The 72089-nt window shown below is 33.7% G+C and overlaps 1 pseudogene; it reads left to right on the forward strand.

Moving 5' to 3' along the window:
- The first annotated feature begins 20611 nt into the window (after nucleotides 1-20611).
- LOC112305621 (mortality factor 4-like protein 1 pseudogene) lies at nucleotides 20612-21581 on the forward strand (annotated as a pseudogene).
- Nucleotides 21582-72089: the final 50508 nt, after the last annotated feature.

Raw genomic sequence — 72089 nt, forward strand, 5'->3', positions numbered from 1 at the left:
GTATAAAGTTATATGTAGCAGTACCCTAAATTCCTGTTTCTATGATGTAGCCTTTTAGATATATTATGTTTAATTTTAATTTCCAGGAAGCGTGTTGGAATGATAGAAAGAAAATAAAAAAATTTGAATTAAGAGTTTTGAATTCTTTGCTCAGTCTCATCTTTTATAAGTTGTTTAATTTTTGATAGCATTTTAAAATTTCTGAATCTCAGGTCCACATTTTAAAAAAATGCAAAGCCTGATTTAAATGACCTCACAAGGTCTTTCTAACACTGTCATTCTTTGATTCTACAACTACTCGTTTATTATTCAAGAATTTCCTTTGGTAGCTTGCATGAACTGCTTCGGTATAATTTCACTTCTTTTAGCTAAAATCCCATATTGAGATTAGGTGCATTAGACAAACATCCGAGTTCCATTTAGATGCCACAGTGACAATTCTTGCAAACTGTTTAGTATGTGCGTTATTGTTACCCCATAAACACTCAGATCCTTAGACATTTTGACAGTGCAAGCTTGACTCTGGGGGCATAATTGAGTCATCAATGAGCACTGTCAAAATAAATGTCTAATCGTACCTCTTGGTGGGCTGACTGCTGGATTCTGAACAGTACCTAATAAGTCCTTAAGTAAATACAACAGAAAAGTCTTAGCTCTTCATTTAAATAGCTTTAGGGTTTGAAATAGCTTGCCGTATTTAATGAAAGCTTCAGCAACTGGAAATGACTTGTATTTTTCCCTTACCATCTACCAAAAGTGCTATTTCCCTCAATTTTAACACCATCTGTAACTGAGATGGGAAGTTAAAGTGAGATAAAAACCAGTGAGTCAAAGCGAAGCTAAGTCATTAGAATAGTTTTTTTCCCCTTTGTGTCAGCTGATCATGTGAATAATCACATGGCACCTAAGTGTATGAAACCTGTATCACAGTGAATAATGAATGATCGCGTTCAATTAAGAAGTTTCCTTTTAAAGAGAACAAGTGTAATGGCCCTGTCATGAATAAATTAAAGTTAGTTTGAAACATGTTTTTTTTTTCCTTAAACAGATCTGAACTGCTTTTCCTCCACTTTTGGAGAGTCCCTGATATTGACCATTTGACTCACCAGCTTTTAGTTTAGAGCTTGCAACTTCCCCTTCGAGTGGAGTCAGCTATAAAATCTCCAAGTGATGAAAGTTCAAGCTACAATTTTGTTTATGTTTGTTTTGGAGATATCTCTAGAAGTTTTCAGTATACAGTGCATAAACTTTAAAGAGCATATGCTGTTTTGCCTATGATTTAAAAATAGTTTGAATGTTTCTCTCCTCATTATAAGAACTTAAATATTGCTTCGGAGTTATTCATACTTGCTTTTGCATTGCAGTTAACAATGTATGATCAGTATTGAGTTTCCAGGTATTTTACAGAGCAGTGCTTTCTCAGAGCAATTTCACACATGAAACCCCTCTGTGGAATAGCAAGATATTTACAGTGTAAAACGTTAGTTTATTTCATGAATTTTTTATTATTTTATACATATGCTCGAGCATAAACCTACTGCTAAATAGAGACACCATGAGTATTTTTTGAGATCTTTTTATATAAGTATTAATCTTGCATATGCCATGTTATGGATTTATGGATAGTGTACCTATGATTTAAATATGTGATGAAAACCTACAATACCTTTATACATAAAAGAAGATGATTTTGATTTAGAAATATGATTCCAGAGTCTAGCTGTACAGGAAGACGGAAAGGTGTGAGCGGTGGGTGCACTTTCAGTGATACTTCACAGTGCCTTACAGGTTACAAAGCACTTTTTCTTCTAGTGCCTCACATGTTTGTCACGACAGCTGTGAGGATGTTAGGGCAGGGATGAGCATACCTATTTATACATATAAAGGTCAAGGTTTGAAAGCATAGCACACCCCGTATTTACGCAGATGTGCAGAATCCTTGAGTTGACATTGAATTTCGCATGCCTTGGCATCTGAGGTAGTGCTCTTTTTATATAATGCAATAAATTTAGGTTTGTTAAAGTAATCTGAAAAACTACAAAGTCTCTCTCACATTTTTTGTATATATGTGAGAATTGAAACTTTTTATAGTCATGTAAGATTTCAGTTTCACCTTCTGGAATACCCAGTGGTGAAGCATTTAGGCACGAGCACAGTCCATTCTTAAGTTAATCAAGTACTTTGTCTATATGCACATAATATTATGTGAATATATATAATATTTGGAATATATATAAATAAATAACATTTGGCTATCCATAGTATGAGATCTGTTCATGTGAAAAATAATCCAATTTTTTACTAGACAATAAAAGACAGAAAATGAGTTGGAGGAGATGGAACTATTTCTTAGCTCTTAGGAGCCAGAATCTTAAAGAAATATCTGCATGTTCACTGAAGGTTGGAAATGTTTCTCCCTTGCGGGTTTTTGGAAGAGTTTGAGATGGTGATGGATTGGAACTAATTCTTGTTCAAATATGTGGTTTAGTTCACCAATGAAGCCATCTGGTCCTGAGCTCTTTTTTTTTTTTTTTTTTTTTTTTTTTGGCGGGGGGATTGATTACTGATTCAATCCCCTTATCAGTTATAAGTATATTTATATTTTTATTTCTTCATGCTTCAGTCTTGGTAGGTAGTATATTTCAGGGAATTTATTCACTTCTTGTGGGTTAGTCAGTTTGTTGGCATATAATTGTTCATAGTAGTCTATTAAAGTTCTTGATATTCTGTGATCAGTTTTAATGTCTCCTTATTTCTTCCTTTTATTCTTTTCTTTTTTATTATTCTAACTAAAAGTTTGTCAATTTTATTTATCTTTAAACAATATTTTAGTTTTTTTTATTTTTCTAGTTTCAATTTTATTTCTTTTTTATCTGAACTTCGTTATTACTCCTGCTAACTTTGGACTTTGATTTTTCCTAGGTCCTTGATGTGTAAAGTTAGGCTATTTATTGAGATATTTTTCTTCCCTTAATGTAAGGATTATGGCTATAAACCTCCTTCTTCATAAGGTTTTGCGGCACCCTAGAAGTTTTAGTATGTTGTGCTTTGTTTTCATTTGTCTCAAGGTATTTTTTATTTCCCCTTTCATTGTTCAGGAGTATGTGGTTTAATTCCCACATATTTGTTAATTTCCCAGTTTTAGCCTGTTATTACATTCTAGTTTCATACCATTAATGTTGGAAAAGATACTTGATATGATTCCAGTATTTTTAAAACTGTTAAGACCCTGTGTGTGTGTGTGAGTGCGTGTGTGTGACCTAACCCATGCTCTATACCAGAGAACGTTCCATGGGTGCCTGTTGTTAGATGGAATACCCTATATATGTCTGTTTGGTTCTTTTAGTCCCAAATGTAGTTTAAATTCAGTATTTCCTTATTGATTTTCTGTGTGGGTGTTCTATCTATTGGTGAAAGTGGGATATTGAAACCCACTACTATTGCTGCATTGTTGTCTCTTTCTACCTTCAAATCTGTTAATATTGATTCTCTTTACGAACTTGTTCCCACTAGAAGATTGAGAGCTCCCTTGGAGGAGAAACAATGTATCATTCCTCTGCAAAGGCCTTGCACATGGTACAATGCAAGGCATTGTAAATACTCCTGAATAGTTTAGTGTAGCAATGAGAAGACATAGAGAAAGCAAAAGAAGCTAACTCTTCAATTTTATTAATCACAGACCTTAGGTAACAGGGGAAACTACCATAAATATGGATGAAAATATCCTGGCCTCCATTTTGTCACAGTTGCCGGGCTAAGTCACAGTCATGGGCTGGGGGTAAAGAGAAGGGCAGTGGGGCTTCGTGGAAAGCACAACAGCCTGCAATTCAGGAGACCTAGGCTCTCATCCTGCATTATTGGCTAATAGCAAAGTCACTTGGCCATTTTCTTTTTTCTTTATCTACAAATGAAAGAAATCGATGTTAAACATTCCTAAGATGACATTTAAGGGTTTTAAGAAGAGTTGAATTAAAGTTTTTCAAGGCATTTAGATAAAAAGTAAAATATTACAAGACAAGTTTGTGTCATTTTGCATAGAAATATGCTTCAAATTGGTATCTTAGATGTTATAAAAGTGATTTTTCAAGTTTTTAAACTTAATGGTGCATTTTCTCCTTGTATGAATCTGTCAATGAATATAAACTGTTGTGACTTAAAGTAGCATAAAGTATATTAATTGATATAAAACACAAACTACTATTAAAATCAAATGCAATCATACCTTACCTTTTTTGGTAACTCTTTAAACCTTGTAAAGTGCTTTTCTATCTCTGTTATACTTTAGCATAATATTTGCAATAAGTGAAATACATATTATTTTCCTTGTCTTACATGGGCGGAAAATGAGGAGGATACTCTGGCTTTCTCTGTGTTACCGAGGCACAATGGTATAGAAATGAAACTGACTATTTACAGTACATCACAATTTTTCTAAAACATCGTGAAGCCTGGAATTGAGTGTAATACTCAATTTTCCTGGAACATTTCTTAAAATATTGGTTCATCCTTTTATTAAAAACAAATGAACAAACAAACAAAAACACTATGACCAAATTAGGCAAGCTGAATATTTTGGTAGTTTGGGGATCTCATATTCTTTAAAACCAATAAAGTGTTACTTCATTTATCTTCCATGATTTTAAGACTTATTAGTTTTGGTATCTCTTATTACATTTGGGTAATCAATAGAATCTCAGATAGATCATTGTAATTATACATGTTTAATCACTATCACTCAACATAATTTTAAAGTAGATTTGACCAGGAGTTCAATACAGTACATTTTAAAACTTTTCAACTTTTGTCTCTGTACCTATGGCTTTATATAGAGATGGTTGTTGATTATGCATTTAGGGTTAATGGTAATTTATTTTTCAATCCAGTGTTAAGCAGTGTTAGCATTATTATTAGAATTTCTTTTTCTTTTTAAATATTTTATTTATTTATTTTTGGAGAGAGAGGAAGGGAGGGAGAAAGAGAGGGAGCGAAACATCAATGAGTGGTTACCTCTCACGCACCCTCAGCTGGGGACCTGAACCGCAATCAAGGCATGTGCTCTGACTGGGAATCAAACCAGTGACCCTTTGGTTTGCAGGCTGGCACTCAATCCACTGAGCCACACCAGCCAGGGCTATTATTAGAATTTCTTACTAGACACTAGAATATAATCCTGATTGAGGTTACTTATTTCAAAATGGAAAACTCTTCACGGATAAGGCTAAAGAAAAAGTAGAATTGTGTTTAAAATAATTTTAGAATTTTTGAAAAGAAATAAAAATTGTATTTGTTTTCCAAAGAATCAAAATATGGATGAACATTAACATAATCTGATATTTTCAGGAAAATATAGATACAAACACCTCAATGTTCAGGTTGTTTATAATCTCAACTCTAGGGTGAATTCTCAGTTTCTGAATGAATTGTCATAACTTGCTACTAAAATATAAAAGTAGCAGTATCAATTCAAAGACTTTTTAAAAATCTCACTTATGTAGAAGTTGCATTTTTATTATTATTATTATTATTATTTTGGTCAGTGGTTCTCAACATTGCCCCTACCTGCAAAGATTAAAACAAAACAAAACAAAAAAACCCCTGATGCCTGAGTCCTAGAGCCAAAGATTTAGTGTGAATTAGTTTGGACATGTTCTGTTCATCAAGAGCTTCACCCTTTTTATTGTGATGTGAAACAAATTTGAGGAAAATTCTTTTAGTGTTTTCTAGAAAGGCCAGGTGTAAATATAGGGTCTTAATGTGCCATGCTTTAAACTTGGGATATGGTTTGGTCACATAAAGCTGATTAATACAGATATAGATTTCAAGGGGATGGGCTCTCATTTATCAGGTAAATGCACACTTTATAGGAAGTAAGATTATTTTAATATATTTAAGGAAACAGATTACCCTTTCAGAATCTATAATTGAATCTTTATTTATAAGTTCCACCTTTTCATTATTATATGACCTTGGTTGATGTTTAGAATAAAATTCTGAAAAATCCTGAAAGATACCCTAGCATACAAAATTATATTTACATAATTTTTATGTTCAACATATTTCAGTAAATTTTCATCATTAATGTGGGAATTTGATTGATAGAAAGTGTGTACAATGGTAATTTTTGCTACATTATATGCATTGATTAATCACTTCTTCCAGTCACACCTATATAATATTTATGTCTTGAAATTACTATTTTTGATAATTAGCAGCTTTGTTTATTGCAATTATCTAAACCCACCCTCAACATTGTCTGAGAAAGCATAACATTTTACTCAGTTGAATTAATTTATTTTTTACTTTGTAATCATTTTTCCATTCATCCTTTCTAGAGTTTACCCTCAATAAAAATTTGAATTAGTTCTTTTTTATTTGCTATCAAACAACTCTAGACAAAACATATATTATTAGCATACTATGCATATGAAAAAATGGTAACAAATCTAAAATGACTCAATCATTTTAACAATTAGGAGATTACATATACAATTCTTTTTAAAAAGAGTGTTCAATACTATTTATAAACTGGAAGCGTATTTTCAAATAAATTGGCTCATTATTATTTGTATGTACAGTGTACACATTGAGGCAGTGGCTGGGGTAGCATAGACTTGATAAGAATAGAGAAGAGGCAATTTGAAATTTGAAGCTTCCAACATGTCTTCCAAGCTAGGACAGAAGTACTCTAAAGTTAATGTCATCCTCTTGTCTGGAAGCTAATGTGCATGCATTTCTTCCAGTAAATGCTACAATAAGTAAATGCACAAAACTGCAGTAAACTGAACTGCATGAAAATAGCAGTCTCCAAATGACAATCCAACCTTCCAGGTCTTCAGATTATCCTAATTTCATTATATAAGGTGGGCCTGGGCATCAGAGAAAGACCCCTGGGAAGGGACTTGCTTAATATGCGATAGTAGTTCGCAAAGGTTTGGTGAAATATCTTTACAGCATTTTTCAATTTTAAGTAACTTGTTGGCCTTTTCTTTTCCATTGGTTGATACAATAAGTGGTAACATAATATTTTTAACTTCTCAAGAAAAGCTGAAATGATAATTTAGTCTGATGTAGTTAGGTATCCAGCGCCCTTATTTCCAGATCTACACAATAACTGCCCTTGTAGCTTAGACCTGGGACCAGAAGGAAAATTGTTTTTCCCCATTAACTGGATACTGTCTTTCATCTGATAAGAAGAAAAGCAAAACTCATCATTACCTCCTCTCCACTATGATGTGACTTTTCATTTTGATTTTAAAACAGAGCCCATTGGTTTTATCTTGATACATAAAGTGCGCATGTGCAGTACATATAGATAATCTATAGGAAAAAGTTTTTAAAAAACACATAATTGCAGGATAGATCAATTTTATTTTAATGTAAATATTACTTAATGATATTTTAGCTTTCTTAAATATCAAAGCTCTCCTACTAATATACATATTTAAAATAAATCCTATTCTATCTCCTTTAAAACAGATCTTTGTTTCTTTTCCATGTATTTTGAACCTATATTTGGGTCACTCAGTGTTATTTTAAAAGCATAGGTTTTATTTATTGGTATTTCATAACTTGTAGTTATAAATTGGACATTTAGATCCAGCTAAGATTTCGATCTTTGGGAAATCCGGGAGGTCATTAGTGGGTGAGAGTGCAGCACTATCGAATGTAGAGGGAAGAACTGAATGCCCAGCTCCTCACCCCTCGTTAAGGAGTTACATTACACAGCCCTAAAATCACATTCAGCCCTTTGAAGGCAACCGTGAGGCTCATGTGGCCCTAGTGAAAATGAGTTCGACACCTTTGATTTAGGTTGATTTCAATTATTTATTTCTAAACAGTGGTTTAATTGGAAATACAGAAGTTATATCTAACCACACATCCAAGATTATTTCTTTAGAATACATTTTAGAAGTAGTATTCCTTCTTGAAAGGGTATAAAAATGCTAAGGCGTTTGACTTACATTTTTACATTTTTAAAATCCCCTTTAGAAAATGTGTTCTTTTAATGGACCAATCTTATTGATGTTTTGTGCCATAAATTGTATCAAATTTCTCTTTAAATAAATGCCATAACAAGAATTGTTCTTATTATTAAATGTTCATTTTGGGCTTCTGTTACTTTGTTTTTGATGTAGACATGATAAATTTTGACAACACTGATATTATCATTGTCCTAGTTCAGGCTGTTATACAAGATACCATAGACTAGGTGTCTTAAACAATAGAGATTTACAAAGATCAGCCTGCTCAGATTCTGGTGAAAAATTCTTCCCGGTTTACAGGTGATTTTCTTCTTGTATCCTCACATGATGAAGAGAATAGACAGTGAATAATTTCTCAAGTGTCTTCTTCTGAAGGCACTAATTCCTTGCATAAGTGCTGCACTCTCGTGAACTAATTGCCTCCCAGATTTCCCACCCACTAGTACTATCATGTTGGGGATTGAGATTTAAGCATTTAAAATTTCAGAGAACCCAAACATTCAATTGATAACAAAAATAAAACATTTAATTTTTTCCAAAGGTCCATATTGATTTAAAAATGAAACTGTCTTCTTATAGATGAATGAAGTTTTTTGTTACAATTATTAATTTTATAGACAATTATACTATTACTAGGTTTAAGTAAATTAATAATATCATTTGTCCACCCCTCTAACACTACCACCTCAAATAATGGAAAATAAGTTCTTTTAAATTTCCATTTTTATCTGGGAAATTATTCTCTACTGGGAATATTCAACAATAACTGAACCTGAATACCTTTCTCTGAATCATCAGTTTTCTTCCACCTCTGGTAGTAAAGGTAGGTTCTGAGTCATTATAATGTTATAAGTTCAATATATCAATCAAGAATTACTTGAAAGTGTTTGCTTTGGAAATAACAAATTTGAAGCAATATGAAGTCAAGATGTCAAATGATTCATCTATCAATGAACTATGCTGTTACAGGAATCTATTATATTAATAGACTAATTCAGATCATTGCACATAGTGGTTAATTAATCCCACTGTAACCCTTACTACCAGAGGTGAAAGAAGAGAGCAAAGAAAGAGCTCTAATTTCTTGAGTAAGCACCCTGAGTGTGAATTGGAAGAATTGTACCCTTTATCATTAAACAGTGTCCTATTGAAAGTATATAGAGAAAATAATTGCTTTTTAAATAACCATACATTTTCTAGGCTTAATTATTCATTCAACAGATGTTACTGAAATCCTACTGTTAGTAAGGTACTATATGAATGAGCTGAGAATATAACGATGAGAGGCAAATACTTCTTACAGTAGCTGCATCTGACCTAGGGGCATAATATTATTTACCATTACATTGTTGGTACTGCTAAAACTATTATTACCATGTTATTTTATTTGTCATTATAATTACAGGGTTTTGAAACTAGTAATAAACAGTGCCATAAAATTAACTTGTGACTTGATTACAAATTTGGGAATTCTATCATTTTCAATATGATAATGGGCTTACGATTGTAAAGGGAAAAATTGATTCCTCCTTGATTTCTATCTACCTCAAAAATTCAAAAATTCTTCATGTTGCCAATAGGAGGGGGTTTAGAAAGATACTGACAGTATCTTTGATATTTATTTATTTATTTGTTCCAAATGTATTGATTGCCTACTATATGAAAAACAGACCCTGAGAGGGAAGAGATTAGGATAGTGGTATCTATGTCCTGGTTTTAAGAAACTTACGTGCAGTAGGTCATTTCCCCTCATACTCTGCTTCATGGAATAAAGTTTCAGGGAGGTGTACATTGGTTCATTCAGAGAAAACTGTGATGTGGCCATTTACCGCTTCCTCCATTACCCTCTTGGACATAGTGTTCATAAGATTCAAAGAAATTTTGCCACAAGAAATCTTTAATCCATAGCTTGCCAGCCTCAAAACCAAGGAATCATTTAGTATCGCCCATGTTAGCATTTGAGGGCCCAAGGCTGTTTATCGAGTCTTAGAGTGAAAAATATTGTATTAAATGGACTAGCTCTAATGCGGTTTTCTCACTCTTCTTTGTGTTATAGTTATATATATATATATATATATATATATATATATATATATATAGTTATATATAGCAAACACTTCAGACTCTAGAGACATATCAATTGCATTTTGTCTTGGAAATGTCATTGCAGTTAGAAAGTAAAGAGAAATCATATAACTTAATTTTTTTACCCACTAGGAGTAGCTAGTATTATTGAATTTGTCTCTTCACAGATGATTACACTCTGAGACTAGGGACTTTTTCCTCATGTTAAAGTTAAGGAACCATATTCAAGGTCAGTATTTGTTGCTTGGTAAAGTCAAGATACAAAACAAGATCTGTTTCTGGTGTTATCTCTCTCTGTAGTGATACAAATTTACCTCTTTTTTCATAAGTAACAATAATGCCAAGGATAAATTTCAAATCTCACAGTAATGGGGTGACACATTAATATGGATACCATGGTATGACTTTACATGTTCTTCATTTAATGATTTTTGTATGAAACATTAGACTATTTGTTAATATATTTTTTAAAATAAATTATCTCAATGATATATGGTAGTTAAAACAATATCTCAAATCATTGATTTTATATAAGAAATGGAAATATCATAGAACCTGCATTGTTTTGCACAGGTCAGGAGACAAACTGTATTATAGCAAAATACGCCATTAAGTAGAAGCATTGAAACAGTAAGCATACATTTTTACCATCAGTGTTGAAAAATATGTAACCTAAGCGAACATATAACTTGATATTTCATATGAAAAATATTAATTAGATTTTATTTTATATAAAGAGTAAAATATCAACAACATTGACATAAAATATTACATTTCATTAATTCCAGATATTCTAGCTTTTTTTAAATGTTCACCGGAGGATAAATTTGGAAGAGGGAAAGAGAGAGAGACATCGATGTGAGAAACATTGATCGCTTGCCCCTGACCTGACCAGAAATAAAACCTGTGACCTTTTGTTATGTGGGATGATGCTCTGACCAACTGATCCGCCCCAGCCAGGGCTCAGGTACTACAGTTTCTAAGTGAGGTTGTAAAATTCAGTGGAATCATGAGGACCCAAGTAATTTCTTTTGGAGCAAATAGTGTTGAAGCAGAGAGTTTGAAAATGTTCGTCTTTAAAAAAATATTTTATCCAGCTATATTGAGATATAATTAATATATACATATTTGTACACATTTAATGTGTACATTAATGTGTTGGGGCATTTGCACATGTCTGGAGAATGTTCATCTTGAAAGCCAGACCCTAGTGTTTCATTTTATTCTCAGTGGAATATGTAACAGGCAGTTAGTGCTGGAAAATTAGGGACACTAGAACTGAGAGAGGATTTACCAATGTTTTCCAAGTTCAGCCATACTGCCAGTTGGCAGATGAATCCTCCTGACATTTCATTACTTTTAACTATGTTTCATTTTATTTTTGAATTTTTATCATCTACTATCTACTCCACATTTTTTCGGTTAGGAAGAAGCAATAGTAGAGAAACTCATAACCTCCATAGCTGAAGACGAATGCTGTCAAAACGTAGTCCCTTGGCGCTATATCATAGTGCTACCCATCTTGAAACAAGTGTTTTTCCTTTCTGCCTCTATTAATGATGCATTCTTCTCCTTACGTTCTGTTATAAAGCAAGTACAATTCGGTAATGACTAAAATTTAAAAAATGAACGTACTGCAGACAAAAGATTAGTGTATTCACTCTTCATTCCCTCTCTGATATCCCTTTCTATTTCTCTCTTCTTTGTATCCGCTATTTGTACCAATCTTCTTGCTGTTTTTCAAAGACTGCAAGCACGCACCGTTTTGGAAATTTAGAATTTTATCACCGTCTTTTGTGCGAACACTCTTTTCCCTAATTGCATGCTTTCTCCTTCACTTACTTCAGCTTCCTGCTAAAGTGTCACCTTCACATAGAAACCTGGCTGCGCATGGCATCTGAAATATACTCTTGACACCTGTATCACTACTTCTTTTCCTACTTGCTTTATATTTCATCACAGCAAAACTCCCTGCTTGATAGATTCTGAATTTGCCTGTTTCTTTGTTTACTCTTTATCTTTCTTCATCCATCCCACATGGACTTTAAACACCAGGAGAACAGGACTTCATTTTGTTCATCGCTTTTTTCTATCAGCCACAGCCGTGGCTGGCATATTGTTGGCAATAGATAATTATTTTTGAATTAATTAATGTTTAACATTTATCACTATTTCAATAGACTAGGTTTTATGTTGTTTGTATTACATAAAGTTCTACTTTCCAAATTCTTATATTAATAGTCTTGGGGCTAGAAACAAGTATAAGGACAATAGAATATATTGGATATTTTCCTGGATTCACTACGTATTGTGTACTATGATATAAATGAGTTTATTTTATATTAAATATTATAAGGCAATCCTTGTATCGATGTAATTTGAAAAAATTCCTAAGTATTTGTGTCCCTCAGAAACCAGGAAATAATTAAACATTGTCCTTTGAATGTAAAAAATAGCAGTTTTATTATGCTGATCTCAAAATGAGCTTTCTATGTGAAAGAATGATCTAAAGAAAGCATACAACAATTATTTATCCCATAATCGTTCCTTGGATACATTTTAACTTCATATATATTGAAAAAGTAAAATGATATTTTTAAATAAAATCAGAATTCTTTGGATGAAAGGGGTTTATAGCAATAAAAATGGCAGATAAAGAATATCTTAGTGAACACGTCATCTTGGTTCCCTACATTCACTTCTGATGCTTGGCAAATATATCATGCATCAAATGATAGAATATAAATTTTCTGAATCTAGGGAATTTTTAACAATTAAACTCAGCTTAGTGAGACTCATTTGTCATCATCATTATCTCTGTATTTATCTATTTGTAACTCATCTTTCCTGAATTTATTTTTAGGCTATGTCACTGTCGCACATATGCAATAATTACAACTTAAAATAAATACAGTGTGCTACTCAGAAAATAATTACCTTATGAATAATTTTGAAAGATTAGTAACTAATTTAAAGGTACTTTTTCTACTTGATATTTTATAAGTGATTTCGATGGTGCACATTGGTGTATTATGCAAGAGGACTTCTTTCGCTGTGGATTTCTTAAAGTATTACCTAATAATTACATAATTTTACTTATCACGTTTTTAACATTTAAGATTTCTCTTTAGTGTTTATATAAAATTAATGCATTTCTAAATTTATTTACATTTCTTTTTATGCGAAACATTTAGAAGATTTGTTTTGGGTATTGCCTTTGTCATAGTGATCTTTGCAAAAAAATGAACATATTGGAAATAGCTAAAAGAAGTAATGATTATGGCATTGGCTAATGCCAGGATACACAATGACATTTTGAAATAAAAAGTAATTTAAAGCAGATAATAAGAGGTAACAAAAATTAAGTGTGGTTTTAGAAAGTCAGTTTTTTTGTTCATCTGAATTGAAATCAATAGCATTTGAAGACTTTTTCTACTTTGTCCATTTATTTATTAGCATATATATTTGTAAATTACATACTATAATATAAATTACAAGAATATAACAAACATATTCCCAGCATAAGTAAATGTATATTACTTACTCTATACAAAAGAAGCTTTTTAAAAGTCATATATAAATCAGACTATGTCCTCTGTATACTTTTCCATTGACTAACAATATAATTTCAGAGATTTGTTCTCAAGGGGAGGGGAGACTGACTCTTGAGCTAAATAAAGTGTTGTTAGAATTCAACAAATGTCTTACATTTTAATTTTTTAAATGAATCAATTAATATTTATACAATGACATACTTACAGTAAGACTTGAGTCAGTTGTCAAGGCAATTGTACCAGAATGCCAGTACGGTTCTGGCACCCTGTGAAGACTGGTTCCGAACTGCAGGGGAGGCAGCACTGGCTGACATGAAATCATTTTCTTCCCCCAGATTTGTTAAGAACCTACTTATAGTGTTTGTCTCTCTTTATTTCACAGTGGCTCTGTTTGTTCACTCACCAAGTCTTTTATAGACAGTGATTACAAATTATAAAGCTAAGAAGTTATACATGGGGTTCTAGTAATTTTAAGGAACAAATGAAACTTTTTATAAATGCAACACTGGTATAAGAAATTTAACAATCTGTGAGAACTTAAGATGAGAAATTTTCTTCTTACCATCCCATGTTCAAGTACAAAGAACTCTGTTTATCACAATTAAAAACATGTGCCTTTTTGATTTATTCTGAGCTTTTGCATTCTGTAGGTAAAATAAAAGAGGACTTTTAATAATAAACAATGGCAGTGTTAACATCTAAGTTTTTTGTTTTTCCTGAATAAATGTTGTCATATTTCCTCCTGCCTCAGAATGGTAATCTTTGGTTTAAAAACCACTTACTACTATTGGCAGAAATAGGTTCATCTTCCCAGATTATTCTGAATGAGTATATATTAAATATACTTTTTAAAGATTTTATTTATTTATTTTTAAAATGAGGGGAAAGGAGGGAGAGAGAGGGGGAGAGAAACATCAATGTGTGGTTTCCCCACATGTGCCCCTACTGGAGACCTGGCCCGCAACCCATACTTGTTCCCTGACTGGGAATCGAACCGGTGACCCTTTGGTTATCAGGCTCAATCCACTGAGTCTACTGAGCCACACCAGCCAGGCCATTAAATATGTTTTTATTACAGTGTTTTCCTGAGGTTTTGCTTTTTTAACTTCCACAAATACATTATCTTGAAGAAGATAGGACTGATTTTAGAAATTTAGAACACAACGGTTAGCCCATATTTCCTCAGAAACAATAAAATGATCTGAAGATAGTTTTATGACAGTGTTTCATTTGAAATTATTTGTTATTTCTTCTTGACAAATTTAGAAGAAAAATCAAAGATAAACTTATTTAAGGCTTTAATATGATTTTGAAATACTCATTTATTTTGCTATTTTGTATTTTTTTCACTTAAGAATTTAAATTTCTACAAGTGAATAAGGGGATATTGGAAGAGTGTGGATAAGCATAACACAAAATGTACTTAACTCATAAACGGTCATCATATCTGACCTGGGTTTATTTTGTGATATTTTCATCTGCAACAAAAATTCTCTCACGTCCTATTTGGGAAGTTTGAAGGCATTAAAACATCTTATTGTAGAGGTAATATTACTATCGTCATAACCCATAAAACCTATACAATCTCTTTCTTTTTAATAACAACAACAAAAAAGGAATTTATTGCAAGACTACAGGATAGCCTGGAGAATGACAAGACCTTTGTGTTTTGTCTGTCTGTTCTTATCACATATTCTCAGCAAGTTTTCCATGTCAGTACACTGATATGCATATAATCATTCCATTTTTTCAAGTTGCTTCATGGTACTTAATTTATGGAAAGGTATTAGTTATCTATTGCTGTGAAAAAAAAACCCCACCTTGACACTTAGTGGCTTTAAAAGGTCGGCTACGCAGTTCTAATAAAGTTTGGTCAAATAAAGTTTGTTTGATCTCTGATGAGCTTTTTTGATGCATCTGTCTTCAGCTGGGTGGTCAAATGGTGGCTGGATGGTCCCCTGCAGTCTCAACCCCCTGCTGGAGGTGGGCAGGTATTAGCAACTGTGCTTCAGTTTTTCACATGGCCTTTCATAGTCCCACAGGCTGGCTCAGGCTCATTCACATGGTGGTGTCAGGGTTCCAGCACAGCAAGGGAATGGGCCTCAGTGTGGAAGCATTTTTCAATCCTCTGCTTGTCCCACATGTAGCTAATCCCCATTAGACAAAAGAAGTCACATAGCCAAACCAGATGAAAGAGTGGAGAAGTAGGCTTCAGCTTTTGTCAGGGCTATTTGCAGTGACACGCTGTAAGGGCATAGATCCAGGGAGGGTGAGAATATGTGACCAAATTTGCAATCTACCGCAGCATGGATATGTGTGCATTCACTTCCACACTGATGGACACTCCACTCTTCACCATTGCAAGAAATGTTGCAACATCTTAGTCTTTTAATACACTATTTTTAGAGCGCGCATAGAAATATTGAGTTGTAGGTAAAGAGATTTTTCATATACTCCTTCCCTCAACTCTTGCATAGTCTTCCTCATTATCAGCATCCTCACCATAGTAGTACATGTGTTACAACTGACGAAACTGCATGGACACATCTTCATCATTCAAACTCCGTAGTTTGTATTACAGCTTACTCTTGGGGCAATACAGTGTCTGGATTTGGACAAAGTTATAATGTCATGTATCCACTATTAAAATATTATGGAGAAGAGCGTCACTGCCATAAAGAAGAGAAAAAAGAGAACAGAAACACTTCTCTGCTCTGTCTGTTCATTCCTCCCTGCCCCAGCCCCTGGCAACCAGTGATTCTTTCTACTGTCTCCATCTTTCTGTCTTTTCCAGAGTGCTCAATTACGTTTTTGCCATTTATTTCCATCGCTTGATAGCTCATTTCTTTTTGGTGATGAATACTATTCCATTGTCAGGATGTTCCACATTTACACCCCTACTGCAGGGCATCTTGGTCACTTCCACACCTAGGCAATTATGCGTAGCTCTGCTATAAACACTCTGTGCAGGTTTTGGTGTGGACGTGATATTTCACCTCCTTTGGATAAAAGCAAGGAGCGTGGCTTCTGGATTTTATGGTAGGAGTACGTTTAGTTTTGTGAGAAATTGCCAAACTCTTTCCCAGAGTGGCTATACCGTTTTGCATTGCCGCCACCTTGGAGTGGGAATTTCTGTTATTCCTGTTGCTCAACATCGTAGCCCGCATTTGGTGTTGTCAGTGTTCTGGATTATGACCATTGTAATAGGTGTACGGCATTGCTTACTGTTTTAATTTGCATCTCCTGGATGACATATGATGTGGAACATCTTTTTATATGCTGATTTGCCATCTGCACACCTTCTTTCATGAGGTGTCTGTTAAGATCTTAGGTCCATTGTTTTTTAAACTCGTTGGCTGTTTTCTTATTGTTGAGTTCTGGGATCCTTTGCATCTTTTGGATGGGCCCTTTATCAGATTTATCTTTCACAACTATTTTCTCCCAGTCTGTGGCTTGTCTTTTCATTCTCTTGACAGTATTTTTTTGCAGAACAGATGTTTTTAATTAATGAAGTCCAGCTTATCAATTATTTCTTCTATGTGCTATGCCTTTTTCTAATTCAAAAGACATTTTTATGTTAATGATTATCTAAGTTTTCTAATATGTTATCTCCTAGAGTTTTTATAGTTTTCTATTTACCTTTATGTCTGTGGTCCAATTTTTGTGAAGGGTGTAAAGTCAGGGCCTTGAGTCATTTTTGTGCATGTAGATGCTGAGTTGTTTCAGCACCACTGGTTAAAAAGACTGTCCTTACTGTGTTGTACTGCCTTTGCTCCTTTGTCAAAGACCTGTCTGTTTGGGTCAATTTCAGGACCTCTCTTGCATTCCATTGATTTCTTTGTCAGTTCTTTTGCCTTACCACAGTCTTGATTAATGGAGCTTTATGGACAGTAATGAAGTCCTCTAGTGTGAGTACTTCAACTTCCTCTGTCTCCTTCAATGTTATGTTGGGTCTTCGGTAGCTTATAAAACTTTAAAATAAACATTAAAATCAGTTTCTCTGTATCCACAAAATAACTTGCTGAATTTTGAGAATGCATTGAATCTATAGATCAAGTTGGGAAGAACTGACATCTTTATATTATTGAGTCTTCCCATCTTTGAACATGGAATATGTCTCTATTTATTTTATTTTTTTTGATATCTTGCATCAGAAATGTGTATTTTTCATCATATAAGGAAATACGTACTTTGTACACATTTTGTTAGATCTATACTTACTTTATTTTAGTTGCTAATGTAAATGGTATCATGTTTTTAATTTCAAATTCCACTTGGTTATTGCTTCTATATAGGAGATGATTTACTTTTGTATATTGTTTCTTGAAAAATACTCCTCTAATTGTTTATTAGTTCTAGGTACATTTATATATTACACAGACAATAAGGTTATCTATATACAAAGACAGGTTTATATCTTCCTTTCAAACCAGTATACCTTTCATTATACAGTCTTTAAAAGGAAAATTTATAGAAGTGCTTCCCAAAGTGTGTCCCATAGACACCAAATATTAGTAGTTTGGGAGTGGCCAGGTTACATTGCGTTACTTCACAGTATGGTAGATCTATTGATGCACAACAAGGAGAGTGGGGCATGGTGATTCATTGCCCTACTCCCTCTTCAAGGAAGGACTTGTTGCCTAGGGTTTGGCAACATTCTCTAGATGTCAGCTCCCTCTTTCTTCCTGGAGGGATTTCCCTCATCATCAGAGAGCTGCGTTGCTCAGTCATTTCCTCTCAGAAAAGCCCATGTGCAATAACTGATGAGGGGCATAGTTTAAACATCAAGTCATCTTTGTCCAGTGCTGGACATTTGGAGCTTGTTTTAGTCCATAGTCCTTGTTATTGAGATTGCGCGCACATAACTCAAAAACTTACATTTCTGTTCAAATTTCTATTCTGAGTTTGGAATCTTTGAGTAATAATAATAATAATAATGAGAATAATAAAAATACAATTATCATGTTCCAGAACTAATTCTAAATAATTTTAATGTATTAACTCATATTATTTCATTAACTATTTCACATCCTCTTTTGGACATTTCATATCTTCAAATCAGCTTATTCAAAGCCAAACTCATAATTTTCTCCTTTTAAACCAAGCTTTTTCATATTTCCATGAATGATATCACTGTCTATCCAATTTTGTAAACCAAAAATCTATGCCACCTTCTCTTTGCCCCCACACATTTCTCAAAAACTCCTTTAAATTATAACATCTAAATGTAACTTATTTTGATTAATATTATTTAAAGCTTTTTAATTTTAACTTGTAAATATCATTTGAACAGTTTTGCTTACTATAATTTGGGTCATTTTGATTTTAACTTATAGCACTTAGTTTTATTCTTTATTACTTGTGTGTCCATATACTGCTGAACACTGATTTTTTGTAAGTTATCTTAACTGAATATCTCAGCCACCTCACATGCCTGGCAGGCCCTTGCAGACCCATGTCAACAAACACCGGAGTCTAGGGAAGCTCAATATATTGCTCAGCTGTGTAACAAAACTGAGTTTTGAACATGGGTCTACTTGATTCTAAATCGATTTTGTTACACTGTTGCCTCTCATTTACTTCTTAGAAAATGAACTTTAGATTATTTTAAACAGAAATTTTGAGACTTTTATAAATATGTATTTGAAAAAGAATACGATGCATGTCCTTTTTCTATCAAATGTATATACATGTATTTCTAATGTTTAAAAACTTTTGATTTAATTTTAGAGTAACTACATAAAGTAGATAATATTATTTCATTTTATGGAGGAGCAGTGTATAGAATCCAGTAAAGCAGGAGCATCAATGGTATTTAAACATGTTTCCAGCTAAACTGATGTTCTGTGGCATTATAACAATACCTCCTTGGAAGAAGAAGTCCTAAAATACTGAAGGAAGGGTGCATTGTTCAAATAAACTTATAAATGTTATTAGCCTTGAGACTGTTAGTATGTAGAACCAGAGCACTGAAAATATGACATAAAATCAAAGGATGTCTGTAGGGAACGTGTTATAGTGTTCAATAAAAAGCACAAAACTAGAAGCTTGATCAATGAATGACTTAATAAAAGATTAATTGTAAGCATTCTGAAATGCCCCTCAATGAAAAATAACAGAATTACATTTAGTATCTTAATTGAAAAATTAATTGTAAACTAGGGCAATCTCTCTAACAGATGTTATGATTGTTATAATATTGGGGTTCATTTGTTATTGCTTTTCTTTTTCTCATCCTTCAAAAATAACTCCTAAATTCAAGAAGCTATTGGTATCTAGAGAAAAATAGATGCCTCTTTCCTTTTTCCATGAGTTTACTCTAGTGTTTCCATTAGACAATTGAGTTATTTTTTCTTAATTTTTAAATTTTTATTTACTTTTTATTTTTCAGGTACAGTTTACATTCAGTATTATTCTGTATTAGTTTCAGGTGTACAGTATAGTGGTTATACAATCATATACTTTACCAACTGATTTAAAATATACCTCGTAAGAGAACTATCTTCAGGCAAAGGAATAATGCTCAATTAATGGAATTTCTTTATATGATAAGTGGAGTAAGGGGGTTATTTGGGAACAGGAGTTTCCTATCCACAGTCCTCAAATCACATTCTTTTTATAATGTGCTCTTTCAAATAATAGCACTTAAGACACCTGGAGAAAAACATAATTATCATTCATGAAACTCATTATTATTCTGTCTTATTCAAAAGTATAAATACAGACCACTTGGGTAAATATATTCTAGAAATTACAGGTAATTTTCAAGCAATCATGGTGATGAAGTTTTTCTTTGGTGTTATGGCGGGGGAGGAATGAGACTATTTTGTCTAAAATTCCATGGGATTCACAATAGCCAGTATTTAAAAGTACGAAGTCCGTCCGTCCAGAAAGTATCCAGCCACGCACTAAGCAAAATAGAGACATTTACTGAAGGAGATACAAGATAGGAGAAACATGGAAAGAGGAGGCGGTGGCAAATCCCTATAAATGGCGCCAAAGCAGGACCTGAAGCCTAAATTCCAGGAGGGAGAGCAAGTGCTGTGCTTTCATGGGCCTCTTTATGAAGTGAAGTGTGTAAAGGTTGCCATAAAGGACAAACAAGTGAAATACTTTATACATTACAGTGGTTGGAATAAATATTGGGATGAACAGATCCCAGAAACCACAGTACTCAAATACGTGGACACCAATCTGCAGAAACAGCAAGAACTTCAAAAAGCCAATCAGGAGCAGTATGCAGAGGGGAAGATGAGAGGGGCTGCCCTAGGAAAGAAGACAGCAGGTCAGCAACGGAAAAACACTGAAGTGAAAACAAAAAAGAACACACAGAAAACGCCTGGCAATGGGGATGGTGGCAGTACCAGTGAGACTCAGCCTCCTCGCAAGAAGAGAGGACAGCTCGAGGAGATCCCACTGTTGAAAACGAGGAAACATTCATGAACAGAGTGGATGTTAAAGTCAAGATTCCTGAAGAACTGAAACCATGGCTAGTTGATGACTGGGACTTAATTATCCGGCAGAAACAGCTCTCGTATCCTCCTGCCAAGAAGAATGTGGATTCCGTTCTGGTGGATTATGCAAATTATAAGAAATCTCCAGGAAACACAGATAATAGGGAGTATGCAGTCAATGGAGTTGGACAGGGATAAAGGAATACTTCAACAGGATGCTGGGTACTCAGCTACTCTCCAAATCTGAGAGGCAGCAATATGCTGAGACCCTCACAGACCACCCTGATGCACCCATGTCCCAGGTGTATGGAGCACCACATCTACTGAGACTGTTTGTGCAAATTGGAGCAATGCTGGCCTGCACACCTCTGGGTGAGAAGAGCCTTGCTGTATTACTGAATTAACTTCATGATTTTCTAAAGTACCTGGCAAAGAATTCTGCAACATTGTTTGCTGCCAGTGATTAAGAAGTGGCTCCTCCTGAATACCACTGGAAAGCTGTGTGAGGTGCTTACTTACACCTTGGTTTGGATCTCTGTAACACATTCCTGTTCTTAGTCCTCCTCTTGTACAAACGATGTTCAACAGAAAATGATTTTCTTTGAAAATGTTAGTGTGTGACAGAATTAATGTTTGTTTTCTGTTTGATCTTAAACAGAGAAAATAAAAGGGGTTACAGCTCAAAAAAAAAAAAAAAAGAAAGAAAGAAACATGATACCTAGGACAATGACTCCTTAGTCCCCTTCAAAGTAGGCACCTAGGACCTTGCACAGTTCTCCCCGTTGCCATTGGCTGCCTTGTTGTATTTTCCTGAATCTCACGGATGGTTTGAAATCTCTTCCCTTTCAAAAGTGATTTTAGCTTTGGGAAAAGCCAGAAGTCACAGAGTGCCAAATCTGGGCTGTAGGGGGCCTGAGTCACCTAGGTGATTTGATGTTTTGCCAAAAAACTCTGCAAGAAACGTGCTGCATGAGTGGGCCTGTTGTCGTCATGAAGCTGCCAATCACCAGTTGCCCACAGCTGTGGCCTTCTGAATCCTCTGAATAGTTTCTGTGGAGGAATGTTCAAGCTTAACGCAAAATTTGATGCAGATCTGTTGCTCTACTTGCTCAGTCATTTTGAATGCTATGGCCAGAAGGTACACAGGCTCCCTCAATGGTGTCCACTGTCCCCACTGTCTAGTACAGCGAAGTTATCATTGTTCACACATGTGCATTCCAGTCCACTCTCCTTGGCTGCCAGGTTATACCAGTGTTGTTCAAACTGTTCTCATTATACTAACAATGGCTGGACTTTACTGGACAGTCCTTGTATATCACTTCTTCTTTATCAAATCATGTGTCGAATGACACTTAGGTTGTTTCCATGTCTTGGCTATTGTGAATAATTCTTCAGTGAACATGGCTATATATATAGTTCATATATATATAGAACTATATATATATATATATACACACACACACATATATATATAGTTCTGAACAGTGTTTTCCGTTTTGGGGGGATACCCAGTAGACCGATTGTCCGGTCATATGGTAGTTCTATTCTTAACTTTTTGAGGAACCTCCACACTGGTTTTCCAGAGTGTCTGCACCAAAATACATTCCTATCAGCAGTTTACAAGGGTTTCCTCTTCTCCACATTCTCTCCAACACTTATTTCTTGTCTTATTGATAATAGACATTTTAACATGTGTGAGGTGGTATCTCATTGTGGTTTTGATTTGCATTTCCCTTATAGCTAGTCAAGTTGAGTATCTTTTTATATATCTGTTGTCCATCTGTATGTCTTCTTGGGAAAACTGTCTGTTAAGGTCCTCTGTTCATTCTTTAATTGTGCTGTTTGATTTTTGTTGTTGTTTAGTTGTATGAGTTCTTTTTATATTTTGGATATTAGCCTCTTTATTGAAGGTATCTTTTGCAAATGTCTTCTATTTGGTTGGTTGCCTATTTGTTTTGTTGATGGTTTCTTTTGCTATTTATGGTTTTTTATTTGTTCATTTCTCCCCTTAGTATACTTTCATTTTAAATAACTGATGTTATTGTTATAATTCCTCACAAGATTACACTGATTAACAAATTTAAGTTTAAGTGATTCTTAAAGGCATGAACATTGTTCAATATTCCCTATTATAAAGAAAAAATCTCACTAGTGGTAAAAAACTATTTAGTTGATTTTTTTCTCTTTTAGTTCACAGTTCTTACATTATGGAGCTTACATATGTCATGCATTCATTAATATTTTCAAAGGATATTTCAAATTAGAATTCATTAATTCCCAAAGATACGTTAAAAAACAGTAACCGTTTTTCACTAAAAGAATGTTGAGTACAACAATCATAATAAATACCTTTTTTGTAAGTATGATGTATCAATTACTGTTTGTATTTGAAAGGTTTCTCAGCCTTTTATGAGGAGTACAATGATAGAAGGTAAGCTCACAATTACAGTAAGTATATAATACAGCTTTTCTTTTACCGCACATAGTACAGCTTGTACTAACAACAAGGCTTTATTTTTTACTCCACAATAACATAAAACACTTTGTTATTGCAGAAATATTGGCAGTACATTTTAGATTTTTAAATGGGTAAGTTTTTATTTTTAAAAATCCTGAAAATATGTTTCCAACAACACAGTATATATAAACATTTTTCACATTCACATAAACCTTAGGATTGATATCCAGCAAATCTTCTCTATTAAATTAAGAAAACCTTCTTCCAAATAATCTTATGTCCTTACAGAATAAGGACATAAGCAAAGAAAAGCATTTGCTGTGAAACCTACGTTTTTACACATATTGGGTAACTACTTTTTATTTTTTATTTGACTTTTAAATGAGGGATTTATATGTAAAGTTATTTAAATGTGGAAAACCATTCAGATACTAGGAAAAATATTGACAAAGGGGTGCTATATATTTACAGAACTAAAGGAAAAGTGGAGATTTTATTACTTTGAGGATCTTTAAATGTAAATGACAGGTTTAATTCAAATTCAACATTCATGAATATTTTAAAAAATAACATTATTCCTCTTAGATTCACAATGAGTATGTACTCGTATAAAAGTAGAAAACATTGAACATTGGAACTAATAATTTAAATCAACTTCAGTAATACCTCTCAGAATTTATTACACTTACACTAATATTTAGTTTTCCAGTCTTTTGTGTGCTCACATATCTTCTCATTATCTCTACAGAATGAGATCACACTGCTTTGGAACCTGTCTTTCTCATTCTCAGTGTTGTCAACTTGCTTGGGACATAGCACTAAATCTTCCTAAAGAAGGTCATTTTAAAGGCTATATAGTTTTCCCCAAAATGGTTAAATTAGTATTTATAGAGCAAATGAATCTCTCACTATTAGACTCAATGATTATTTATACCCTTTTTACGTATAAAGTATTACAATGGATTCTATAGAGCCTTTGCTAAAAGCATGTCTTCACATGGAATGCATATAATTGTAAGCTAGTTAGATAACCATAAAATTGCTGTTGTCAACAGTAATTGAAAGAATAAGGAATAGCCAGCTGAATGGAGTTTAGCAATGTGATTCATTATCATGAGTTAAAGATCTTGCGATAAAATCAACTATCATAAAAAGTTGCTGCAAATAGCTTCTATTTTCATAACGGGTATAAAAGACAAAAAGAGGAACTTTGATATTTTGAAGCTACAATGGCACTAAGGTTAGTGCAATGCTATTACATACAAGCTATCAATGGTGTGTGTGTTGAACTGTGTGTTTCAAATAAAAATCAGATGTTTATTGTGTGTCAAAATGTGTCAAGATGTTATAATGTAATCCAGCCCTCTAGAGAAAGCAGGATTTCATATAAAACCTTTCGTCTCAAATACTGGAAGATTATCTGTCTTTCTTATAACTATATTTACAAATTCAGATATCAAAGTGAATCTCTGAATGGGGGCAATCATTCTTGAAATGTAGAACAAAAGATGAGATTATAAAGATGGTAAGTATTTCTAAGGAATTATGGAAAATCTTTTTTTATTGTATTTTTCTTGAAGCGAGTATACAGCAGATGTACTAGGTGGGACAAAAGTAGGTTTACAGTGTTCATATGGAAAATAATATAATAGTTAACAAATAATTCAAAAATAAACTATGTTTTGCATTCTCACAACTGTGAACCTACTGTTGTGTTATCTTGCATAATTCTTTTTTTAAAATTGAGAACAAATGTAGTGAAACAATTAATTACATATTTTTATGCTGTTTAATTTAAATTATAGCTGGGCCCAAGAATATGTCTTTATAAGTGTTAACTAATAGTAGATCTGTATAAAATTAACATGTCTAAATTAGACAGTAGGCAATACAATCAACACTTGCATCTAATTTCGTGTTTTGAGCTACCACGCACAGGTCTTTGACTCAAGTACCTACTAAAGGACCGAGGACATATTCTGAGTACACTCCCAGATGGTGGAGCCTTTTCAATGAAATATTAAATTTCTTTTTTTCCCTGAGGGGTTGACACATAGTGGTGATTTTATAACTAGGAAAGAATTCTTCTAGCTCTTTCTTCATGTATCACTAGCATATCCTCGAATGAGAAATGACACTCAGTTGCACGTCACATCATTTTCACAACTAAAATTAGACGGCTAGAAGACAGAAATATGGCGCTGTGATTGGGAGAGTGTGTGAGATTAAGAGCTATACATCTAGTCAATCAATAATTCATTCTCTCGACTTCTCCCAAAAATTGTGCTAGGCTTTGAGATTGAGAAATATTGTGATATATCTATAAAATAAGAACAGAAAAATAATCGATAGGAATTTCTATGTAGTGATATAATGGGCCAGAACTCAAAAGAGAAGATCGGAGGAAATATAAGTTTATTGAGAGTTTGAGGAAGGAAAAAAAATACGGAGCCCCTTAAAATACCTTCTCTCCTCTCCTCCCCTCCCTTCCCCTTCCTTCCCCTCTTCTCCCCATTTTCCACCTGCTATTCTAATTGACAGTGATGAATACCAAACAGTTGACTTTTCTAAAGAAATTCTTCACTTTTTCTCCACCACTGCCAGCATTAATAACCAAACAGGTGACTATTTGAACCTAAACCCCCTAATCAACCTATTCAGAGATTTGAGGAGGCAGAAACATAATTTCAAGTCATAAAGAAACACCGCCAACGTGGTACATCCAGCCCAAGACAAATGTCTTAGCTAAATTAAAAGCCAAAGAAAAATAACAGGAACTTCTCCTCTTCCTCCTCTTTCTTCCTCTTCCTCCTCCCCTCGCCCCCTCTCTTGTAATTTCTGGTGTACAATTTATACTGTCCAGGCCTAACAAACTTTCCTCTACCCTCAAGGTTCTTCTGGCTAGTCTAATAATCAAGCAAACACAAGACAGATTAGCAAGAGAAATAACCAAATTTAATAAATATCAGTACATATTAACCCAGCATACAGGAGAGAACCAAAAACTCCACAGGCCCCTCCCCACTCCCCTCTGGCTATTGTTACAATGTTCTTCATTTCAATGTCTCTGGTTATATTTTGTTTGCTTTTTTCTTTTGTTGATTATGTTCCGGTTAAAGGTGAGATCATATGGTATTTGTCCCTCACCTCCTGGCTTATTTCAGCAAGTTAATAATAATACACATACACAATAAAATGCCAGCTCTATGGAATAGCAAAGTGAAAAAAAAAAAAAAAAACTCCACAGGCACAAGAGATTTAAAGTTAGAAAGGGGACTGAGGTGCATAACACGTCCTGAGCTGGGAGTGAGGTAGCGCACCTGGGGAGCTTCAGAGGGTCACTCACTGCAGGCTGAAAGGAAGAGCAGACCTTTAATAAACAGAAGTTTGCCCTGCCCTACAGTCAGGTCAAAAGGAATTATCTCTGATAATCTCTTATGGGCAAGGCCTCTAATTCAAATTCTTCTAGGTAGTTAAAGGGTGGGAAATAAATTTCTCTTGAGGCTAAGGCTTAAACTGCCTTTAATTTAGAGTAATCTGCATGCCTCTGAGGTACATCTTGGGGGTGGCTCCTGAATCTCTGTAATACCTTCAACTATAACTTTTACACAGAGATGAACTACAGTAGTTAAAAAGAAAATATTTATGATAATTAGCTGATATATTCCCATTTCAAAACTTAATTTTAAATTTTTTAGTATTGATTTTCTTTTAACAATGATATTATTTTTTGTTCTATAATATTTTCTTTTTGTAACTATATTTAAACAGATATAAACAAAGTTGCCTGCTATCTGAGAATGCATTAGACTTCTATTTCTTGCTAATCCTAGGAGAGAATATGTTTGAATAATTTGAATACTAAAAATTATTTGTATGAATAACTTGAAACTGTGCTGGGGGGGAAATAAAACAAACCTGCTCTGCCCTAATTGGGTTATGTCAGTTCTTTGCCAGCAAACTAAATTGTAGCTATATTTATTTAGGCTTTAAAGTCAAAATGAGATGATTGACATTGTGTCATTCGATGTTATTTTAATACAATATGTTTTTCATAGTTTAGCTTCCCTGGTTTGAATCCTTTTCTAATTGATTTGTTAAACAGGTTAAATATGCTGAAAGTAATCATTTTTTAGGGGGCAGGGATTCTAAACATTAGTCTAACAAAGCCTCTTTGGTTTTACCACTTTATCTGTATTTTCACTCAAATCTTCTATTTTTATTGCTCCCCAATTCCACTTGTCATTAACCTACCATTTTTCAAGCCCTGCTTCACGAATCCCACTTTCTCCAGACATCACTCTTTCCTACCCTCTCTAATTACTTCAATTCCCATATTTCTTTTTTTCTTTAATTCAATTTCAGTTGACGCACAATATGATGTTAGTTTCAGGTGTACCACGTAGTGATTAGACATTTGAATTCCTACAGTTCTTTTTATCTACCTCTCCTGACCTCTGCAACTTTCCATAAATTGCAGGAAGATTTGCTGTGTACTCTTACTAAAGTGTAACCATTTTGAAAGTAGAGATTTTTATCATTGATTTATATTTTCCACCTGGGCACCCTGTCTAGTGCCTTTCATTCGTAAACAAGAATTACAAGAACAGCCTCCTCAGTAGTCTGCTTCTCAAGATTCACCTCCTTCTAATCTATTATCTGTAAATTATACAGAGTGACCTTTAAAAGGTATATATCAGACTCAGTCATACTCGTTTATCCTTTAATCACTCTTCATCGCTTTCAGAATCGAGCTCAAACACCTTGGGATTGAAACAAGGCTTTACCAATGTAGCTCTAGATGATCTTTCAGACATTGTCTTCTTAACATCTTCTCTGCTTTAGTTATCCTTTGCTGTGTAACAAACCACCCTGACACTTTGTAGCATAAAACACCAATCATTTTATTAGGCCCATACTTTGTATGTGTCAGGAATTTTGGGAGGGCTTGTTAGAGACAGTTTGTGTCTGTTCTATTATGACTGGAGCTTCAGCTAAATTGCTTGAAAAAACTGGAGATAATTGAGATGATTCATTCAGCTGGGGCCATAGTCTCTGTCTTTATTTCATCTGGGTTTCTCATTCTTCTTCAGGTCATAATCTGAGGCCGAAATGATCAGATGGCTTCCCAACTCACAGGTCCACCACCTTAGTCAGGTGGTCAGGTCTCTCTCTCTCTCTCTCACCTTCTTACTGAGTTTGCATGGTGATCTCAGGTGGCATAATCACTCACAAAGTAGCTGGTTTCCCCTACAGTGAACATTTCAAAAGACTGGATGAATCTAAAATGATTTTTATGACCTAGCCTCAAAAATTCCAGAATGTCCCATCACCTGCATTTTACTGGTCAACGAACTCAGTAACTCCTGTCCATCTTCACAGGGAGAGCAATTTAAGTCCACCTCTCAGTGGAAGGAGTAAAAATATATCTTGGGCCATCATTGATTTTTAATGTTTTTTACTCCAGTCATACTGAATTGAAAAACTATGTGTGATTCATAGAACTCACCTCTGCCTTGTATATGCTTTAGTCTCTATACACTTTGTCAAAATTTTTCCCTTCTTTTAGCTAAAGACTTTTCAAAAGTTTCCACCCCCTTTAATCTGAGTTAGGCATCTCTGCCATGCATTATCACAGCTTCTTACTATAGGGCTTATTATACGTATGTTTATAATCTATTCTTTGCTGCCCTTACTATAATGTGAACCTGTTAGTAGAAACTTTATTGTTGACATCCAAGGCAACCACGAAGAAGCTCCTTTCTGATATGCCTCAAAGGAGAACATGCTGTGTCGTTAATGTAAAGCTTGCAGCTGCTGTAATGCCGGGATTTACTGTCGCATCATGTCAAAGTCATATTCTTTCCGATCTGCCCTTGCCAGTGACTGAGGACACGGGTGCTGGAGCCAGGCCACTCCTGCCTGAGCAGGGCCCTCTGATGGGCAGTCTTTGTTTTTAGGTTTCTTATCAGCCTTCTTGAGATATTTTCTTCCCCGGAACTACACTGCATCCTGAATCCTTTTCTATTCCATCTGTCCTATTTTTCTTTATTTTTTCACAGATATCAGATCTATATCATGCATTGAAAACTCTCCCGGTCTTCTGTATCCTATCTTTTTCATTTTTCCCTGGTGCTTTTCCCCCAGTAAATGTATTGCCTTTATGATTCCATCCTTCCATCTGGTTCTCAGGGTGTCAAAACTGATAGAACACTGTATTCTTGCACCTAGCACTATTCCTATGACAACGTGGGGGTTCAATGAATACTATCAATATAATTAAATGAGTAAGTATATAAATAGGTAAAACTATGCATCTCCCTTCACCATCTGCATAATGTCTAGTTAGAGAATATTTTAGCTACAGAGAAATTGCAACTGATATCATTCTGTGATACTTTTTAATCCATGTGCTGTCTTTGTACATAAAGCCTCTATTTATATCACATATATTTAAAATTATTTTGAATTTATATTTTTCTCCTACAATTTTTTCTGTAATGAAACTAATGAAATAAGTAGTACTCATAATTATAGTTTGTAATTTATATTAATTTATGTCTATTTCTAGGTAGATATAGTCTTTTTAAAAAGCTAAATGCATTTTATTTCTATAAATTTTTAATTATTCATCAAATAGTGACAATAGAAAATGTCATATAATGTAGTATGTTACTTTTATTACGTATAAGTAACAATATATTTTTTACTAACTCTTATCATGAAAACATATTACCACTGGCAGTCAGAAATATCAGATTGTGAAAAAATAATGTTTCTTAATTTTTTAAGGCTTTTACTTATTTAATTTTAGAGAGAGGGGAAAGGAGAGATAAATGGAGGGAGAGAAACATCAGTGCGTGGTTGTCTCTCACACGCCCCCAACTGGAGACCTGGCTTGCAACCCAGGCACGTGCCCTGACTGGGAATCTAACAGGTGACCTTTCCTTTCCCAGGCTGGTGGTCAATCCACTGAGCCACAACAGCCAGGTCTATTTCTTATTTTTTAATGTCAATTGTAAACTTTTCTATGGACATTTTTCTTTTAGGTCAAACATGGTTCTAAATATAATCTAATAAAAAAAAAACACCTCCCATATCCATCATATTTTCCTGGGAGGTGAGTAATACATGTTATCTAGTACATGTATATACTTAGAGTTACAATGGTCATTTGGTACCTTACGAAGATATTTTCCCTACAAAGTTAATAATGTATGAATTTTCTCTTCACAGATGACTTATACTATTTAAATTTAAAAACTTTTTGTAAATATTAATATTTCTCATTGCATCATTTCCATCCACTTCCAGTAAGATGAAATATTAATTGTTGGAGAGGAAGTGATAGGGTAGGAAAAGGGAATGATGGATATTGATAAAATCTTATATAACTAAAGATATATTTCTGTATTTTAAAGATTCAGAGTAATCTTTAAAATCCCCTTTATATTTATTCTGGTTTTTCAGATAGTTTAAATTAGACCTTAAGTGAGCATACTGGTTTTTTTTTCCACATCAACAGAAATTCTTATCTTCTTCCCAACTCCCTCTCTACATGAACTGCCGGCCTGACCCGGAGTTACCCAGAATTAGACTGACTGCACTGATTAATTTTATGTTGGTTCTGTGACTTATGTCACGGTGTCTTCTTCAGTGTTTCATTTGATTTCACGGACCCTTTTTATTCCTCTGTTCTGTTCTTATTCTGCTCTGCCACATCTTCCCATTCATGGCAAACAATCTTTGCTTTAAGTTAATGTGAATTAAAACTGAATTTATTGCCCTTGCTGGTGTGGCTCAGTGGGATGGGCATCGTACTGCAATCCAGAAGGTCGCTGGTTTGGTTCTCAGTCGGGGCACGTGCCTGGGTTACGGGTCAGTTCCCTCACTGGGGGGAAGCAACAGAGCGATGTTTTTCTGGCACATCTATGTTTCTCTCCTCTCTTCCTTCCCCTCTCTCTAACAATAAATAAATAAACGTTTCTTTAATTCAATTTGAGAACAAAATAATTGGACACATTTTTTACTGCCAACAGAGTTTATGATCTCTGAGTTAAAATATTAAATACTATATTCCTAATTCAGCCATCACATTTTTACTTTTCCTCCCATTATTCTTTATACAACTTTTCAGTTAGTTTTTGCCATTTCAGTTTCCAAATATCTAAAATTAGTTGTGCCATCAGCTTTTGATCAGTATCTAGAATTTTTAAGAGGAAATTGTCAAATAAATTTTATCAACAAAGGAAAAATATGACAATATATCCATGTTGATTATATCTTGTGAAAACATAAAAACAGATAGCCTAGGGTATATTTAGAGAAATCTAAGTGGCATTTCTTTGAAGACAATACTATTAAAAAATTGTAGTGTGTTTTCAAAAACTGTAGCATGTTTTCCTTGTTTCAAGTAGATTTTTCTCTTTTTCCCTGTAAGCTTTGTGGATCCAAGGTTCGCTGAGCAATGGGCTATGACATATGTCCTAAATTTCTTAAGATGTTAGAGATTTCATCTTCACTTGCAATACAATGACTTCTACTCTGATTTATATCTGAAGTTTCCATTTCCCTCTGTGCTGTAAGCAGTTTTGTCTTAATGTGTGTGCACGGGAGTGCATGGGTGTGCGTGTGTGTATTTTGATGACCAGAGATACGTAAGATAACAATTAAAACAAATGCAATACTCTTTCAACAGAGTCTATGGAATTTTTTCTCTTTTCTTTTGTGATTGGTAAGGACTGAGTGTGAAGAGGAGGAACAAGTTAATTATTACCAAGAAAATCTCCCTAATAGTAAGAAAAAACTCAGAACATTTATATTTTTCTTAATCCAGAAGATAAAACAATTAATGATGTGTATGTCCTTATTCCGATTTGTTGGAGAAGAATTAGGAGGAAAAACAGTTAAAAATACAAATAGTTCATTTTCAGGTGAAAATGCATCATACATTTAACATAAGTGTGATTTGCAGCTAGTTTTACTTACAACAAGCCATAGTTTCATATGCGTAATTTATGAAGAAAATTAGAGCAAATTTTAGGCTCAGTTTACCAGTTTTGCATGCTACTTTAGACACATGGTATAATGAAAAGTTGATTCCAATAACACAATGATTTATACCAGTAAGTAGTTAATGAGTTTTTTCTTTTTAACTAAATTCTGTACAAATACATATGTTAAGAGAGGGTTAAATCACAATTAAACAGTGCTTATTGGGATATTCTTTGAAGAAAAGATGGAAGAAGGAACACAGAAATTTTAATTCTAAGAGGAGTAAGTCAATATGAGACCTTTACAATATACAATTGATATTTGATGGGAGCTCATTTATTTATTATCAATAATTTTTATTTTTTAAAAAGAAGGTCACAATATAATATTTTCCCTGTCATTTCGGGGAAAGTATATTGGACCACCTTTTACTGATCTGTGAAATCTCAACATCCTGGTGCCCTATGGCTTACGAAAAAAAAAAAAAAAAACCTTGTCCAAAAACACACTGAATTTAAACCACATGTCTTCTTTTTAAAATCGGTGTGATTTAATGTTTCTGAATGTCAGTTTTGTTTTCTTCTAAATAAAAGGTCTGTCCAGAAGGTATCCAGCCATGCAATAAGAAAAATAGAGACAAAATACAAGAAACATTGTAACGTAAGTCAATGATGCCTCAGTCCCCTTCAAAGTAGGCACCTGGAACCTCACACAGTTGTCCCAGTCACCATCAGCTGCCCCTTCATGTTTTCCTGAACCTCATGGACAGTTTGAAATCTCTTCCCTTTCAAAAGTGATTTTAGTTTTGGGAAAAGCCAGAAGTTGCAGGGTGCCAAATCTGGGCTATAGGGGGCTGAGTCACCTGGGTGATTTGATATTTTGCCCAAACACTCTGCAGGAGATGTGATGCATGAGCGGCCATGTTGTTGTTGTGATAAAGCTTCCAGTGGTCACCAGTTGTCCACAGCTGCAGCCTTCTGAATCATCCAAATAGTTTCCGTGGAGGAATGTTCAAGCTTAATGCAAAATTTGATGCAGATTCGTTGCTCTGCTCACTGTCTTTTTGAGTGAGAGGGCCACACAGTACACATGTTCCCTCAGTGGCATCTACCACCCCCACTGACTAGCACAGTGAAGTCATCATTGTTCACACATGCGCATTCCAGTCCACTCTCCTTGGCTGCCAGTTACACTGATGTCACACAAACCATTCTTTTTATATATTAACGGTGGCTGGACTTTTTCCGGACAGACCTTGTATCCTTAGTCCATTTTTTCAGAGGGCCGTTAGCAAGTAATGGTAGAAGTCCTGGCATATTAAGAAAATTGATTCCATAATGTTACTTCTTTTCATATTTCTTTATGTAAAACTGATTTTTACATGCTTACATTGATTTATTTGCAATTATAGGTGCTAGAGATCCTTCTGTTGCCCACTGGGCATGATGTTTTATGACTCATATTCTGACCATAATTGCCTGCTTTGGAAGGAAGTGCAATCTCTCAGTTCTGCTAGAAGAATCTTCAGGTACCCTTCACAAAGTTTGGCACGTTGTTTCATCTCATATTATTGTTTTCCTTGTGACTCATTATTGTACTGTCGTAGAGCTAAATTAATCCACCGAGGGTACCGAAATCCTATAATGGAAACCTTCCTCTGCCTGTGGTTTGAACGTATTTCATTTCTTAAAAAGTTTTTTTGATATTTTTATTGATTATGCTATTACAGTTGTCCCTTTTCCGCCCCTTCACTCAACTCTATCCTGCCCACCCCCTCCCTCCCACATTCCCCCCCTATAGTTCATGTCCATGGGTCATACTTATAAGTTCTTTGGCTTCCACATTTCCTACACTATTCTTACCCTTAAAAAAGTTTAATTTATTGTTTTTTTATTGACACTATTACAGATGTCCCCATTTTCCCCCCTCTGCCCACCTCCACTCAGCCTCCATGCCCCTTCCCTCTGGCCATCGCCACACTGTTGTCTGTGTCTGTGGCTTATGGATGTATGTTCTTTGGCCAAACCCTTCTCCTTCTTTCATCCAGTCTCCCCACTTCTTATCTTTTGAGGGAAGACATGAAATGATTTCCTGGGTCCTGGTACTAGCCTTGAGCCACTTTAAACACGTTCTGAACATCTTTTGGTAAAAAGAAAAATGAATGAGTGCATGAATACATGAATGATATCACTTTGATGCTTTAAAGACCCCTTAATTTCATTCTTGGTTTATTGAAAACCTATTGATAATTTTTAGTAAATTCAGAAATCATAAAAAACATTGATTCAAATTAAAGCCCTTGTTGCCAAATTTCTCAAATATTCTGTTATGTAAGAATGTAAATGGAACGAGAATCTAAAGGGCATGACATAGAAAATGCACGCAGTCAGGGTGGTGTTAAATGAAAACAATGTAACACCTCGATCAGATACTTTATTGATAGCTTGGCGTAATCTACTTTTCATCCTTATTTTATAAAAAAATATACAAAGAAAATGTAGATTACTTTTCTCTCTTCATTATGAGAAAGTTTAATATGATCAGAATGAAAGAAGAAATCATCATGGATAAAGTTTACACTAGAGTCAATATACCTAGATCTTTGATTTTTTCCTTCCTTTTAATGTTGGCTTTCTTGATTAGAACAGCAGGGGACCCAGGAAGGATGTTTGAAAGTTTATTAGTGTAAATTATATTCTACATTTAGATTACTTTCCAAAACAAAGTAATGAATATGTATTCTTCTTAGCCTTTAGTTGCCTATTTCTAAGCCTTTCACTGCTCATGAATTAACAAATATTTATTAGGTACCTATTCCGTACAAGGCCCTATACCAAATCCTAGGTTGACATGCAAACCAAAAAGATAAATAAGGTAAATTCTCTTTAATTTGTATTTTCTTGGTGTAAAACAGGCAGTTGGACGGTAACAAGAAAAGTTTAATAAGCCAATCTTTAACAATATAACAATAGCAGTAATTCCAAAGACATCATATTTAATACCTTAAATATAATACAAAATTGTGTAGGTGTAAAAACTGGTAGCTTACTTCTCTGACATGTCCATCAGTTACAAGCATGATATGCCACTTCAGAAATTGCAATAATCAGATAATTCAGTTCAAACAACATGCTATCTCATTCAGTAATGTTTGCAGAAACACTAGATTTTGATCTGGGAAATAAAATTGTGGATGAAGTTAATCCAGCAAAGCATTTCCCTTTTAATTAATAATACTCTATCATATTTTCTTAGAAGACTTTGAGAGTTGCATTTTTAACATTTCGAATAAATCTGGAATTACTTTCTTGAATATTCTTTTATTCCTAGTTGGGGCCCATACCTCCTGACGGTATATAGTGGATTACGGCCTAAAAGATATCACTCAGGAAGTGTAGTCGTTTGGATTTTATGAAGCACAAAGACACAACCCGTTCCTTCTCTTTGCCATCTCTACCTCCAGCCCAGCCCCAGGGTCTTCCCTCCTGTCACTTGCTTTTTTCTACTCCTCAGTTTGCTTCATTAAACTTTTTAAGACAAAGGTGTCATATTTTATGAAGTAGGGGATCCAATCTATTTCCTTTGCAGCTTTCTTCTTGAAATGTTTGATAGACTTCTTTATTATATTTTTAGAATCATCAAAATTCAGTCCATCAAAATTTAGCCAAAAGATAAAAATGAATATGCATTTATTTGTTTTAATGCGCTCACAGAAGGTTATAGATCCCAACTCACAAGTTGGCCATGCACTTAAAGAATTATTAAGTCACAATCTAAGCTGTATCAGTCAACGATCACTTTTTAGTCTAATTTATGTATATTTAACAGCTTGGTTAAGAATATAAACTTTATAGTTTGACTGCCTTTGCTTAAATCTTAGACCTAGTTGTATAATCTTGGACAAGTATTCAACATCTGCACACCTCCGTTTTCTGTTCAGAAGGATGACACTAAGGATAGTGCAAAACTCGGAGACTTGTGAGGATGGAATAGTTTTGGGAGATGTGGTTACTCAATGCGTGTTTGCTCTTATTATATCTCCAGCTGTGGGAGATGTGGTTTGCAAAATTAAACACATTAAAATGCCATCTGTAATTAAATGTTTAAAATTTAAGATATATGGTGTGGAAGCTCTATCTTAAGTCTTTAAAAGGTCAAATTAATTCTGAAAAGTGAGAGAAACAGGTGAAAATGAGCATTGGAAAATACATTATTCAGTGACCACAATCCAGAAACATTATTGAACATCAATATGCACCTACTACTAGAAATTGTACGGAAGACTATAGAACTTCTCAGTTTTTTTAGAGGCATCTTATTAAATTATTTTATTTCTTTTTGGGGTACTGCCAGAAAATGTTTTATGTATGCTTTGGAAAATTAGTCAACTTAAAATATATTTTGGACTAAAATATTAGGACATTAAAATACTGTTAAAATAATTACATAGTAGATGCTCCAGAAATAATTATGATTATTTCTATAATTATGATAATTATGTATACTTTTGAAAAATTTGTCAACTTATATTTTGGACTAAAATATTAGACATTACAATACTGTTAACATAATTACATAGTAGATACTCAAGAAATGATACTTGTGATGATATTGATTATTCCCATTTTGATTAAGAGGAAGAGACTGATGTGACTCAGGTTTCTTCTAGTTGAGTGAATGTGGGTGGCAGCGATAAAAACTGTTACTTCAAAAATACATGACTGATGTTCTTAGATTTTAAAGGAGATATATCAAAATATATTGAAATGAAAACAACAATACACATATTAAAAGAAGGAAGGAAAGTATGAGTGGAGAAAAATGCTTTTCTAATCATAATTTGAGAAATTTTACTTATTAAAAAATCTTTATGTTGCACGGATGGGGGAATTCTGTGAAATCTGTACATATATAGTGAATATATATTTGATAAGCATGATAGTTCCACCTCTAAATATGTACATAAAACTGAGAAATGTATTGTGACTTAGCCTAGTTTTAGATGTGGAGTTGATTTTTGGACCAGGGGTAGATGGTGATATAAATTTCACATGAGATCCTGTGGGCCGACATCTCAGGTTTGAACTGTATGGCTCTGATAGGGAAAGATTATCTGTCCTGGGTATCGCTTTTCATCATGATATCATTTTATATACTGTTTCCTGTTTTTTAAATCCAGTTGTAATAGTTGATTTGAGTATGATTTTTTCAATATGAAGCCACAATTTTATCATTATGAGGCCTTGTGGCCTCTTGTTTTTCAAAACCACAAGCTTTAGTGTGTATTTAAATCTGTAAGTACATATTTTAAAGGTAAAACAAATATGTAGTGTCTTCAGGTCTGCTGCAGGGATCAGCTATCACAGGTGTTGGAAATCTGAAGAATGTATTTGAATAAACATCAGTTATTACAGGTCAGGATCGATGCTCATAATAATGAAAACACATAATGGTTACAAATGACAGGTGTTACTAGAGGCATGTGCCAAGGTAGAATGAGATACAGCAAATTGACAACTATTCACATAATTTAAATAAGAACAAAAAATAATGACACAGAATCATGTTAACCATAAAATTATTTTAAAAACCTGTATTTCTTTTAATTTTAGGGGTAGGCAGTGGGGTTGGGTGAAATGGGTAAAGGGGGTCAAAATGTACAAACTTTCAGTTATAAAGTAAGTTAAGTCCTGGGAATGTAATGTACAACATAGAGACTATAGTTAATGATACTGTATTGCATATTTGACAGTTGCTAAAGGAGTAAATTTTAAAAACTCTTGTTACCAGAAAAAAATTCTGTAACTATGCTAACTAGACTCATTATGGTGATCATTTCACATATTTACAAATATTGAATCATTACATTATACACCTGAAACTACTATAATGTATGTCAACAATTTCTTCATAAAACAAAGAAATGAACAAACAAATAATTATGTAGGAAAGGAAATCACATTAGGAATTTTAATTTTCATATATTTTTCCTTGGCATATATTGCTTTTCTTCTTTCTTTCTCTCTTTTTTTATCTCTCAGTCTGGCTTCAGTGCAGACAAATGAAGATACTTTCTTAACAATGATTTTTACTCTCTGTTAGCCTACTTTAAAATATGGTGCAGATTCGGAACCACCCAAAGGCAAAATTCTGGAGTTTGTGGTCTTGTGACAGGCATATTCTGAAGCTCATAGAAAAGGACAGGGCAGAAAAAAGTCAATTTTTATACAAATTACAATAAATGTGGCTTTAGAGTGACCAGCATATGACAATCAGGCATGGTAATGTCATCATTGGCTCATGTCTTTAAAGAAAGAATTAATTTGGACTCTATGCTGATGAGTATTTGGGAATAGAAGTTGGGGTTATGTTAAAGGAAACTGCAGTTTCAGTAGAGAAAAATAATATGGCAAAAAGTTGATGTATCTTGTTTTGGACAAGATGAATTTGGCCTGGTAGTGAGAAATGTAAATAGAATTTCTAATACAAAGTTAGAAATTCAAACCTGGAGCTTAATAAGAGAAAGCATTAAAATACAAATATCTGGAGTTGCCAGTTTCAGATTCCTTCACCGGTTCTTGTCTCCAGGCAAAAGGAGAAGGAAGGGAAGAGGAGTGCTTTTTTCCAAATGCTTGTGGGCCTACAGCCTTTGTGAGCATAAGGAGATTCTCATTGGTTAGGAAAAATGCAGAGAGGTGTAGATATGCAAATGATGTTATTTGCATGTTTTCTTCTCTAATGGTTAGTTAGGTAGGGTAAATCCGAACCTTCTCCAAACTTAAAAGCAGGAATACTTTCAATATGTGTGGAAAGAACACTTTGAGCTGTAGCAGTACAGATTAAGCACATAAAACCTGTTCAGTGGGATCCTGGAACTGAAAAAATTTGAATAATGTGTTACTTCTCCACAAATACAATAGCAAAACCTAAAAAGAAAGTGTGCACAGTATCATTGATATGATATGTGAATAAAACTGTGTTAAAAATGAAAGGATAAAGGCATTTACTGGTTTTGTATTTTTCTGTTTTAAAGCTCAAAATTTATTTCTTGACATAGCTTTGAATATGAAATAAATACATCTGTTAGGTATCTTAAAAGACTCAGGAAAGATTGGTAATAGTAGAAATCAATTGAAATGTGGTATAGCTATTTTTAGTGTGGATTTTTATGTCTACAACCTGCAGATACACTCACAGTCGTTTTCATTTTACCTAAGCACACAGGAAGACACAAATACTGCATTGGCGTCATAAACAAAGTTGTGCTTCCAAGTATTTGACTGCATCACATTTGGTCTTTTTAGAGTAATGTATCTGGCTTGCTATCAAAAGTAGGGTGATTTTTAACATTGTTATCAAAGATGACAGTTTCTAATGTTTGGGTGTTTTTTTGAATACAGTAGGAAGACACACTAATTTGGCATGGTGTTAAGCAATATTGTCCAAATTTTGGAAATAAGACAAAAAGCAAGTACAGCACATTCTTTCATTGTCGCTCTAGGGCATATTTTAATAGACCTACTTAAACATCGTTCAGTTCTCGAGGATAATTAATCCACTTTCACTTTTCTTTATTTTAATTGATTACGTCTTTGACATTATGAAGTGACAGGTTAACTTGTATATTTATGTCTGGTAGAAAATGGCCCCAAAGGTTATATTTTTTTTGCCCCATAGGGCACTATGCAGTTCAGTAGCTAACCTAGAAATGTTATGCTAACATATTTTTAAATGCTTATAAATACCAAGTTTCTTAAATGAAGCGTATTTGCCATATTCCTATTCTTCTCATTACTGATATTATCGATATTTCATGTGTGTTTTTACATGTATATGAAAATTATGTTTTTACTTTTCAAAAATCCACTTCAAGAACGATTCATTTGGGGTGCAACTAAAAAAGAAGATTTTTAAAAATAATAAATCAGTGTCCAAGAAACCTTACAATCAATCATGAGTGCACAAGTCGAGTAGTGACAGGAAGAGTACGAACTGGAATTCTGGTGACAGGAGCATCAGTGGTGATGTGCGTTACAGAGGGCGTTTTTAAACAGATGCTTCACTCTGCTGGCAGAGCTGTAGAAAGCCTGCTGTACAGGGATTCTCCAGTCGAGTACCTCTTGCCATCTTGCCATCAATCCATCGAAAGCTACAACACCCAGCCATGCCCTCCTTCCCTACTACAACTGCCCACTGGCTTCAGGGAAGGAAGAACAGAGAGACAAATAAAGCCGACCCATCAGACCTATATAGGTTTAAACTCTTTAATTAATTTTGAATTTAGAGAGCTCTAAAATACTAAAAAATAGCTTCAATAAATGACTAGTTTCTCACTTCAATGAGAGAAACACTCCTTTGTCATATTCATTTTTGAATTTGTAGTATCTGTTTCAATACATAGGAGTTTAACAAATTATTTGTTGGGTAAATAACTGAGTAAAAGTTTTGCCTGAAGTTGGAATTAATGAGTCCACTGAATGCAGCTACTCTTTTTTAAAAAATTAATTAATTTATTTTTATTCAATTGTCTGCATTTTCTCCCCTTCCCTCCACCCCACCCCAGCCAGTCCCATCTCCTTCCCCCACCTCTACCCTCCCCCTTGATTTTGTCCTTGTGTCCTTTATAGTAGCTCCTATAGACCCCTCTCCCCACTATCCTCTCCCCACTCCCCTGTGGCTATTGTTACAATGTTCTTAATTTCAATGTCTCTGATTGTATTTTGTTTGCTTTTTTCTTTTGTTGATTATGTTCCAGTTAAAGGTGAGATCATATGGTATTTGTCCCTCACCGCCTGGCTTATTTCACTTAGCATAATGCTCTCCAGTTCCATCCATGCCATTGCAAAGGGTATAAGCTCCTTCTTTCTCTCTGCTGCGTAGAATTCCATTGTGTCTTAATTATTAAAAAAAAAAGGCAGAAAGGACTATGATGGTCATTTCATAAAGTACTAAGGTTTAAAAGAAAAGCCATAGATATTACAGTTGATAGACTTAAATTCTAGACTAGTTATGTGTTTTACTGGTTGAATCAACATGAGCAGCTGCATTATCTCCTCTAAGACTGTTTCCTAACCTGAAATAATTAAGGAATCATTGGGTACCATCAAGATGTGCTATGTATTTTGGATAGTCCTTGAGTGATATTTTAGGTGCTCTATGAATTCTTCCTTTATCAAACTGCTTTAAGATAAGTAAATTTCAAAATTAAAAATAGCCATGCATAGCTGTTATTCATAACATTCTAAATATTTTATTATTCATTGAATTTTATACAATCTAATTGGACAAAGTTCCAAAATAGAATGTCAACAGCATAGAACTTTAATTTTATCAGCAAGTATTTATTTGTTTTAACATACGTTTACATATTAACTGAGAGTCTCCAATAGTTTTTGTTAGCTTTTCTTTATAAATATAACTATATCTTTCTCTCAAGATGCTAATTGTTTTTAGGGATCTCTCACATATGAGGTCTGTCCAGAGAAAGTCCAATCATTGTTAATGTAATGAGAACAGTTGGCACCACATTGATGTAACCTGGCAACCAAGGCTGGTGGGCTGGAATGCACATGCGTGAACAATGATGACTTCACTGTGCTAGTCAGTGGGGGCAGTTGACACCATTGAGGGAGCATGTGTACTGTGTGGCCATCACATTCAAAATGACTGAGTGCGTAGAGCAATGAATCTGCATCAGATTTTGTGTTAAACTTGAACATTCCTCCATGGAAACTATTCAATTATTTGGATGATTCAGAAGGCCTCAGCTATGGGCAACTGGTAATTGGTACCTTCCTCATGGCAACATCCTGCTCATAAATCACATGTGCAGAATTTTATGGTGAAACAACAAATCACCCAGGTGATTCTGCCCCCCCTACAGCCCAAATTTGTCGCCTGGTGAATTCTGGCTTTTCCCAAAACTAATCACCTTTGAAAGGGAAGAGGTTTCAGACCATCTGTGAGATTCAGAAAAATACAACGGGGCAGCTGATGGGGACTAGGAGAACTGTGTGAGGTTCCAAGGTGTCTTCTTTGAAGGGACTGAGGTGTCATTGTCCTGTGTACAATGTTTCTTGTTGTCTTCTTCAATCAATATTTTTATTTTTCATATTACATCACTGGATACCTTCTGGACAGACCTCATAGATCTCTAAATAAGCATTTCTGAACTGCTCTTACTTGCTGAATTAATGAACATACATAAGGTTAAGTGATGTGATATTTTATAAAATAATGCTTTGTTTTTAGTAGTTTCTCATTCACATGAATGTGAGAATGATCTAGCAATCTGGCTACAACATCTGTCACTCAATTACTAACCAGTAACGATTCTGCAGATTTCAATGTCTTTAGTCACTGCCACAGGTGTGGTTGTCCTTTCTTATCAGAGAAAGATCTTATTAATGAGAGATATTGAGAAGGTCAAGGTTGAGCTGTAAGAAATGAAGGATAGTGATATTGTCAGTAGAAAAAAAATATTGTTTTCAGATTTAGTTTCTAATGTAGAATCATGGGGTTCTGTTTCCAAAGATAGTGATTTATTTTTCTAACATGGGACCCACACATTGGCAAATAGTTCCTTAGGCTATTACAGCCATAAGTAAGAGCTACTTAACTTGAAACTTTATCCATTTTTTTATACAGAGAGTGCGTATTTTTAGAAAATTGTTCTCTGGCCTATAAACTCAAGCTGATTTGATATAAGGAAAGATAATGGTCGATTCTAATATGTTCTATATGTCTATTCCTTTTTTCTACTTGTAAACCAATGGAAAGAGATGGAAAGTTTTGAGACATGCTCATTTTAATAAACATGGCTTCACCTACTCCGTCTCCAAATGAAATCATAGGGAAGTGACAGGTTAACTTTTTTAAATCTTGAGGTAATTGAGGAACCCTCTTCAAAAGGCAGATGTGCTCTGGGGTACTCTGAGTAACACCTTTTAGCAGTTTTAGAGTTGACTAGCTCATACTTATCAGTGATGTAAATGTATCTACAAGTGATATTAACATACTATATCAATAAATAAAAACCTCAGATTTCTTTATGTTTACTCATAATTAATGTATTTCCAACATAGTTTTAGGGTCTGTGATTATTTTAAAAAATAGGTTATAAAAATATACAGATTATAAAAGAAATAATACAAACTTTGCTACTGAGAACCCAGTAGTCACATGGGAAGAACATGTCAGTATTACTTAACAGCAGGGGAATTTGAAAAATCAGTATTAACAGATGCGATCCTAAAATTAAAATGCTAAAACCTAGATTCATCTATTAAAATAAAGTGTTTCTTTATATTTATTATATGTATTTGTGAGTAAATTATAATTCAATAGATTTAAAAAATAGCTAAAGCACTACAGTTTACAACTAGTCGAGACCAATATTAATGTAGTATTCTCTTTCCTCCATCTTCAAAAAAGGCTGTTACTTCCTGAGTGTTAAGCACTTAGAAGAGTGTCTTGCTTGCATAAAGAAGCAAATTGTCTCTCTTGCCAGGAGAGAAATATATCTATTATCTAAATATCAAACATTGCGTTTGCTTTTTTTTTTTCAGTCAAGGTTGTGGTTTAAAAATACATTGACAATAGTTGAAAACAGGATGTTGGGGTGAGAAAGCATTGCATTTAAGTCATATATCAAAGACAAATTTTTGCTTTGTGTTTCTCCCCTTTTACTTTGTGAAGCCGCCTAGAAATATAACCTAGTAGTCATTCTAGAAGACTTTTCACATTATCTAATTCATTTGAATTATATGTCATCTTAACATAATACCTGATACAGGTGAAAATAAATTACTGTGTAAGTATTTGATTAAAGATGCTAATAACTATTTTGAGATTTGTCATCCATTAAATCCACACATTTTTTTGGAGCATACCTATGTGGTAGACATTGGACATGCACAGATGAATGTGTCTTAAATGTCATATTAATGCTGATTTTGATTACACTGAATGAATAAAATAGAATTGTATTGATTATCTTTTAGGAGTCAATGCTTAGAAGGTTAAATAGCTAATTTATTAGAATAAAACAATAGTCTTGTCTGTTAGTAGCACAAATATATTCTAACCCAGATCCATTTCTTATAACCCAGTAATACAATTAAATGAAGGACACTTTTAAGAAAATAATTTTAAGCAAGTGGAAAATAAGAATAAGTTGATATAAATTTAAAATGCACATTTATTGATCCTGACAGCTCTCTGTTCTAATGACTCATTATCAAGAAATAGAGTCTCGTCAGGATGATTATCTGTTTTGCGGGATGCTGTCAATCACACAGATGCTGAAGGTCTCCAGCTCCCGTTTGCTTCTCTCTGGTTTCCGGTGCTGCTTGCTGCCACCACAATATTGATTTCCTCTTATTTTTGCAGTGATGAATAGTGAAATTATGAAGACAGATTTATGAGTTACTTTGATTCCATAATATGAAAGTATTATGAAAATCTTGCTATATTTCTGAATGTTTCATTTCAAGAAAAAATATTTGTCTCCCAAATTACAATTGGGGGCTTGTAAAGTTTAGACAGGTTTTGACATTGTTTAGTATCCCACAGATAAAAACAGCATTTCAATTTACAAAAAGAAATATATGAAAACTAAAGATAGAATTTCCTGAGTCAAATATTACTTAAATTGAGTAATATTACATTGTACATGTTGATAGCATATGATATTAATATGAGAAATGAACAATTTAAAGTTTTAATATATGTAAGCCTCTCTTTGAATAAATGCATGTACTCAAGTAATTTATCTACCTAGTGACTTTTTTCTAGTATAAAAATTATTATGAGAATAACTTATCTAGGAAGTGAAATATATCTTCACATATTGTTCATAGCTAAGATAGTTGGTTGCAAGGTTTCCAATAAAAACATTTGCACAAGCCATTTATCTATCAGAACTCTGAAATATTTGCAATATTCATATGAATTATAATTTTATTTCCCTTGTATAAACCCACAATGCCAAATCAAAATGTATTTTACTGTTTTATTTTATTCTAAATATTTCTCTAAAATCAATCTGCACCTTTTTGGAGGCCTACATTGATGATTTGTATTCTTCTTGGGTGAACAATTACTCCAAATCTAGGACAGAAGTTTTAAAATATTAAAACCATGGTGTGTATTAAGGTGGAAGTGGAAATTACTGTATGCAATCCAGCAAAATGGAGGCATTTAACAAGAAATAACTACTTAATTGAAGTATGTAATTAAATCTAAAATGCTGAGTTTACTTTGTTTAAATACATTGGTTTCAAAATAGGTTAAGTGATGTTTTATAAAACTTAACTCACTGCTTTAATGAGTGTTTATTTTATTTTTTAATTAAATTTAATGGGTTGACATTGGTTAATAAAATTGTATAGGTTTCAAGTGCCTGGACAATTTATTCAGAAACTACTTCTAGTCTTTATTGAGTTTCTACCACATGTCAAGCATATGGCTTGGCTTTGCAAATTGTGACTAAGCCACGGTCTGTGACTTTCAAAGTCCATAAATGGGAGATACTAGAAGATACACATGGAGTTCTCCATCCTATAATAAGGTGAATATTTACAAAGGATATGGTAAAGCACTATGGTAACAGTACCCAATAGAAATATTTTGCAAGACATATGTAATTTATAATTTTCTAATTGTCTCATTTTTAAAAAATGAATAGCTAAATTTATTTATTTATGTTTTATTTTTGTTTATGCTGTTACAGTTGTACCAGTTTTTCCCCCTTCACCCTCCTCCACCCAGCCCAATCCCCACTTCAACAGTCAATCCGCAGACTTTTGACCATGTCCATGAAACCTTCATGTATATTCTTTGACTGATCCCTTCACCCTCTTTCAGAGAGACCCCACCTTCCTCAGAGAAGATCACTAGCATCACTAGCCATCAGAGAGATGCATGTTAAAACCACAATGAGACATCATCTCACACCTGCTAAATGGCCATCATTGATACATCCACAAACAAGTTCTGGCAAGGATGCGGATAACCCTACTGCACTGTTGGTGGGAATGCAGACTGGTGCAGCCACTGTGGAAAACAGTATGGAATTTCCTCAAAAAATTAAAAATGGAACTGCCTTTTGACCCAGCAATTCCACTACTGGGAATATACCTTAAGAATCATGAAATTCAAAAGAACTTAAGCTATAATAAATTTTAAGAATCCATTTATGTGATCAAAATATCCAAAATATTAATTCAACATGTAATTATTATAAACATTTTAAGGAAATATTTTACATTCCTTTTCATATGAAAACTTCAAACTGTGATGTGTTTATACATTGACAGTCACATTTCAGGGTTCAGGAGGCACATGGGTGTGCTGGCTGCAGTACGGAGAGCTCACTGCTATGGATTTATAGAGGAAGGAGCAATCTACTTAACTACAACAGTTCCTTTCCTCTCCTTTTATATTCTATTTATATTACCAAATGCTGTGGTCCATGCTTTTTTAATACGAGGCCTGATTTAAGTAAATATTCTGTTCCATTGGTCTGTGTGTCTGTTTTTCTGCCAATATGAAGCTGTTTTGATTATTATCAATTTGTAGTATAATTTGAAGTCAAGGACTATGATCCCTCCAGCTTTGTTCTTTATTCTGGGGATTGTTTTGGCTATTTGATATCTTTTGTGGTAGCATATAAATCTGAAGTTTTTTTGTTTTACCTTTGTTTTTAAATTGGCATTGAATTTAGATGGAGATTGCATTAAAACTGTATATTGCTTTAGGTAATGTGACCATTTAAACTATGTTAATTCTTCCAACCCATGAACACAGAATCACATCCAATTTCTTTGCATCTTGAGAGCCCAGAAATAAGCCCACAAGTATATGGGCAAATAATTTTCAACAAATCACCCAAAAGCATACAGTGATGAAAAGAAAGACTCTTTAATAAATGGTGCTCAGAAAATTGGAAAGCCACATACAAAAGAATGAAACTAGACTACTGCTTGTCCCCATGTAAAAGTTTAAGTCAGATGGATCGATGACCTAAATATAAGACCTGAAACAACAAATTACACAGAAGACAACATACATGCTAAACTTATGGAGCTGGGTCTTACAGAGGATTTTATGAATTTGTCACCAAAAATATGGGAAGTAAAGACAAAAATAAGTGACTGGGACTATATCAAATTAAAAAGAAACCACCACTAAAATAAAAAGGCAATCTGCAAAATGGGAGATGATATTTGAAAACAATAGTTCCAACAAGGGGTTAGTATCCAAAATATATAAAGAACTCATACAACTCAACATCAAAAAAAAACAAACAAATCCAATAAGAAAATGGGCAGAAGACCTGAACAGACACTTCTCCCAAGAAGATATACAAATGACCAACAGATATATAAGAAGATGTTCAATGTCACCAGCTATTAGGGAAATGCAAATCAAAACTATTATGAGATACCACCTCATACCTGTAAGGATGGCTATTATCAACAAGACAACTAATAACAAGTGTTGGAAAGGTTGTGGAGAAAAAGGAACCCTCATTCCCTGCTGGTGGGAACATAAACTAGTATGCTGATATTGAAAAAGTATGGAGGTTCCTCAAAATATTAAGAATAGAGTTACTAAATGACCAAGCCAACACCCCAACCTGTACCTCTACTCAAAATTTTTAAGAACCATTATTTCCAAAGATATATGTATCCCTGTATTTACTGCAGTATTATTCACAGTACCTAAGACATGGAAACAATTGAAGTGTCCTTCGGCTGATGATTGAATAAAGATGTGGTACATATACTCATATACTGTGGAATACTACACAGCCATAAAAAAGATGAAATACTGCCATTTGTAACAACTTGGATGGACCTCGAAAATATCAGGCTAAGTAAAATAAGTCAGACAAAACAAACTCAACAATTGTATGATTTCGGTCATATGTAGAATATAAAACTGAAAGCTACAAATGAGCAAGCAAGAAAAACAAACTACTGAAAACTAACAGACACAGACAATGGTATGGTGTTAACCAGAGGGAAGGGGAGTTGGGAGTATTAAATGATAAATGTGGTCAAATATATAGTGATGCAAAAAAGATTTGGCTTTGGGTGGGGGGGCATAAAATGCAATATGCAGGTCATGTATCACAGAAATGTATAATTTTATTAACTAATGCCGTGCCAATAAATTTAATTTTTAAAATTTAAAAATAATGAATATTCAAAGTTAATCAGAACTTGGTGCAATACATATAGAGAGAATATTATTATTTTGAATTTAGTTAACCATTGTACATAAATTATTTTAAAGTATATTTTATTGATTATGCTATTACAGTTGTTACAATTTTTTTCTCCCCTTTCTCCCCCCTCTGCCCTGTAGCCTGCCACTCTCCAGCATTCCCCCCAACCCCCACCTTAGTTCATGTCCATGGGTTGTACATAAGTTCTTTGGCTTCTCTATTTCCTGAACTATTCTTAACTTACTCCTGTCTATTTTATGCCTACCAATTATACTTCTTATTCCCTGTACCTTTTCCCCCCATTCTGCCCCTCCCCCTCCCCATTGATAACCCTCCATGTGATCTCCACTTCTGTGATTCTGGTCCTGTTCTAGTTGTTTGCTTTGTTTTTGTTTTTCTTTTTGAGGTTCAGTTGTTGATAGTTGTGTTTGTTATCATTTTACTGTTCATGGTTGGTGATCTTCTATTTCTTAGATAAGTCCCTTTAACATTTCATATAATAAGGACTTGGGGATGATGAACTCCTTTAACTTGACCTTACCTGGGAAGCACTTTATCTGCCCTTCCATTCTAAATGAGAGCTTTGCTGGATAGAGTAATCTTTGCTGTATGTAGGTCCTTGCCTTTCATGACTTTGAATACTTCTTTCCAGTCCCTTCTTGCCTACAAGGGTTTTTTTCTGAGAAATCAGCTGATTGTCTTATGGGAACTCCTTTGTAGGTAACTGTCTCATTTTCTCTTGCTGCTTTTAATATTCTCTCCTTATCTGTAATCTTGGATAATGTAATTATGATATGCCTTGGTGTGTTCTTCCTTGGGTCCAATTTCTCTGGGACTCTCTGGGCTTCCTGGACTTCCTGGAAGTCTATTTCCTTTGCCAGATTGGGGAAGTTTTCCTTCACTATTTTTTCAAAAAAGTTTTCAATTTCTTGCCCTTTCTTTTCTCCTTCTCACACCCCTATGATTCAGATGTTGGAATGTTTAAAGTTGTCCTCAAGGTTCCTAAGCCTCTTCTCATTTCTTGTTTCTTCATTCTGTTCTGGTCAGATGTTTATTTCTTCCTTTTGTTCCAGATCATTGATTTGAGTCCTGGATTCCTTCCCTTCCGTGTTGGTTCCCTGTATATTTTGCTTTATTTCACTTTGTGTAGCCTTCATTTCTTCCTTCATTTTGAGACTGAGCTCCATATATTCTGTGAGCATCCTGATTACCACTGTTTTACACTCTGCCTCAGATAGGTTGTCTGTCTCCTTGTTGCTTGGCTCTTTTTCTGGAGTTTTGATCTGTTATTTCATTTTGGCCATATTTCTTTGTCTCAGCACACCTGTTAAGTTGTAAGGGGGTGGAGGTTAGGTATTCACCAGGGAGGGACAACCCTCTTGGCTGTGTTGTGGCACTGCCTCTGGGGGAGGAGTCAGAGAAGGAACAATGCCACTGGCTGGCTCACTTTATCCCCACCTTCCAACAAACTTCCCTGTGAGGCTGGGAGTTTCTCCCATCTTTGCAACCCCCACAGTATTTTATCTCCAGAGGTTTGAGTCTTTAGTTTCCCAGTGAGCCAGCCCCTCCTCGTCTGTGCAGTCTACCGCCTTGCCACAGGTCCTCTCCGTCCACCTGGATGACAGTCACTCCCCCTTCCTATGAGTCTGAATGAGTGTTTCTTTAACTCCTTGGTTGTTAAATTCCATGCAGTTTGCTATTCTGGCAGTTGTAGTTGTTCATCATTTTTAAATTGGTTGTTATCCTTCTTTTGGTTGTGCGAGGAAGTGAAGCATTTCTACCTACACCTCCGTCTTTGCCAGAACTCCATCACCAAAAATGTACATAAATTATTTTAACAATAGAAGCAAAAATAGAAGACCAGACTACAAAATAAAACCAATACTACTGTGTTTACTATAGAAAATGAGCTGAATGATGAGTCTAAACATCAAACAAATATTTCTGATTATTTTGTTAAATTATTTTCAAATTTGGAGCCACCCAGTCACTTCAACAAGACGTATTTTCTATTCTTATTTAATGTAGCAACTGATGAGGTAATGTGCACACACATATACATACACCCAGACTTTCTGTAACTATAGACTTATACCTAGAAGAGGAGTTAAAAGTAGCAATATATTAACAAATGAAGGATAAATATCACATGATCATCTCAAATGCAGATAAATTATTTGACAAAATTCAATACATTCTTATGACAGAAAAATACTCTACATACTAAGTATAGAAGATATGAACTTCAAAATAATAAAGGTTACATATGACAAGTTTACAGTTAATGTGGGAAACATTGAAAGTTTTCCTCTAGGATTAGGAAAAAGACAAGGATGCCCACTGTCATTACTTCTTTCATGTAGTGTGGGAAGTCCTCACCAGAGCAATTAGGCAGAAAAAAAATAATAAAAGAAATCCAAATTAGGAAGTAAGAAGCAAAATTGTCTCTGCAGATGACATGATCTATGTAGAAAATCTAAAGACCCCACCAAAAACTGTTAGAATTAATTAATGGTTTCAGCAAAGTAACAGAATACAAAATCAACATAAAACCTTATTGCATTTCTATAAACCACGTGAAAAGAAAGTTAACAATTCTATTTATAATAGAATCAAACAGAATAAAATATTTAGGAATATTTACTCCTAACCAAGGAGGTGAACAATTTTTACACTAAAAACTATAAAACTCTGATGAAAGAAAACAAACAAATGGAAAAACATCCCATCTTCTTTGTTTTAATTGTTGTTCAATTACAGTTGTCCCCATTCCCCCCCCATTACTCTCCCCTACCCTACTCACCCACACCTCCCACATTCAATCTTTTCCCCCACCCCCATTGTTTTTGTCCATGGGTCCTTTATACATGTTCCTTGATGACTCTTCCCTTTTTCTCCCCGTTATCCCCTTCTCTCCTCCCTTCTGGTTACTGTCAGTTTGTTTTTTATTTCCATGTCTCTGGTTCTATTTTGCTTGCTTGTTTGTTTTGTTGATTAGGTTCCACTTATAGGTGAGATTATATGGTATTTGTCTTTCACCCCCTGGCTTATTTCACTTAGCATAATGCTCTCATGTTATTAGGTTAAAAGATTAACTATTATTAAAATGTCCAAACTACACAAAGCATCCTGAGATTAAATGCTATCCCCAATAAAATCCTAGTGGCATATTTTACAGGAATAGAAAAAAAGCATCTTGAAGTCCATAAGGGACCCAAAAAATGGAATAGCCAAAACAACTTTGAGAAAGAAGAACAAAGCTTGGGGCATCACAATTTCAGATTTCAAAACATATTTTTAAATCTTCAGGTATCAAAATGGTATGTTACTAGAATAAGGAGAAGCATATAGATCAATGAAAGGGAAAAGGAAGCCCAGAAAAAAAATTCGTATACAGTCAGCTGGTCTTTGATAATACACCCAGAGTACACAGTGGAGAAAGGATAATATCTTCAACAAGTTAAAAATGTTTAATAACATAACTGTCAAAAATAAAGTGATCACATGAAGTTGATGAAATATTGAAAATAGCCAACATATTAACATTGAGATTAACTCCTGAATTTTAAGATTTATGCCTATTATTTCAAGCATCTCACAATAGATTCAAATTTATTACATTTTAGAGATTTTAATTTGATAAATTATGTTTATTAGTGGTAGCACCTTATTGAGAGCAGGGTATTAATTTATAGATGCCTCCAAAGTTAAGATCAGGTCTTAATTATTTCTATTAAAGAGTAAATCAAATACATGTAAATTATAATGAGCTCATACATTATTTTTGTGATAAATAAGTGCATGTAGGGGTGACAGACAGGTTTGCAAAACGTTCTGGAGCCAAATGAGGCAAACGTATGTCTAAAGAAAATGACCATTTGACTATTTTGATAAACTGTTTATTATTGTGAGATGTAAAGATAAAAATATATGTGTCTCTAGTTAAAATTTCTATATTATATTGACAGTAGCATTCCATGAGATGATTTGTATTATATAGAGATATAATGCATCATTAAAAAGGTTTAAATCTAACGATTAAAAAATTGTAATTTTAGAACCTGTCATTCTGGAATAGTCCTTCCTCACAACTATCAGTTTTTGCCCATTCAAACTTATATGTGTAAGGTTCCTAATTGTTCAGTTTTGTTTGAGTTCTAATAACAGTGCTCATAAAATTTTAATTTATTTAAGAAGAACTAAAGGTCATAATTGAGAAATGATAGACTTAAATGTTGTGCCACTGCAACATTTTTCGAGATTCTTCAGGGGGTAGATTTAAGAACCGAAGTTAGAGAAGCTTATTCCTCACTCTGTTATAGCGCCCTTTCACAATAGAGTGCTTCTAGTTGCAATTGATTGATTGTAATTGTAAAGTAAAATATGATTGTCGATCATTTGAAATGCTCACTGGTAAGTCAGTTAACAAGATGCTATAGAGAATTATTTCAAAGATTCAAAATGCTATGATCTCTTCCAAGTATAAGAATGATTTCACTTTTTGAATTGCTAATGAATTTTTTATGTAAAATGGTTTAATTTCATCCTAGTCTGACTTACACTTTCAAATTGGTAAAACTAATTTACAAATAATACCAATAGCTCCTCATTTTTTAGTTTTGCCACACGGCAGTGTGTATGCCTTAAAAACTTTTCATTTTATCCTTAAAGAACTACATTATAATTTAGCCCACATTTATGGTGAAGGAGGTTCATAGAGTTTAAGGAACACACTCAATATCATATACATATTAAACCTTTTCATGCTATAATAGCTTTTCAGGAGGAGATAATATACATCAAATTCTTAAGTCTTAAGTAATGAAAAAAAGCTGCTTGACATTTACAGTAAAAGCTTTTGAGTATAACAACTCTTTTAAAGTAATTTCACACTAGGAAATTAGGAAATTGTAAAACATGCACATAATGAAACCATCTCTTTGAGTTTTATATACATACCCTTAAATGTCAAAGATATTTTAACTTTTGGAGAAGATCTATTGCAATTTTTAAACATATAGCCTAGTAACATTTCTAATTACCATAAATGTATTTTAATTAATATTTCTGACTTTGAGTAAACTATAAGAAATTATGCAAATCTGGTGTGCCCTTTTCAATTTTCTCCAATGCTAATGTCTTGCAAATTTAGAGTATGAGTGTCGGAGCCGGGACCTTAACACTAGTATAGTCAAGATACACACAGGCACAAAGAAGACACATGACAATTCCATCACCACACGGGTCTCTAATGTCGGTCTTTTATAACCACATCACTTTCCCCCCCACATACCCCCACACATGCTCTCCTCAACCCCTGGAGACACCTAATCTACTCTAAATTTGTAATGTCATTTCAAGAATGTTATACAAATAGAATTAAAACAGTAAAATTTGGGTTGACTTTTTTCACTCAGCGCAATTCTCTGGCAATTGATACAGGATAAGTGCATTGCCAAAGATAATTAAACCTGGACATGCATTAAAGTGGTAAGGACAAATTGTAACTAGTAAGAATCTGTTGCAATAGGGGTGGAGTCCAGTGAGAGCTGAACTTCGATTTGTACAGTAGGACTGGGGGATTTTAAAGGAAGAATGAGGGCATAGAAAGGGTGGTGAATAGGACACCTGTTGAATCAGGAAAGTGAGAAATTACAAAAGCTGTTAGGGATGGTTAGTCCATGTGAAACCCAGCTAGGACAGGTCGTTAACTGAGCTTATCTAGGTTAGGCTTCTAGCTTCCCACAGAAACTGGGAGACAGCAGCTCCATCTTCAGGTAAGAACAGGCTGGAACAAACTGTAATAAATTTGGCAGCCTTTAGTTTTCTTGGGTGGGCAATTTAAGGGGAACTAGGGTCACCCTAAAGATGAAGATTTAAACTGTAATTAACTATAATAGTGTGTGTGTGTGTTCAAGTGTTTAAAGGCCAAGGTCGAGGCTTAGTTGAGAAGAAGGCTCAAAAGAGCCTGGCTAAATAAAGTTCAGTCAAGGGGAGAATCTTTTTCGGTATCAGTGGTTTGTTTATTTTTGTTGATAGTACTTCATGGTATGGATTCAGCACAGCTTATGTAATCACTCACTTGCTGAAGGGTATTCAGGTTGTTACTAGTTTGGGATATTAGGTGTAAAGCTATAACACTATACCTGTGTGCGGGTTTCTGTGTGAACTTAAGTTTGCATGCTGTGGGGAAAATCCAGGCGTTTAATTGCTGGGTCACAGTAGTTGGATGTTTAATTTTGTACAAAATGTGCCCAACTCTTTACAAGAATAGCTGTGTCATTTAACATTCCACCAACAGTGCATGAGTGGTATAGTTTTTCTGCATTCCCACCAGCATTTGGTGTCGCCACTATTTTTTCTTTAATTTTAATCATTCTGGTAAATGTGTAGTGATATCTCTTTATAGGTATAATGCTTGTTTCCTTAGCAGCTAACAATGTTGAAACACGTCTTTTCATGTGCTTATTTGCCATCTGCTTATCCTCCATGGTGAAATATCTGCTCATGTTTTTTGGCTCATTTTAAATTAGATTGTTTGATATTTTTGTTTAGTTTTGCGAGTTTCTTATATAGTCTGGGTATAATAGCTGCATACAAAAGTTTGTCTTAGGAGGTCTTCAGATATATATTAAATTTATTTTAATACCAAAATTGAGGAAAACTGTGTTTTTGTGGATAAATCAATTACAAAAAAAAATCTCTCTTTGTCAGTTTGATACAGATCGCCATAGCTGTGAAAACATCATTACTATTAGATAATGATCATTTCTCTCCTGTTTGTTTGACCTAATTTTTGTCCACTTATTTCTTCTACCATTCTTTTTCTCACTTACGAAAAACTTTCTGTGGATTTAATTTTAATAAGATACAAAGGAATTAACCATAGCTGAGAGTAAACACCGGATGCCCAGATCCAGAGATGTGGGTTCATCGGTTTCGTTTACCTCAGCTACCTACCAGAGAGTTGTGGAATTCTCCTGTCACATATGTTAATAATATAATGAAAACTACTACGGCTCAACTACTTACAATTTAATATTGATATTTTGCTAATTCATACTCCACTTTCTTCTGGAGGTAAAACAAAAAACATTGGATTTAACCAATTCACAAGTAAAATATTACTTAAAGGAGCTTGCTGGTCATTGGTTATCAAATTTGACTTGGTAATATTTATGAATTTTTACCTCTTTATTACCTCTAAAATTATGTTAAACTCATTTTATTTGACCACTGTATTTCTTTGTATTCTTCAAATACTCTTAGTAATTCTGTAGTTAATTTAGCTTTATTTCTATAATATTTCTTCAGAAGTTTCATTTGCCATCCCAGGATTTGTACTCCAATTCTTTGTTTATTGAACAGACAGTCATCAACTTTTAATGTCACTTTAAACTTGAGTATTTATAGTTGATAGCAATGTATATAAAATCTCCATTAGCTGATATAAAATTACAGTGGAAAAGTTATTGAAATACATATTCCATGTGATCAAATTCACACACCAAATATTTAAAGTCATTATCCTCCTGAATTGATGACATAGTTGATTATATTACATTTTTGGCTTAACTTGCACTTACAAAGCACTAAATATCAGATATTATGAATCCCTAGACATGTAGTTAAATATTCCTATAAAAGCACTTATTACCTCTGATCCTTCTTCTCTCCAATGGATTCTAAAATTTATAGAGAAGAGTTAAGCGGTAAAAAAGTTAACAAATGTATGATTTGCAGATGCTGGAAGTAGAGAAAAAAAAATACATTTAAGTTTCTAGTGCAGAATCCAAGGGGACACAGATGTTGCTATGTAAAAAAGTGGTGGCCTGAGTTGTGTTTCTCATCTTTTCCACCTGAAATTGTGTTCTTTAATTCTTGTTTGGTAAGTACTTAAATAAGTATGCATAACTTAATGTGTACAGAAGCCAATTAGTATGGAGAGTAAATAATTATCCATTTAACAAGATCAAAAAGCATACTTTTCCGGGAGATAAATGTGCATTGAGCTTAAAATTTGAAATCTAAGATTTCTCAATAACTTGGAAATCTGAATTTATACAATATAAGGAAATAAAAATTATGGATATATTTTTGAAGATCTTTTGGAAGAAATATACACAAATGTATAAAATAATAATTTTAAATGTCTATGTATAATCAATTGTATTGTTTTAAATGTAAGAAAAATAGTCATATTATGATGCTGATATGCATATGTGATAATACCAATGCTTCTATTTTTATTATCTTTAATATATAATATTCTAACCATAACTGTAATGGGAAACAAAATTACACAAGCAAAAACAAGACATGAACGATACTAAAGGACACTAGATGACAAAGATTAAATTTCAAGCAGAGGAGAACAAATGTAGCTTCCATTACCAGAACTGAGAGTCAGGATGAGCTCTGGATATCACCAATAATGCAGAAGAACACTCTATATATCGATGTCACTGAGTCAGAGACTAACTATAGCAAACATAAGCCCTTTCTTAAATCTTTATTTATCTATTTAAGTTCTCACAACATTTTTATGGGGGTGGACCACTGGCTTCTCTAAGTTTCTACAAAGAACAATATCAATCAGGTTATCTCAATATATGCTCAACTGTGATTTTCACTGCTTATTATTTCTTTTGCCAGTAATTATTTAACTGACCAATTAATCACCAGGTTTATAAGGCATCAAATATGTGTAAGACATTGTTCCACCAAGAAGCCATTGTATACACTGGCACTGGTGATAGACTGCTAAATAAGGAGGTCATAACTGAGGGAAATTCTCAGATCACTTCACCCTTAATTGCTTCCTTATTTCCAGAAGTTAACAAATTGATATTGTCACTTTAGTTTCCTTGGAGAATGCAGACATTTTATTTCACTACTTCTGTTCTTTTTGCTTTGGGAAAGCAAGTGATTGAGGATGATAAAACAGAACCAAAAGTCTGAATTACTAAGATACAATAATTCTTCTACTGGGTTGGCCTGGACCCCTGTGGTTAGAAAATAATCTTTAAATTTAATGCTCTTCATTCTTCAAACTGCCAGTTGTATTTACAGGTGTTAAAGTTCTTGAAATAATAGGCTCTCTGTGGCAAGTGAGCAAAGATAAACTAGTGCTTTCCCCCATGTGGGTTCATTGAAAGAACTCTCAACTACCTCTTAGTCATTGACCTAGGGAAAGAGAGACGAAAGTGTAAATGGAAGCACTTAGATGAAGATGCACAAGTGCCCTGTAGAAGGACCCTACGGCTACACTCCGGGTTGCAACACTGCCTACCGTCACATTTTATGATGCACTTTCTAGGGGCATTGATCCCACAATACATCCTGGGATGACGAAAGAATTCTTCAGACAAATGAACTTAGAATGTTCTCAGTATTATACCCCTGTCACACAAAAGGCAATAGTCTATTAAATTATTTTAGAAATATTTAAATAAATCAGTTTACCATTATTTAAGTGTAGTTCTAAAATTTTTATTTTTGTAATAAAGAACAATTTAAATTTCTAATAGTCAGGGTTCTGATAAATAGCACTTGGGAAAATTTTGACTTTTTGATATAAGAAAATTGACCAGTCCTAAGTAAAGTTAATCTTTTCCAGGACCCCTTTTTATAGTATCTTCTTAAAGATTCTTTAGTACATTAGTGATAACATCTTTCACCTCTTATCAAAATTATTTTCACCTCTTATCAAAATGAGAAAGAATACTGAGATTAGGCTTTAGTAAGTATACTGTCTCTGAGTTAGTATATTATAAATTCTATCGAAATCTTCCTAAGAATGGCCACTGTTTATAGGGTGCTATTTATTAGACATGTGTTCTTTCATTGAGTAACTGAGTTAATATTTTGTTAGCATCCTGTAGATGCTAATGATGTAGCATTTAAAAGGTCCTGTAATATCCTCATGAACAAGGCATCAATCCATAACTCTGAAGTAAGTAAATTTGGGATTTGGGCCTAGTGAAGGGGTGGCGTTATGAGAAAAGCTTTGTACTGAGGTGGGCAGAAACAACTGAGTCTGCTTATTTGCCAAATTAAGATGATCAAAATTGTCTTATAACCCCCCCAAATCTTCACCTAGTATAAAAACAATTTTTCATTATTTAGCTAAACCCTTAAAAATTAATAAATCATGTCTAAATGACAGAACTTTATTTTAATGTCTGAAAAAAATATGAGGACAGAGGGTTTCTTAGAATCAAACTATTATTTTGATAATAATTTTTGGAAATAAAAAGGAAGAAAGTTAAACATGATATTACATCAGTGTTCTCCCATATGGCGGGCACTATGTTTGATTTGCGTGTGTGTATATATATAAATATAAATATTATCTTTCACATATAAGATACTCAATGAGATACACAGACTTGGTTAAAAGTTTGACCAAAAAAATTAGTGCCTATTTCCATTAAAGATATATCAGATTATTTTTCTCTTCAAAACAATTTTGAGACAATAAATATTAAGGGGGAAATAACAGTTTATGTTTCCATTAATATATAAAATAAATGAATATATATGCTTATAATGCTTAAATTTTTTTCTGTTGATATTTTATTGGGATGTCTTTAAAAAGAGAATCAAGAAACTAAAATCAATGTTTAATTCAGGAAGGAGAATTAAATAATTTGGGATTTGAAATGAAGGAAAAGTTATTTTCTGATCTACATTGTTTTTGCTTTGGAAATTTGAAAGCTTCTCTTTTAAGAGTAATAAATTTTAAAAACTGCGTAACCAGAGCAAACAAGCAAATGTCTAAAATCTAGACCTATCAAATCTTCTTGTGATAAAGCATGCATATAATAGCAGGAGTGGCGTCCTGGCAGGGTGAGGCTCTCCCCTGCAATAACTATTTCCCCCATTCACTCAACCTGTCCCTGGCTGCTCCCTGACTACTCAGCCTGATGTGCTGGGCATGGAACCGAGTCCCCAGTGCTCTACATTCCCAAAACAATCTCAGCAACCCTTAAATCTTCCCCCATCATAGTGAGGTTGGTAGCTGATCAGACCTCAATAATTTTATATAGTAATAAGCTCTTGAATGTATATGTTCTTATTTCTATAATTTTCCATTTTATATTTAATGTCGATGGGCTGAATCAGATTAGAAAATAATTATAAATGTTTATATTCAATATCTTACACTGATAATTTTATGTTTACATATAAATATACTGACATGATAAAAAAAAGGAGTTATGGTTATTGAAATGTTCACAGTTAAAAAACATTTTTTAAAGAATATAGGATGTAAAACACATTTATCTACTGATTTTAAGCCATTGCTTTTCAGGCATTTTTTGTTTAATAAATTTCATATTCCTACATTTTATACTTCTGCAATCCCTTTATAAATTTACCTGAAATATAAACATTTAAACATCATAACTCAAAGAAGCTGAATTTGGGGGGATGGTGATTATCCACCTTTAGTTCTGGGTTCAGCCGTATGTTATCTCAAATCAATATATGATTCTACCATATGAAAAAAATTTTGGATTTTCCTCCTTCAATTTTTCAAAAATATAATGTAGTTATTAAAACAGTCTAAAACATTAATTACATTGCTATAATTTATGCTCAGAGAAGATCAAATACATTCTCTATGTGCCTTAAAAATTATACTTCTTAGAGTTAAGAGATTCAGTTCAGTGGAACTTTTTAATACATGTCTAGCAGATCAGAATCCAACAAATTCCCCAGTGTTAACCCATGTTATTTACCACAAGAAATGGTAAATTACTGTGGAAGACAGTAGCACAGTTTTCATTCAGGAATCAGGAGACTCAAGTTCCAATCCTACCTCCACTATTAAACTGTAAGGCCATCTGTCCATTTCCTGATCTCTAGGTATCTGTTTTCTCATCTATAAATGACTAGATTGGCACCAAGGTTTCTCTCAGTTGGGAGTTTCAATAGTTCTGTGATTTGTGACTCAGATGTATTTTTGTTTCTTGAGAATCATGAATTACGCTTTGTTGCTGCCTTAAATCTTACAAATTTATAACCCAATTCAGCAAGCTTAAAATTAAGCATACATTGCTGCCAAAGTCCTTATCAAATTGAATGTTGGGAAATTAAGAAACTGTGATACTAAAAAGAAAAAGTAATAAACATATACCTTAATATATTAATTTTAGTGAAGATTCTCTAAACCAAACGTCTGCATAAATTGTTCTCACTTGGTGTAATTACTTTAATGGGACATCCATACAGACAACCTTTGCATTTCTAAATGATGGCTTCTCCACTAACTGAAGAGCAGTATATATGTAAACTAGGATGTTACTAGGTACTGTAGCCTTGAAGTCTTTTTTTGTTATACTCCAGATATTCCTTTAAAGTAAGAGATACTGTATATCTGAGAGCCTCATTTGGCTTCCAGAACTGCTTGTTGTTTTTGGATTTGTTTTAGTATTTTGGTTCAGGTTTTGGTTTTGGTCACTCAGCTTTTATGATTTTTTATGTGGAAGAATGTGCAATTTCAGTTGGTCAGAAATGTCACCATTCGTTAGGAAAGTGTTGCGTGAGGAAGTGTCACACGTTTACTATTTGCTTGGGTTCTGGAAGCATTAGAGTTTCAGAACTTTGTCCTTGATTTTTAGTTTTAATCCTCACCCAAGGATATATTTACTGATTTTAGAGAGAGAGGAAGGGAGAGAGAGAGAGAAAGAAATATCAGTGGATTGCCTCCCATACATACCCTGACCAGGAATTGAACTGTTGGGATGATGCTCCAACCAACCAGCTATCCAGTCAGGGTGGTCCTAGATTTTATTTCTAACTTAAGCCAGACCTTAAAATGAGTGCATACTTTGATGGATTGTCTTGACTTCCCTCTCCTCATTTTACTCTAGTTTCTTAAATAATTAGTTTATCCAACTTTCTCTGTTATGTATGTACATCATATACTAACAAAATAGTATATTAAATGTATTTTTGTGTTTTATGCAGTTTAAGCTTTTATCCTATGGACTATAATTGTTTTGTTCTGCTTGGCTTTAATTGGGTTATTTGGATCTCACTTATGAACATGCAGTTCAATTGTTCTTATGTAGAATAATTAGATATGCATTTTGCTTACTAACTTTATTCTTGCCTTGCCCTTACAATTTGATTTTTCATATATGTGGTCCTTAATTATAATTATCAATGTTTATTTTGGCCAACCAATGGGTTGGCCAAAAAGTTCATTGGTTTTCATTTTGTAAGTCGCCCCCAGTAGTGCTGAGTTGTCTTTAACTTCATTTGAGATAATTTTGTTAGACTGTATTGTGACAGCTGCCATATCAGTGTGCATTTTTTTTTTAAAGTATTAAAATCAGTGAATTTTTGTGCAGCCACTTTAATATTGAAGTTGAAAGAAAATATGCAACATTTTTGGCATATCATGCTTTATTTTTTCATGAAAGTTAAAAACACAACTAAATCGCCAAAAAAAGAAAAGACTTGTGGAGTGTGTAGGGCAGGTACTTTGATTGATCGAACACGTCAAAAGTGGTTTGTGAAGTTCTATGCTAGAGATTTCTCTCTGGATGGTCTAGTAAATCCGTTGAAGTTGATAGCGATCAAATCGAGACATCAATTGAGAACAATGAACATTACACCATGTGGGAGATAGCCAACATACTCAAAATACCCAAATCAATAAAGTTATTGGTGAAAATGAAAAATATTTCATTTAATGGAAAAAACTAAACAGGCTTTTTGCCAACCCATAATACTGCACACAGTATAATAATGTACTTAATGTACTTTTTGAATAAAGTAAAGAATTAAATAAATAAAACTTTTTCATGAAACCCAAATAATACAATATGCCCAATCATTTTATAAAGCCCGTGGCCTTGGAAATATTCATGTCTACTTATAAAATCTGAAGGCATATACAGAAAATTACATAGGAAAGTAGTCCAAAGTTATGAATAATTTTCTCTCAGATGAAAGTTTAATACATTCTAGTTTTGAGGCCAAGATACAATGCTGAGTTAAACTCACAGACATGACCTGACTTCACTTAGAAATAAATCAGTGGTAGTTTTTTACTTAAATTTTACTGCTTATCTAAAGTGTGGCAATGCTTCCCAAGCTAATAGAAGTAAAATGTGCTGTAATTTCAATTTGTAGTCACATAATATCCTTTGTTAGCTTCTTAATTGGGGAGAAATAACTGTTAGTAGAATATGTGAAAGATTAAAAAATAATAATTCTCTGCCTATGCTAATTTTATTGACCCAAACACTATTACAGTTCTTAAATATTAACAACCATATATTTATATCATTTTCTAAAGTCCTGTTACCATGGTGCAGCCATAACATGTAAACATATGTAACTTACTTTAATTGTGGCCTTCCTTACTAAGACATAACAAAATCTGAATTATAAAAATTATATAAAAATAAAATCTTAAAGAATATAAGATTCTATGATGATCTGCTAAATTGAGTAGGGTCATATTGTTTGATTTTCAAAATCAATCAAATTAAAAACTCTGAATATATATATGTATACATATATATATATATATATTCATTTTAGGATAGTTTTTAAGTTTTAAAAACTGGCACAATGGCCACACTATTTTTTTAAGTAGCCAGAATTTGAACTTGGGTACCTTAACTTGAGCATGAGTAAGAAACATGCCTCAGCTGTTGCTCATGTCTAAATCTGAAGTATTCTTTATGACTAAACATTCACCTTTTCTATGACTAGCTTTTAGTATTTAAGCGTTTCTTGACCCTGAGTTACTAAAATCTCTAGTCATTGTATAAATGACTTGAATCCATAAAACCCAAGGCTAGTTGTTTTTCTAATTGGGCTAAATGGCAGTGTTCATTTTCATATGGAAATTTCATATCGCTTGGTTTTTTTAAACTGTTGTTATTGCGATTATATCATTTACATTATTCTTTAAGGAAGAGTCTAGTGGACAGTTGTTCCCAGACCTGCCCGGACCTAGCTTGCGCGGGCTTGCGTACACTGCAGCGGATGTGGCTGAGAGGCGTATACCTCTCAAGGAGTACTATGCACTGTTACTTTAAAATGGTGGTTACACATTTTATGATTGTGACGAAGAATGATATTTTTGAGTGGTCTTTTTTTTCTTGTGAGTATATGGTAAATACTTTACTAGCACTTTTTTTTTTCATTTAATCTTTACTATAACTTGTTGATTGGGATGGCGTTGTAGAAAATTTTATACCTTGAATGCAAATAAAATTTTATGTAATCTCAGCATAGATACTATGGTTGACAATTTAAAAATTCATGATTTTTAAAAATAATATGTACATATATCTACATATGCAGCTAATTTAACAAATTTCTCAGGTCTTTTATGCACTATGTTACCAATTCATGTGGTAATCTTTGAAATCACTGAAGTCCCAGTCAACCGGCTTTCAGAAAATAGTAGTCATTATTATAATTCACAGAATGGTGTTTATTACTATGGAGTAAAACCAATACTATTTGTTTTGGGTTTAAAATACATATGATGAAATTGAAAACTGGACATCATTAAGAAATCTAAAATAATATCAAAATATATGGTGAAATGGTAACTGTATACAAACAAGCAGAAAAACCAAGAATCTTACCATGTAGTTCAATTGAGCACACTAGCTCTCAGTAATAGAAATTAGTCTTAAAGAAAGTATTGAGTTTCCAAAATACTTATCACTTTCTCCTTAATGACTCTTCTAGACACTTTATATCCTTTATCATCTCATTTCGGTTTTTAACCCATACACTTGACTTTCTTCATAGCTCAGTTGTGAATCCTCTGTCCTTCCCATTAAATCTACTCTCCTCTGAAGCTCTTTCCTACTCACATAGCTTCATCTGTGTCACCACACATTTCCCTTGCAAACCATGTCTTCTCCAGTGTCTGTCTTATCAGGAATGATACCATCATTTACCTGGAGAGCTAGGCCCAGATGCAATCATTTTTCACGAAGAGGAATAAAATAGATCACTAACTGGGATCACCACACTCCTTATTGTACAACACTAACCTGTTTTTTTTCACTGGAGTCAATAAAACCAATGACATAAAAATCTTCTTTTCTCATTTATCTGTTCAAAATCTTTAATGAAGTCACAATAATCTTAGGCTAAAGACCAAACTCTAAATATAGTCTAACGGTCTTGCATATTGAGACCCTATTTATGTTGTGACACTCATTTAATGCCTCTTTCCTTTTGGCTTTCAACCTCCTCTTTACTACTTAGTTAAATGCTACTCAGAAGTTTAAGTAAAATATCACTTCTGCAAGAATGGCTCTTATACCACAGAATTCTCTAAGAGAAGTTTATCAAATAGGATTCAGTAACTGATTGAATAATTATTTATTTCAAGGCTCACTTTCTACCTAAGATAGAGCTTCATGAAGAAATAGATTATGCCAGTCTTGTTGAGGACTATGTTCCCAGCATTTGATACAACATTATCAGATAAATATTTGCTGGGCAAATGAATGTAATTGAATAAAGAAATTAAATTGAATATTCAGTTGCTATCTTAAACCCCTTATGACTAAAACAAGGTGATAATCTTTTATTTTATTTTATTTTTAAAGATTTAATTTATTATTTTTAGAGAGAGGGGAAGAGAGGGAGAAAGAGAAGGAGAGATTCATCGATGTGTGAGAGATATATCCATCAGCTGCCTCTTGCACACCCCCAACTGGGGACCTGGCCTGCAACACAGGCATGTGCCCTGACTGGGAATCAAACCAGTGGCCTTTTGGTTCACAGGCTGGTACTCAATCCACTGAGCCACACAAGCAATGGCTAAGATAAGCAATGGCTTGATCATCTTTTTCCCCAAGCCATGTACTTTCATCTTTCCTGTTTTGTCTACCATCAGAGAAAATTATGCGAAATTCTTCAAAGTCTGGAGATTTGTCATTATATTTTCACTACGAAGCTTAACAATTAGTTCATGATACCTATTTAGTACAAGTTCAATAAAGCAATTCAAACCCAACCAATCTTTTATAAGATTTCGTTCATATTTAATGCAAGATTTCCTATAGAGCCTAGTGGGTTGTTTAATGTCTACTAATTCAGAGAAGTATGTGTAATTCTTTTTTTTCTTTATTTGATATTAATGTTTAATTTATGACAAACAAGTCCGTACCTTTAGAAATTTATTTTCTCAGTTAAGTTACATTTGGATAAATAATTACTGAAGAATTACATTACTGAGAATCATTGTCTTAATACTATAATTGTTCTCCAAAATAAATATAAGAATAATAATGATGAAGAATATAATTAAATTTTGAATGTGCACTGTATATCAGTCAACACACTAAATTCTTTGCATCAATGTCTTTAATTAATCCTTATAACAACACTAAAATTATAGTACAGGTAGTATACTTTTACCCACTGCATAGATGAGGAACTGAAACTGAGAAAGCTAAGGTAGTTTGGCCAACAAACAATTAGCCCAATTACTGTTAGAGCCTAGAACGGAGTTCAGGCAGTATGTTTTCAGCACTTATTCTTTTAGCTACTACTTTGTACTTTCTTCCTATGAAATATATAATCATGTGCCTTTACTTCTTGTGAAAATATCTACTGACTGTTCATTAAGTTTCACATACCTTTAGATCTTAAGATTGAAAAGGCATGTGAAAACATACTTTATCACTGCAAAATGAGATATATTTTGATTTGATAATAAATGCAATGATCCCAAATAACATCTAAGTTATGATGGAGGCATACATGTGATCACAATAGTTTGTCCCGCCTCTCACAATAAGTATAACGCTCCAAAGTGACATCCAAGTTATGATGGAGACACATGAGAGCATCAGAGTGTATGCCAGAGATGTTTGGTTCATACTGGAAATTTATAGAAGTGTCTCTCAATAAAATATAACTGGTTGAAATTTAAAGCCTAACAGATTGTGATATCTAGGCAAAGAAAATGGTAAATGTGCCATTGCACATGGAACAGCATGTGTCAAAGATGCTGACTGTAACTGCAGGGAGCATGGTGTTCCACAAGGAACAGTATGAAAGCTACTCTGGGTAGAATGTGGAGAGAGAGAGACAGTGAGGTGCAATATGAGGCCGTCGGAACAAGAGCAATGATAAGCCACTTCTGTTTCATTCTTTTAAATCACTTTTTACGTAGAGGAGATATTTCTTATATGTGAAAGAATATTTATTGCAAAAGTATTTGTTTAGAGGTCACATGTGCTTGCAAAGATACACAAATTGGAAGGAGTCAAAAATAGTGTCATTTTTCAAAATTATTATTTATTTGGCTATATTTTAAGCCTGGGAAAATATTTCTTTGCTCATATTTCAATAGAGAGGAATCACAAAGATAATATAATTTAACACATAACAAGGACCAACTGTCATTAATTTTTATCATAATATTAACCTTATTTTGAAGTACAATGATACATTCTCTTACCTGGAGTCGAATAAAATAAATAGAATTCTGAATTTATATACATTCAAAAGTTTACCTCTTGTACTAGTGATTCATAATTCACAACAATTGCTCAAAGACTTTCTGAGAATGAGGCGGTGCAGACACGTAATCTGAGAGTGATTACGTAAGAATGACTAGAGTCTCCCTGCTCAGAGGCGAGCAATAGACCAGCAGCATTGACATTACCAAGAAACTTATCAGAAATGAAGAAACTAGGTTCTTTCTATACGGTTCTACATAATTAGTATCTTCACGTAAATAAGGGTCCTAGGAAATACATACTCACATGAGTGATACACAGGTGATTCTCTAGAAAATTTTATTAAGTATTTCAACATTCTGTAAGGTTATGGCAATTTCTTGTCTTCTGATAATCTGTTTTGCCCACTGCCTAATATAAAGTTATAATAGACTAATCAATTTAAATATAAAATAATTAAGATAATATATACTGTTTTGTATAATTGCTCTAATAAACTTAATTATGTTACATATTTCAATCTCTTTTGAACCTATTTTGGTTAAATTTAATAACAGTAATTGGTGTAAACATAAGTAATTTTAAAATATCATATTTATTCTTTCAAGTATTCTTTTCCCTAGTCATTTACTGGAATTATGTGTTTTCCTTATTTGATTTATTAACTTGTGTTTCATTTTAAGAGACTATTCCCATAACTACACTACAAAACAAAACAAAAATGGTTATTGTTATGACCATTATAATAGTCATAGTTACTATGAGTCACAGTAGCTAATATATTTATCATAGGTATTATATTTTCTGACACCTTTTCTCATCTAATGGAGACATGTTTCGTAATTTGTAAAAATGTGTTTCTTAATAGTCACACAATAAATTCATACAATTATTTTAATGTATTATGTAGACTTTCAAAACCTCTCATATTTCTTTAGGCTAAGCTAACTTGTATTTCAAATCTTTTGTTTTAAAAGAAACTATCACTAAAAATGTGAACTTTATTCATTTGGACTATTCATTTTATATTATACAAAACTTAAATGTTGGACAATTTTAATTTTAACTTGCTATTGTAAAACATTACAAATTAGATGCAAACATAAACTACATTTCTATATTTTTGGACAGCTTGCCTAGAAATCTTAGTGAATACATTTTTTTAATGATTTTATTTATTTATTTTTAGAGAGAGGGTAAGGGAAGAAGAAAAAAAGGAATAGAAACATCATTGTGTGGTTGCCTCTACAGAGCTCCCTACTGGGGACCTGGCCCTCAACCCAGGCATGTGCCCTGACTGGAAATCAAACCAGCAGCCCTTTGGTTCTCAGGCCGGAACTCAATCCACTGAGCCATTCCAGCCAGGGCAAAGAGAGAATACATTTTTAAATTAGATAACCTTTCATCTATTTTATTTAAATCCAGGTTTGACCTAGACAAAATGAAACAAAATACATAAAGTATTAAAAATTGGTAAAATTTTTAATTTTTTGAAAAAGAAGAATGATAAACCTGGAAAACCAACACATGGTGAGAGATGCAACATTATTTACTTGTATATTTTAATTTTTTGGCTTGCAGAGCTTTAAATATATTACATTGTTCTATTACCTTCTGGTTTATGAAGTTTCTGAAGAGCAGTCTATGATTTATTTTTTTTAATAAATTTTATTGAGATGTAATTCACACACAGTAAATTTCACCCAATTAACTTGTCCATTCCATCACTACAATCTAATTTAAATATTTTGTTCTTCCACAGTAAAACCACCCAACCCATTATCACCCACCCCCATCCCTAGCTGTAGGCAAACACTAATCTACTTTCTGTCCTATAGATTTGCCTATCCTAGACATCTCATATAAATAGAATCCTACGTGACGGTCTTTTATGACTAGCTTATTCCACTTAGCACATTTTGAGCATTCATCCCTGTTTTAGCATGTACCAGCAATTCATTTATTTTCACTAATGAATAAGATTCCATGACATGGCTATGAAATATTTTATTTTTATATTAATAAGTTAATTTGACTATTACTAATAATGCTTATATGAATGTTCATGTACAAGTTTTTCTGTGTATATTTTTATTTATCTTGAGTACATAAGTAAGAAGTAAGTGAACTTGTTGTCTTATATGTTTGACTTTATAAGGAAATAACAGTGTTTTTCAAAGCATCTGCAACCTTTTAAGTTGTTATCAGCATGTATGAGTATACTAACTTTTCCACATTCAGCAATACAAGCTGTAATGTGTTGTTGAGTATGGTCACACTAGTAGATGTGAAGCAATGTTTCATGGTGGTCTTGAGTTTAATTTGGTTAATAACTAATGATATTGAGCATCCTTAGATGTGTTTTTAGTGGTTTGTTTATCTTTGGAGAAAGGTCTATTCAAATTTTTAAGCATTTTAATTGTATTTGTCTTTTATTACTGAATTATGAGCATTCTTTATAAATTCCAGGTAGATGTCCATTATTAAATATAGGGTTTTCAAATATTTCCTCCCATTCTTCTTATATACTTGTTATTTATATCACAAATGTTTTAAATTTTTATGAAATACAATGTATGTATTTGTTGGTTGGTTATAATTTTGGTGGTGTAACTAGAAAAAACATTGGCTAACCCAATAGCTTGAAGATATAAATCTGCTTTCCTATGAGAATTTTATAGTTTAGCTATTTTATTTAGATGTATGGTCCATTTTGAGCTAAAATTTTGTGTATGGTTTGAGTAGGGATCTAATATTACTTTTGCGTGTGGATATCCAGTTAGATGAGCACCATTTGTTAAAAAAGCTCTTTTTGGCTCCTTTGTCAAAAAAAAATGGCCATCAATGCCAGGGCTTGTTTTTGAATTCTGTGTTCTATCACGCTGATCTGTATGTTCGTGTTTATGACAGCACATCACTCTCTTCACCACTGTAGCATCGGAGAAGTCTTGACAGTAGTAGGAAGTGTGAGTTCCCCAACTTTTTCCTTTTCAATATTCAATACACACGAATATAAGTTTATATGAAGAAATAATTATAATACATTGTTAACAAGTTAAATATACATTATATTTCCCTTGTGTATTGGTCACCCTGCTTGGGTTTTTTTTTCAGCTTTTTTGAGATATAATTGGCATGCATCATTGTATAAGTTTAAGGTTTATAGCATAAGGTTTTGACTTACGTGTGTCATGAAATGATTTCAGCAGCCAGTTCATATGGATACAATATGAAGGGATAGCATACAAGGAAAGAAAAATACCTTTTCCTTGTGATGAGAACTCTTATCCTAAAGATTTGCAATCTTAACAACTTTCATGTGTGTCAACTATAGTTATCATGCTGTACAGTACATCTGAAGGTTTATGTTTCTGTGCCGTGGTTGGCTTGGAACTAGAACCTTGGAGCTTCCTCTGTGATAATTTCTGAGAGATTACAGTTTTGGTTACTCACACAGTCTTCCAGACTGCCAAGAATGACTATTTTTATTTAAAGAACTACACACAAATATCTTATTTCTTGGAGGTAAAAATGAGGAATAATTTGAGAGCTAAGAGATGTTGAATAAAAATTATATCTGATATAGATCCTGTGTAATAATTGTATTTATAATATTATTGCTCTTTCACAAAGTATAAGATGATAAAATGAGTTTACTGATGAATGTTTTGGTTCAGGCCTGTTTTCCTAGGAGTCATCCCTAGGGAGGGGTAACTGATCTACTAGTCAGTGTGCGGGCAAAGGTAGTTTTTAAACCTGTTATACCAGTGGGACTTTCTTTGCTCTGTGCTGGTGGTTTTGTGTGGCATGGAGAGTGCTCTTACATATGTTCCATGTCATGTTTTCATTATCCCTAAGTGAGTGCATCTTACCCCGGTGCACAGCCTTTTAAATGCCTGGGTTGAATTTAGTACCTATTCTCAGTTGTCTCCCTCATTGTCTTTATTAAACTGAATACTCTGTCATTTTTGTTTGTATTATGGAACTAATATTACTTCTTGATCGTTCTCCACTAAGACTTTCACAATTTTTAACAATGGCCATAAACATGGAATTTTCCAAATTTTGTTCCAAATAAAGGCAGTCTTTCAGGCAAGCTGAGCTTCAGATCCCTTTGTCCTCTGGTGTGTCTCTCTCTGTGCCTGATCCTCTGCATCATTGTCCAAGACTGAGTGAGGATGGCAGCCCCTGGCATTTTCACTCCCCCCGCCAGCTCTCCTTATGAACAAGTGGGGTCAGCGGCAAAGGGTGAGCCCAGTATGATCAGCATGCTACACCTGGAGGAGGGCGTCAATCCTATGTGGAGTGCCTGGGTGATAGAAGAGATCCAGTTCTCTCTGTCACACATGTCTAAAATTCAACTTCTACAAGTGAAGCAGGAGGCAGAATGAAAAATGCTGGAACTCTGCTCTCACAGAGTGAAATCAGACACAGACTGAGAGCTGGGGGTAGAGGGAGCCCCTGTCTTCCAGACCACACCTGTCTAGTGTAGAGGCTCCAAAACGGAGCTAAGGAGGTAGTAAGGGAGTGGACTGTGGCTCAAATGCTACAGATTCTTGCTATTCTTTCTGAAATTTGGTAGACTCTTGAAGAAATAGTTTTCCATATTCTATATGGCCCTAGGAAAATTTCCAAAGATTTAAAAATATTTTTAAATTAATTTTCACCAGTTAAACTGTTATTTTACTGGGGATAGGGCAGCCTAACTCCACTTGCCATTCCAGACGTCCTCTGTCTGCAATCGGTTTTCTCCCACTTCATACAATGCATGTTATGGAGGTTTTTAAAATATTTTTGAATCCTAGTTTATAAAAACTTCATTATGAAATATCTTCATGTGATTTTCTTTGTCCTTTTT

This window comes from Desmodus rotundus, chromosome 4 (genome assembly GCF_022682495.2).
Source record: "Desmodus rotundus isolate HL8 chromosome 4, HLdesRot8A.1, whole genome shotgun sequence".
NCBI classification, from domain to species: Eukaryota; Metazoa; Chordata; class Mammalia; order Chiroptera; family Phyllostomidae; genus Desmodus; species Desmodus rotundus.